Source organism: Beta vulgaris, chromosome 2 (genome assembly GCF_026745355.1).
Source record: "Beta vulgaris subsp. vulgaris cultivar EL10 chromosome 2, EL10.2, whole genome shotgun sequence".
In the NCBI taxonomy this organism is placed as follows: domain Eukaryota; kingdom Viridiplantae; phylum Streptophyta; class Magnoliopsida; order Caryophyllales; family Amaranthaceae; genus Beta; species Beta vulgaris.
Genome location: NC_079203.1, coordinates 6,953,627 through 7,006,398, shown reverse-complemented (window position 1 = coordinate 7,006,398; position 52,772 = coordinate 6,953,627). Strand labels below are relative to the sequence as shown.

The following is a 52,772-nucleotide window of genomic DNA, read 5'->3' as shown; positions in this document are numbered from 1 at the left end:
TCTCATCACCATCGCAATATCCTCCTTCCCCTCCTGATCTCCTTCCACTTTCTCTGAAACTGTTGAGTCTCACTCATCGAAATACCGCCGGGTGTGCGTTTCATCTCATCAAAACCGCCGGCATATCGTTTCGTTGACGAAATGGGTTAAAATGAAATTTGCCGAAGTTCGACATCCCTGATTCCGGTTCGTCGCTGAAGTTCGTCGAGCCTCTAAGAGTTCTTCGTCGCGTTTTTTGTCCTTCGAACCTCCGGATCTCCTTCCAGACGAAGAGTCTAAACTTTCCGGCGGCTTTCGAGTTTTTTTGTCCTTCGAACTTTCCGGATCTCCTTCGAATTCCTGTATTTTTTATTTTCTTTATTTTTAGTTTTCTTTATTTTTAGATCTAAATTCATGTATTATGAAGTAGAATGTTGTATTTTTATTTTCTTCATTTTTTAAATTTTGATCTAGATATGACGTTTTATGAAGTAGAATGTTGTTGTTGAATGTTGAAATATATCTATTGGTGACATTCCTTGAATGAGTGATTTAGGTTATGTTTATGTTGTATTTAGCTGATTGATCTGTTTTAGTCATCTTTAATTTTTATTACATTTTAAGTAGTCTTAATACTGAAGATTTTAATTGTAAATTTTTTTTTTTTTTGAAAAAGTGCAGATATTGCTGCGGGTTTGGCTCAAAACCGCAGCAATATGTGTATTTTTTTAACATTAAAAAAATAAATATCGCTGCAGTTTGGTTTAAAAACTGCAGCAATATTAGGAGATATTGCTGCGGTTTTAAACCGCAGCAATATAGTTAATACCTATTGCTGCGCGTCCAAAATCGCAGCAATATGCCACTTTTTGACCGTAGCAATAAGCATTTATTCTACTAGTGGTTGCACTTAATAGTGTTGTGCCTTTTGCCCTTCTTCGCTTCATTAGGACCTCTCTTCCTTTACTTTTGGGTTCTCCCAGCACCTCACTTAACATCAGGAGAGAAATGGCGGGCAAGTCATGTTCAGGCCATTGAGATGGATTAGCCATGGGGTGAATGTGCTCCCTATAGGTTGCCTTGTAAGCTGCTCCCTCATAATAAGGGGATACAAAATCAGCAGCTTCCAATCTCTCATCAAAACTTACTCTCAGGGAATGATTGCAAGGTATACCACAACCTTGCCATTTTCCACATCCACACCTCCCATCAGCTAACCTAATGGGAAAATTCACATTCCCATCTCTAACCTCAAATTCACCCCCCACATGATGTAGCATATAAGAACCTAGATTCATCACTCCTATTTTCTAGGACTTTCTTTGCATAATCAGTGAGCATGTTTGCATCCATGTCAATTGCCTTATCAAACCTTGACTCAATTATCTTTATGGACCAGTTTCTTAAGGATGCACAAACAAGGAAACATGTTAACATCTAAGCAAATGAACCAAGGCAAAGAAATTTTTTTTTGCCCAAATGCACTTATCCTCAAGCAAAGTGAAAACAGGAGGTCCATGTATGGTTTAGTGCAGAAGCTCTCCACAAAGTTTGTTGTGTTATGATCACAACAAACTAGTGGATCAAAGACATGCCTGGACCACTGCTCCGTGCATGACTCCAAATAAGTGACAACCTCAGGGTTGTATTCATGGATCTTCTACATTGACTTCTTGAACACATACTCATTGTTTGCATCAACATCTATCCATAAGAGCTTGTGGAAGGTTGTCCCACTGTACCCTGCATTTTTGCAGTTCATGTACAAGTGTTGACACAAACCCTCCTTGTTGCTTTTGTGAAGACATCATTCACTGCATTGTCAACACCTTAAACAACAGTGTAACAACTTAAATTAGTAGTGCAATAATAATAGAAAAAATAGAAATAACAATGTAAGAAATGTCCAAAACTTACCTTCATTCCATCACTAATGAATGTCCAATCATCTCTGTTGCATCCCAGTTTCTTAAAGCATATCCTTAGGTTCCTGAAGAAGTATGTCCAGTTGGGAGTACTCTAAGTGTCAACAATGGCATATGCAATGAGAAAAATCTCATTGTTGCCATCAATGCCTAGGGCTGACAGAAGTATGTCCTTGTAGTTGCCACTGAGGTGATCCCCATCAATGCCTATTAGAGGTTTGCACCCACTTAGAACCCCCCTAACATTTGAAGCAAAGGCAAAGAAACATGCCTTTAATTTCGGAACCACATACCATGTGTTCCCTGTCCACGTAACCAAGGCATATGATCCTGGGTTTGTTTCCTTGATCATTTCAGCATACCTTGGAAGAAGAGCATATGACTCATCATACCCTCCATGTATCTCCCTTTTAGCCATGCTCTTCACCTTATAAAGCAGACTCTTCTTCACCTTAATCCTAAACCTCTCCATGACACCTTCTGTAGGAATTCAACTAGCCCTTCTTAGTTTGTAACCAGTTAGAGGACACCATGGGATTATCTTCTAACCTCCGACATGTTTTGTGTTGCCCCTTCAAAGTCTTAATTGCCCAACTCACCTTATCTGCCAACCTACCAGCATGTATCCTCCAATCACAACCCTCCATTACATAGCAGTCTGTAAACCTCTTTCTGTCAGCCTTCTCAACAGTAATATAATGGCAAACCCCTCTTGTATACAAAAGTTCCTAAGTACATCCATAAACTCCTCTTTGCTTGTAAAAATCAACCAAGGCTCTAATCTTATGGATCCATATGAAACTTCAGTCCATATTTTCCCATTTTTGTAGATCTTATCCTTCTTTGAACTACCATCTAAAGAATCCTCAAACCCAGGCTCATAAAGCTCATCAGCACATAAATCAATTTCTTCCTCAACAACAAACTCAGAACTGAAAATAGCATCTTCAATATGAGTCACTCTCACTTTCCTCAACCTCAAAATCTTCATCTGATTCACTCTCTTCCTCATCCTCTCTTCTCTCATCAGCATTAGAAGAAGCTGTATCTTTACCCCTTGACCTATTACTGCTACTACCCCTAGAATAACTGCCCCTCCCTTTAGACATATATGTCCCTAGTTTTTTTGTTGCACTCTTAGGAATTTTCAACCCAATTGGTCTTATTCTTGGGGGTCTTTTAGGATTGGTTGTAGTGGAAGTTTGTGTTAGGGTTTGGGTTGGTTGCACAGTGGTTGGTGTGGGTTTCTTTGGTTGCTCACGGAGTGGTGTGGGTAGTCTTGGTGAGGCAGTGGATGTAAAGGGTGGTGAAGGCTCCTTTATAGGTAAGGCAGGGGATGTAGGGGGTGGTGAAGGATCTTTCACAGGTGAGGGAGGGGATGTAGGTGGTAGAGTTGGGTCCCTCACAAGTGAGGCAGGGGATGTAGGAGGTGGTGAAAGGTCCATTAATGGTGAGGTAGGTGGTGTTTGTTTTTGGGTAGGGGGATTAGGTTGGGAATCTCCGGGGCAAAAATCTTGTGATTGGTACACCCTCATATACTCACAAATGGTAACATCATCCATTGAGCTAGAGCACAAGTACCTCAACTGAAACTAGGTATCTACTAGCCTCCTCAACTTCCCTCTCCTCTTCTTCTTCTTTCCTCTGTCTCTCCTCTTCCTCTTTTTGTTTCCTTTCTTCCTCTTCCCCCTCTTTCCTGAGTATCTCTTGCACCCTCTTAATGTTTTCAACCTTCACTCTCTCAGCCTGATCCCTTACATGTACATATGCCCTAAACACTTTCCCTAGGTTGTCTGTTTCCTTAACCCACATCTCTATGGTGTCAGTTGCCCTCCCAAAACTACATACCTTCCCTAAATCAACATCAGTACTTATCTCCATCTTTCTATTAGTCCTAGGGTTATGGACCTATATCTTAAAGACTTTGGAGGGATATACATTTTGTTTAACATATTCCTTAAAAAAAAATCTTCATATAATCCCATTAAATAGCACAAGTCTGTGTCCTCCACCCTTACATCAAAACCATGCCCATTATAATGGACAAGCAACCAAATTGAGGCCATCCTAAACAAACAACAAACAACCACAACAAAACCTAAGTAATTGAACTACCACATTCCACAAAAATAAGAAATATCAAATTTTTTCCATGATGAAAAATAGGTTAAATCATAAAATCAAAATAAACCTTACAATGAACTAACCCCAATAGAACATAATTGCAATTGAGTCAAAAATTTTAAGACAAAGAAACACTAATTGAAGTTGCTTACCTCCAAAGGGAGTAGAGATGATTTGGCATTGCAATCCTCTTTTTGAAATTTCAAAATCGCGTTTTTTGGGTCCTTTGAAGAACACCCACTTTAAATATATTGTGCAATCCTCTTTGTCTTCAAATTTCACAGCTTTTTGTTAACAATTCTTCAAGGCTGCAATAGATTTTTAGAGATCCTTTGATGCTTCAAGACGCATGAACAACAGAGCAAGAAGGGCGTAGTTTTTCTAAGAAGTTTTATGTCGGGTTATCTCAACAACATAACCATAATGGCGCCACAAATTAAGGGCAAACTTGTAAATAAACGCTAACGGAGCACTAACTTCCGTTAACAATAAGGGTGCCGGGTGAATTTTTTTTAAAGGTCAGGGGTATTTGGTAAATTTTGAAAACGTAGGGGTATTTGGTAAATAATTTTTTGTCAGGGGGCGTTTGGTGAAATAATTGTTTCCATTATTCAGTAGTTGAGTGTAGCTCCTGCGTCAGATGAAGATTTGAGGAGAGGCCAAGAGGATTAGGGTTCCACAACCACGATTTATGAGAAAAGAGGGAGGTTAAGTTGGGGGGATCTCTAGATTTTAAGAGGAAACATAAGGTGTTATCTATTACTAAGGGTGAATATCCCTAGTCTTAGGGGGGGTCTTGAGAGAGTCTTGAGACAAGATTTTCATGGGTCTTAGGGATAAACTAATGCAAGACTAGGGAGAGTCTTGAGTTGAGTTTTGTTTTCCAAAACTCAACTCAAGACTCACCCTTGTCAAATGTCAAATATTGATTGGGTGAGTTTTTTTAAAAAAATATCAAACCATGATTAGCTAGTGTTGTAATCAAACAAAAACCGGGGATGAGAATTTGACTAAAACACCTCATTAAGTCGCAATTGCTAAATAAATAGAACTATATGGTCACTTTTTTAATAAACTTTTTAAAATGGCTACGAAATATAATTTTAGAATTTTCCAAAACTCAAAGCATCACAATTGCAACTAAAATAAAATGGATAGCAAAGGTTACTTTACCTTTACATTATTAGGGTCTGTTCTCTCCAGCTTATTTTCAGTTCAGTTCAGTTGCAATCAGTTCAGTTCAGTTGCAATCAGTTCAGTTCAGTCCAATCATTTAAATACTCTGATAATAAAACAATGATAATTATTATTATTATTACTATTATTACAATTATAAATATTAATATCATTATTACAATTATTATTATATTACTATTATTGTTATTATTACTCTTGTTATCTATTGCTTTTAATATTATTTTTATTATTAATAATAATAATAATATTCTTATTATATAAATATTGCTAATTATTATTTTGCTAATACTTTTTTTTCCTATATGATTCGGCTAATTATATTGAAATGATAATTCAAGCCTAAGAAGTATTCATTTCAATATTATTTATCATTGTTCAAAGTACAAACTTTTTAATAGATGACAACACTAATAATATTAATAATAACAATAATAATACTTGTCATTGTTGAAATGACAAAAAAAGACCCGTTTTGATAGTTGAATTATTAGGCAAAATAATAATAATATCAAACATTAACTAGTTTTCATAATCGGTTAATTCTTCGTCATCTTCTTGTCCAAATATTTGCTCCATCACCTCGGGATTATTCTGCATTGAGTCCCATATTGCTTCAGTTATTTGTTGTCGCACACTATCCATAGCTATTTTTCTGTTATCATCATACATATTATGATCAGCTCTTTGTTCCATGACTTCAATTTGGTGTGTGAAAGAAATCCCTAGATCATGTAAACGAATAAAATTGTTAAGGTAAAACAAGCTACAATAATTTTCAGCTGATTAGCCTCGTCCATTTGCGGCATCGATTTTAGCACCTTCCACCTATTTTTGAGAACCGCAAAGACCCTCTCGATTACATTTCGATAAGAAGAATATTGGTAATTGAATTGCTCATACATTCCATGTGGTGGAGTCCCTCTTCTGAAGTTAGGCAAATGGTACCTCAACCTCTGTACTAGATATGGACTCAAGTACCCGAGTGTATTAGGATACGCTGAATCGACTACATAGTATTTTCCTGTATAACAATCATAATATTAGTTTGTTGAAGTACTAGGAATTTTCTCATATTATTCATGGTAATATAAGTTAGCTAGTACCAGATGGTGGATGAGGGAATCCCATTCTGGCATCTCCTAAGCTTCGCCTCCATACAGTTGTATCATGTGCACTCCCTTCGTAGCCCACATTGATGTGAGTAACCAACATGTTGAGTGAACACACAGCCGTCACATTCCATGTTTTGTCCCCGTGACGATCTCTAAAAGCCCTGCCAACATCATCTGCAACAAATGATTGTATAAGGGTACCATACTACCATCTATGGCACCAACACAATCCTAAAAACAAAAGTATATATTGTCATTACATTGAGGCTATACATGTTGATATTAAATTATGTTAATTAATAATAAATGTCATCGAATGTAGGATGAGTCCCTTAAAGAAAGGCCAGTATTTGATGTTGCTGTGTATTTCAAGAGGTGTCTCATACATACTTTGATATGGTTGAATTATTTGACTCGACAATGCTTCCAATGCTTATAATACCTTTTTGAAATACTTCGAAATAGTTGATGTTGAGTGTTGAATCTTTCAGCAGCATCACGAACAGAAGCAAGTTTAGGTAGCATGTACAAATCTAACCCAAGCTGCTCTTCAAATGCTTATATATCTACCAGCTACTAAGAGTTGTTGTTCTCTAAGGATATTAGCAAGACTTATAAATACTTCTCTACTTAGCCGAAGTTGTTCTTTACACAAATTACGATGGCCTGTCAACATCCTATGTATGAAAGGATGCCCCAGTTCTCCCCCAAATGCAAAGGCAACCGTTCAACTTGGGTTGCCAATCTCCTCAGCTCATGCAATGCTATACGTGTCAAACTTTGTTGTACGAAATCTTCATCCATTCTACATAGGCATATATATATTTAATGCAATTTCATCTAGGCAAACATATAAAATAGATAAAATAACTATAAGTTAAAATCACATAACCATTAAATAACTAACTTTAGAGACGGATTTTAAAATTCCGTCTCTAACTTTAGAGACGGATTCAGCAACGGATAACCATCCGTCTCTAAATTAGAGACGGAATGATAAAATCCGTCCCTAATTCAAATTAGCGACAAGGCCTTTAACAACGGGTGTTATCCGTCCCTAATTCCGTCTCTAAGCACATATAGCGACGGAATATGTTGATTTAGAGACGGATCCTTTCCGTCGCTATAGAGCTGTTTTTTTGTAGTGTAGACGTTAAGTTAACTTAAACTTAAAATAACTAAAAGTTAGTAAAGTTCCATAATAATTAAGTTCAGCTCATAAAATAGACTTAAACATAAAATCACTAACTTAAAAGCACTCTAACATAAAATCACGCAATTTTAACTAGAACATCCTTCGCAACCATCTTAGTCATATAACATATTATCATTATCTATAGACATATCTGACCTATAGACATCATCTGAAAGTGCACAATGCTTCCTCAAGAAATGAAGTCTGCCTCTATCACTACGCAAGGAGATGAAAAGATCGATGGCACCCAGAGTACTGCGAAAGCTATCAAGAATATCCACAACAAATTCATCCCCATACTTTTCAGCAATCCTCATGGACTCCAAGATATCATAAACTTCATCAAATCTATTTATGGGTTTAGGAGGTTGACTCACAGACGATTTCCTCAGAATATCAAGACATGTATCAATATCATCAGCCCTTGTACTTTTCTTGGGCATGTTACTAGTCTCACTGCTTTTACGCTTTTTAATATCAATAGAGATAATGGGAGACTTGCTTTCATTATTGGGGGTTTGAATATCATTAGGTGGAGTGTCTTTAGAGTTACAAGAACCTTCAGCTTCAATAGCAATTACTTCCTTTCCTTTGACTGTAGATGCTGGTGTATAAGATCTATCACCCGTTGCATAACCACTACGCAAAATTTTATCCCATTCAGCCTCATTCTGTAATGGCTTCTTAAGAAACACAGTTGCTATAGATTTGTAGCGCTGCAATAAAATAATAGTACAAAGAAAATAAATAAGATAATAAAAACGCTAAAGGTAAATATTATACTGAACAAAAATAAATAAAAAATTAACAAGTACCTTAACAAAACCCTTCCATTTTTCACTTTCCGTATCAACAACAGGACAACCATCTTCGCTCCATCCGATACCAGTCCATTTCTTTAGTTCATTCCAAGCCTTGTGTTTTTCTTTCATATTGGTAAACCAATTCTTTATGGAAATTGCTGTAATGCACTTTCTTGTTCGGGTGTTTAATGTAGTTGCAACACGGTCCCAATTAGTTCTCCCACCAGGAGAGACATATTCGGGCAAGATTTCCAGAAGTACGGTAACAACATCCACGGTGAAATTTGCCCTTGAATTACTCATTGCAAACTAGATACTTCTAGAAGAGAATAAACAATCAAAAGTTCAACTCAATTCAGTTACAATCATTTCAATTTAATTCAGTTCCGTTGTTTTATTACGAAGAAAACATGCCTCAAATGACTATATTTAATTGCTCTTCTAGCTGGAATATGGTAGACTATATTTTTTTTGGGGGGGGGGGGTGGAGCAATGATATTCCCATATCCGATATCGGCCAATATTTCTCATATCGGATATGGGATATGATAAGATGTAGTCCATATATGATTTTATAGCTAACTGATATGATATAAGATTAAGAAATTACTCTCTCCGTCCCAAAATATAGTTCCCATTTCCATTTTGGGTATCCCAAAATATAGTTCCCGTATCCATATTTAGTTCCACATTTTCCCGTAATTTGTCTAGAAAAACCATGTCCCATCATTTAGTTGCTTCTTGAATTTTGTTTTTTCCTTTATTTATTCAACCAAAATGTTACAATTAATGCTCTTTCACCAATTATTTTCCATTCTCTCTCCTAAAATCATCTTTTCCCATACAACATTTATTTAAATAAACAAAAAAGCTTTACTATCACTCTTATATTCTATTTGCATAAATTACCTTGAAAAAAAGAGAAATGGGAACTATATTTTAGGACGGAGGGAGTACAATTTTTTTGATTTTCATATTTTGTTTTTTGGGAGTTTGTTAATTGAAATCTTATATCATATCAGTTAGCTATATATCATATCAGTTAACTATTAAATCATATATGGATTACATCTAATCATATCCCATATCCGATATGGGAAAGTTTGCCCATATCGAATATGGGCAAATACTTCCTGGGGGGCACAAAGTTGCAGCAGTGTAATGTAGAAGTATTAACTGCTACTACTTTACCAAATAATACAAGATATAATTCCTTTTTTTGTGCATGAATAATTCTAAGCATGAATAAAAACATACAAAAGTTATTGTTAGTTAGGTAGATGCTGATGAAAGATAGCACAATCTGCGTTCTGTCTTTTTCATCTACAAAAATGTATTCAACTTTTTGGAATATGAGAAGTTTAATTAGATAAGGAACTTATAACTTCTGTTTTTAAACCTTAGATAGTCGAAAATTTCACTCCACCACCTCTCTCTCCTTCATCAGATCACAATTCACAAACACCCTCTCTATCTTCATCAACTTCACTCCACCGCCTAAACCCTCTCTCTCCGGCGAGTAAATCGAAAACCACCAAAAATTTGTGTAAATCGATAACCACCCATTGACAACCTAAATCGAAAACCCCAGTAAATCGAAAAATAGCGAAAGAAAGGAAAACAATAGTTACTTGAATTTGGGTGTTTCGAAACTTCAATTTTTTTGTTCGAATTGGTCGAATCTCCGGCGAGTTTTCGTAATTTTGATGGTGGGTTTGGTGTTGCTTTCTAGTTACCTTTTTTTTTTTTTGGATTCTTGGTGGTTTTTTGGGTGGTTGAATCTCTGGCCATTTTAGAATTTTCGTTTGAACTCCATGAAATTTTCAAATCCTTCATATTCATCTCACTATATGGTAAAACAATTTTCTTTTCTTTTATAGAAAAATCGAATTTTTTTCGTTTTTTCTACTCAATTTACTCCTGAATTTCGTTGTTTGAGTCTGATATATGAATTTTTTTTGTGGGTTTTATTTTTTTTACTCAAATTGTCTGCTTCTTTCCATCAAAAGAATTCATGCCAAGAAGAAATCTGTTCAATCAAACAAAACATAAATTTCGTGGGTTCGTTGGATGACTTTTAAACAACAGAAAGTTTTAAACAACAGAACTTGAAAAAAAAAACAGCAATTTTAGAACTTACTTGGATGAGTTCGTTGTGAACAGAAGCAGATTTCGTGATTGATGATAGTGAAATAATACGAAGCAGATTCTGTGATTGATGATGGTGAAATAATACGAACCCGTTGATGCAGGGAGCCAAGTATATAGAGTCGATTTTACAAATTTGCCGGCAAAAAAAACCCTACACCAACTTTAGGAAACAAATCTTAACAAGTGATTATCACCTGATTTATTATTATTTACTAATTAATTAAAATAATTTATGATTATTTTAATAATTTTTTATCATTATTATGAATTTATTATTAATTATTAATATAATATTATATTTTTATTACTATTATGTGCAACCAAAGGAAAAGATGTGGTAATATTAGGTGTTGTGGTTTCATATGGCTTTCTGTTTATGCATATGTAATTTTCGGTGTCATGTAATTTTTATGGCTCTTTTGATGAGAAATAAAGGATGTCCATATTATTCTACTATATTTATGTTTGATCTCCAAGTTTACGAACACGAAGTGTAATAAATTTTTTTGCTAATCGTTGTTTGAACTTACGGCCTTTTCACTGTATTTATTAGTGTTAAAAGTGAAACTCAAATAGTGAGTTAAAAATGAGGGAGAATATGACTAACATATAAATTTAGTGGATATTCTACGTCTCAGCGTCTCACCTATTACTGGGGTATGATTAGAATCGAATTATATTGAGTTTATATGTAATCTAATTAGGTAAAAACTATAACTTCCTTATAAGAAGTGTCATTTTCAATGTTGTCTTATCAATTAAATAACTCGTATTCTTCCACTTATTAAAAACTTCAATTTTTTATTTTATTAATGTCAACCAAACCAATACTTAAACTAGCTAGAACAAGTACTAAAAAAGAGGTCTAACATTATGTCAACTTTCAAAACATATAAATTTATAAAAGAAAACGTTTGAGAAGGGTGGATCTTCTTATGAAGTTTTTCTCGTGTATTTTCATTTTCAATGAAGTGGTTTTTCTTATGTAGTTTTGTTTCTAATGTTGTCTTAAAAGTTTAGTTTGACTTAAAAACAGAGAAGTTTTAAATTACAAACTTAATGGTTACAATAAATAATATACTATTGTTTTCACATGGTATATATGATTTAGGCTACCGCATGTATTGCCCCATTTTCTCTAACAAACTTAATTAACAAATATTGAATTACATAATCTTATTACATATAATCAGTTCAGTTCAGTTGCAATAAGTTTAGTTCAGTTGTTTTGTGCCGAAGAGAACAGACTATAAGATTAGAGATGAAAAGATGTAATTGTATTAAAGTGAATACAGTATAATACAACTTAGGAAACTAACTCGGAATATTAAGCTAATAATATGGAAAGAGATCATAACAATATACAAGAGAATCTATAGTTGACTAATATAACAATATATCAATATTGACTGAGTCAATATCTAATATCCCCCCTCAAAATGGTGGGTCGAGAGACCAAACCAATTTTGGACAGAATGGTAGAAAAACGAGCCAACGGTAGGGGTTTAGTAAGCCCATCAGCTAGTTGATCGCCTCCTGGAATGTGCTGAACACGAAGAGTGGCTTGTTGCACCTGCTCGCGAACAAAGTGAAAGTCCAAGGCTAAGTGCTTCATCCTTGAGTGAAAAACTGGATTTTTAGAGTAATGTGTAGCACTAAGGTTGTCGCAGTAGATTGTGGGAATGCTAGCAACTGGAACACGAAGCTCTTTGAGAAGAGATTGAAGCCAAAGTAATTCAGCCGTCGTGGCAGCTACAGCACGAAATTCAGCTTCGGTAGAAGACCGAGCCACACCCTTTTGTTTCTTCGAGCTCCATGATAAGGCATTGCGACCAAGGTAAACAATATGCCCAGAGGTAGAGATGAATGAGTCCCGATCGCCAGCCCAATCCGCATCAGTAAAGGCATGTAAGTGCAATGGGGAATCACGATAGATAGTGAGACCATGAGAGAGGGTTCCATTGAGATAACGAAGCAATCGTTTCAGAGCAGCCCAATGAGTATCAAGGAGAGTTTGCATGAACTGAGACAGTTTGTTCACGGCAAAGGCTATGTCGAGACGAGTAAAGGCTAAGTATTGAAGACTGCCAACCAAGGTGCGATATTCAGGAACATTGCTGATAGGCGAACCATCTTGAAGGGAGAGAGAAGGATGAGCTATCATGGGTGTGGAAGCTGACTTTGCAGAGGCCATATTGGCACGAGCCAATAAATCAACAATGTATTTTTGTTGAGTAAGAAATAAGCCATGACCAGTGGGGTAGACTTCAACACCAAGAAAATAAGACAGGGGACCCAAGTCCTTTAATGAGAACCGGTTGGCCAAAAGAGTGATAAACTGTTGCACCGCATTAGAAGAAGGACCAGTGATAATAATATCGTCGACGTAGACAAGTAGGTAGAATGTAATCCCACGATTATTGTAGATGAATAAGGATTGATCTGCAATAGAGTTGATGAAGCCGAAGGAGACAAGGAATGTACGGAGTTCATTATACCAGGCCCGAGGGGCTTGTTTTAAGCCATAGAGTGCTTTCCGAAGTTTGCAGACATGAGTAGGTTTATCTTTATCAATGAAACCAGAAGGTTGTGCCATAAAAACATCGTCATGAAGTGTGCCTTGTAAGAAGGCATTATTAATGTCAAGTTGGCGAAGAGACCAACCCTTAGTCACAGCAAGTGAGAGAATGACGCGAACTGTGGTTGGCTTGATGACGGGACTAAAGGTCTCAGAGAAGTCAAGACCAGGACGTTGATGGAAACCCTTTGCCACAAGGCGAGCTTTGAAGCGCTCAACACTACCTTGAGGAGTATATTTGATGCGGAAGACCCATTTGTTGCCAACAAGATTTTGTGAGGGATGAGGAGGAACAAGATCCCAAGTATAATTACGTGTTAAAGCATCAAACTCGGCACTCATGGCAGCACGCCATTCAGGACTTTTAAGGGCTTGAGTAATATTGGTAGGTTCACAAGGAGTGGATGGGGAGACAGCAGAATAGGCATATTTGGGGTGGGGTTTGGTGATTTGATTTTTGAGCCGTGTGGTCATAGGATGTGATGATGGGGGCTGGTGGTTTGGAGTGGTGGGAGGAGATGTAGGGGGCGAATTTTGTGAGGGTGAAGAGGTGGATGAGGTGCTGCAGGCCGAGGGTGGTGTAGGAGGAGAGGGGGGGCTGTTGGGCGACACAGGAGCAGCCGAGGTAGAAGCGCCAGTAGATGACGCAAGAGGAATATGGATGTCAACCCAGTCATTAGGAGACGAAGGAGCAGCACTAGTATCATTCCTGCACAAGTTAGCATACGGAAAAACATTCTCCACAAATTTTACATGTCTTGATGTATAGATGCGATTAGTGGAGGGATCTAAGCAAAAATAAGCACTTTGAGTAGATGAGTAGCCGATGAAGACACACGAGATAGACTTAGGTTCAATTTTATTGTGAGTATAAGGTTTGAGCCATGGATAACATAAGCAACCAAAACTACGTAGCTTGTGATAGTTGGGAACAAGACCAAAGAGACGTTGATAAGGAGAGCTATTTTGTAAAGTAGAAGTCGGTAGTCGATTTATTAAGTAGGTGGCAGTATTAAAAGCATGGGACCAGAAGGAGACAGGGATATTTGCATGAGTAAGTAATGATAACCCAGTTTCAACGATATGCCGATGACGTCGTTCGGCATATCCATTGTGTTCAGGGGTATGAGGAGGTGACGTGAGATGAGAAATACCATGAGACTGAAGATAAGGAGTTAATTTGGTGAATTCACCACCATTGTCAGAAAAGACTTGTTTTTATCTTTTTATTAAAGTAATTTTCAACAAGGTTCTTAAATGTGAGAAAAGTAGCATATACATCAGATTTCTTTTGCAGCGGATAAAGCCATATATATTTGCTAAAATGATCAACAAATATAACATAATACTTGGAAGAATCAGTAGAGAGTATGGGAGAGGTCCAGACATCAGAGAATATTAAATCAAGAATAGCATGAGAATGTAAGGTAGATGTAGAAAAAGGTAATTTGTGACTTTTGTTAATATTGCAAGCATTACAGTTTGACATTTCAAATGGAGGAATAGACAAATTGTAATGAGAACTTAATGTCTTAAGCACAGGAGATGAAGGATGCCCTAATCTATGATGCCAATCACTATGGGGCAATTTGGAGGAATGAAAAACTTTTGGAGAGGAGGAAGGGTCCCATTCATAAACACCATCCTTAAGTTGGCCTTGAAGAAGAGCCTGATTCATGGAAGGATCCTTCACAAAGAAAGAATGAGGTAAGAATTCAATGCTCAGATTATTATCTTTACAGAATTGAGAGATGGATAGAATATTTCGGGAGATATGAGGAACATACAAGACATTGGTAAAATAAAATGTGTGAGAAGTTGTATGCAAAGTAAACGAACCTGTGTGAGAGATAGGTAATGCTGAACCATCGCCAATGACTAAGGCCTCCGTGCCGTCATAAGGGACGTGGAGGGATAAGTTACTCAGGTCATTTGTCACATGGTGTGAGGCGCCACTATCAAGCAGCCAGGAAGTGGGAGAGGGAGGGACCATGGTGACAACATTGGCTTGTGGGGCTTTCTTGAGATGACGGTGTGATGGCAAGGAAGGTACAGTAAGAGTCGGGTGCTGCTGTTTGAACAACATACAATTGGCGAGATAATGGCCCTGCTCATGACACCATTGACACTTGCCAAGGTATGGGCGTGAAGGACGCCCTTGAGAGAGAGGAGGAGCACCAAGAAGACCGTGACCAGGGGTGTGCGGGGAAGCCTTGGAGCGAGAGTGAGCCAAGTGGACGGTGGCAGGGAGGAGGGGAGCAGCACGCACCGAAGCCTCTTCAGCAGAGGAGGTTTGAGAGATAAGAGGTATTATGTCCTGAGAGAGAGTTCCAACAAGCGCACCGAACACAAGACGATCTTGGCGAAACCAAGGTAGAGCAGCAGGGTTAGGAAGAGAGGTGCCTGCGGAATCGGTAATGGAAGGAGGTGGAGAGGAGTGAGAACCATCCACAAATTTCCACAAGTCATAGCCAAGTAAGGTGGCTTGGATTTGAGTTTTCCAGGCAATATAGTTTGAGGAAGTGAGTTTGATGCAGTTGTTCACTTGGAGCATAGTGAACGGCTTAGAGGGATCAGAGGAGTTGGGAATGAGGGTGCCATCATTGAGAGCCATGGGAGTCGAAAAAAAATGAGGAAAGAGAGAGGAGATAAGGATCGATTAATCTGATACCATATAAGATTAGAGATGAAAAGATGTAATTGTATTAAAGTGAATACAGTGTATTTATAATACAACTTAGGAAACTAACTCAGAATATTAAGCTAATAATATGGAAAGAGATCATAACAATATACAAGAGAATCTATAGTTGACTAATATAACAATATATCAATATTGACTGAGTCAATATCTAATACAGACCCTTATTCTTAACCTTCTTATCTGACTTTATCAAAAGATTCTAGACAAAAACTTATTTTTCAAATGCAAAGAGTGCACTCTTAGTGAATTTGGGGAAAAAGCCAAACCGTTCGTCTTGTAAAAAATTGCCTATTTTTAATTTAAAGCTAGTATTTGGGCCCGGGTGTTGCCCCAGGTTGCACCTGTTTTCTGGACTTGATAAGCGCTTTTTTCCATTCCTATTAAAATATATTAAGAAAAACTCAACATTTAAAAAGTACATATAAAATAATGTGGACACTTATGATTAATTTGAGATGGTAATTGTGTCTTGTATAATAACAAAAGGTCATGAGTTCAAATCATGTTACAAGCTAATTATATTCTATAATCTATTTAGCGACTAAAATTTGTGTTATAGTTCGGGATTAAAAGGAAAACTAGTATTTTGGCTCAGGCGTTGCCTTGGATTGATATTGTTTTCCGAACTTTATATGCATTTTTTTTCTATTCCCATTAAAGTATATTAAAGAAAATTCAACATTTAAAAGGTACAAATATAATAATGTGGATATTTAAAGCATGATTAAAAGTTGATTCAGATGACAATTGTATTATATATAATAGCAAGAAGTCATAGATTTAAATCTTATTACAAGCTAATTTTAAAATCAAAAGAATATAGGCGTGGAGTCATAAATTTGATCGTACTACTTCCGTTTTCTAAAGATCTTCCTTGTTACTATTACTACAGATACCAATGTGAATTAACTTGTATGAGGTGTGGGATGGGTAAAATAGGAAAGAGAAAGGAATTAAGATAAATAAACAAATAAAAAGAGGTTAAAGTAGGAGAGAAAAAGAGAGTAAAATTGAATTAATAATATAATGGTGGACAAAAAAGGGAAGATTTTTTGGAAACGTAATTAAACTAAAAAATGAAAGATCTCTAGCAAACGGATGTAGTACTTTCTAATAATTTATGAAGGCCAAAAGCCCCTCTCCGCGTTTTCAATCTATCTCTGGGTTGAGCCATTTCGTTCTCGCGACCTTTCTGTTTCTGTTTGTGTTTGTGTTTGTGTTAATATTTCTATTTCTATCCATCTTCTTTCACTCTCTTCCGAGGCGATCTCTGCTTTTCCTAAGGTTAGTTGTTTTTGTCTTTGAAAACAAGTTTTTCATTTTACTAATAGCTTCTTCCCATTTTGCTTGATCCTGTATATTAATCTTTTGCCAATTATGGAGCTAATTGCTTGATTTCTCGTTCATTATTAGTACATCGAGTAACTTTTGCAATCCCCATTAACGAATTTGTATGATTTAGCTGGAGGTTATTGGATTGAATAGGTTCTATTCAGTTTAATGAAATTAGCTAGTAAATGATTAATTGATCAACCTAAGGATATGGTAATGATCTAGTAGCAATCACTACAGAAGCTTGTATATGATACTCATGTAGTTCGTACATGGTCCGCGTTTCTTGATTCCTGAAATATCATGTACTATTCTATAAGATTGTAGAAAGTTGTGTTTTCATCTCTTGTATGTAAAAAAGAGTAGCATCTACTACGCATGTAATGGTCTTTGTTAGAAGTTTTGCTTCCAATTGCAAGTTTCTGAATTGAGTACCCCCTTGTTGGGCATTGGTGGACAATGGTTAAATGTTTTGATGCTATTGCGATAGTGATCAAGTGCTGGTATTATGTGAGAAAGTAGCCTTTGTAGTTTAATTCCCTTTTTTCTCGTATTCATTAATCGTTAATACTCCACTTGGTTTTGATTTATGTTATGCGTTTGTGTTGGGGGAGGGAGGGGGGGGGGGGGTACAGTGTTCCCCTAGATCTTAATTGAACCTTCATTGCTTAAATACTTATAAATCTTCGACTTTCTGGATGTTTGTTTTAGGTTTTTACATTGATTTCAGGTCATCTGTGTTATGGGTTGTGACTGGTGTTAGGTATCAGGAGTAAACTCATGCATAATGCTAGTAAATGAATTCAGTTAAGTTTGTTATATTTCTAGAAATCCCCATGTTAGGACTTGAGGTTTTATAATTCGCCAGACTTCTTTCCCTTCTATTGAGTTGGTTTTTGAAAGAGAGATAAGAAAAAGTGGACCTCTTTTATCTTTACTAATTAGTCCTACTATGCACGAGCTGGAAGGTTTAGTCATAGAAGTATTTATTAAACATATACCATTACTAAGGTGAGGAACATTGTAACAAAATATTTGATTGCAAATTATGATCAATGTGGAGTTGTGGACACATATGCGTGTACACAGTTACATTTATGCACATCTCTTATCAGTTTGTGGGAAAGAAATTGTCTTATGTCCATGGAAAGTTGTATCTATAGTTGTATACCATTATAAGTTTTAACAGAATTTCTTTTTCAGTTCTGGATTAATACTACCTTCGTTTTTTTTGGTTCTACCATTTTGACTTTTGACACTGTTCACAATATCTAAATTGACTATCTTGTATTATTCATACATGAGGAGAAACATAGTCATGTATGATCTTGTTGGATTCGTCTTGATATATATTTTGAAAATATCAACTTTTTATAATTTTTACTTACTAATTAAATATATAATTGTTCAAAGTTGTGCGTTGACAAACGTGCAAAAAGAAAATGGTAGAACTAAAAAAACGGAGGTAGTAAATATAGACCTGGTCATTTTCTGTTAAATCTGATGGGTTGGGTCATGGGTGAGTGTGGTATATTCTCTGGTGCTTCTAGTGGTAAACATTTGATTTTCAGAAGCAAATTTTGTATCTCCTATTTTGGTGTCTAACCTGAAACCTATGATGTGTGTATGAATAGGTTCGGAACGATATGCATACATTGAATTGAAATGTTTAACTACGATTTCTGTCATTTTATCTGATTTTATTTTCAGTTCACAAATTTTTTTGAAATGGTTTTACATAAGAGGGAGATTTCAATATTGTTTACAGAAGTTGGGTCTGGGAAAATGCTACTGCTAGTTTGCTGAGGGGAGGGGTTCAAGTGATTGGAACTCGGAGGGGGGAGGAAAGTGGTCATATGTAGTGAAGTGTAAAGGAAAGACTAGGATACATTTGACATATTTAATCAAAGGATCTACTAAATGATAAGAAATTTATGTTACAATTTGTAGATGTGCATATTTGTGTTGACTTGCCTTGTTTAATTTCATCAGATCAATTTTCAAGTGTTGTGGCTGGAAATCAGGAATGAATGACCTGTCATCCCCGGGCCCAGGGCGGCCGCCCCTCCTTCCCTGGCTCAGGGACGGGCCTGCTTTTGCTTGTTAGGGATTTTGGTCAATGACTCCGTAGAATACACCCAGAATATCTATAATAGATGGATAAGGTCCAGGACTCTGTTATGATTCTTCTGAATTTTAATGATCTATATCTTGATTCTACTCTAGTCTTTTAGTTGATTTATCGAACAGTATCAATAGATCAACTTGTGAAGATCTTTTTAAGCAATCTATGTTACTTTGACTAGGCTACATGTGTTGTGTTAGACATGGGTATGTGACCAAGTGTCCAACTCGGCTTCTGATTTTTTCTTGCCCAAAATGAACGGTTGAAGTGTCTATATCTATGTCGGATTGTCGAGGATTTGACACGAGTACATGAGGCAAAATGAGAGGCCAAGTAACATAGTTGTAACAGTGAATTGGTTTTCTTGTTTTGCAAATGCATGTGATGCCCCAGATGCTTTTGTTTATGTCCATCCAATCTAACAAACTTGTGAATTTATGTACTAGGCAAGAATGGGTTTGTGGACATTTCTTGAGGGGTTATTGCTGCTTGCTAATGCACTAGCAATCTTGAATGAAGATCGTTTTCTTGCTCCAAAAGGTTGGAGCTTTACAGAGATCGGCAAGACAAAGACATTGAAGGGGAAGTTTATAGGTCTTATTTACACTATGCAGTATTTGAGAGTACCTCTAGTACTTCTCAATGGCATCGACATCATTTTTAAGCTTGTTTCGGGATGATATCAGGTAGCAAGTCGTCATTTCAGCAAAAGAAGACTTACAATGCTCTCTCCTTCCTCAGATTCGTGTAATTGTTCCATTTTTGGCAATACTGTAGAAGATGCAAGAAAGATGTGACTCTTAAAGTATTAAGAAGTTATTTGTGTTGTAACAGTTAAAGGTTTAGCTTTTAGCTCGAATTTGAATAGAAAAACTTACTGATTATATCAAGCTGATCTCCCAAGTTTGTACATCATTACTACCCACTCTCTAAGCTCTATTACTGTGTTGAATTTTCACCGGACTTGAGTTGATTTTGGTATTCTCAACTGGTTGAGCTTGTGTCAAGAAAAGAATTTTTTTCATCTTTTAATTATTCTGGGGTATTTTGTTCCTTTGATTTTTGTGAATTCTGCAATTGTATTTGCATTAGCAACTCCATTTTTTAAGGCATTCGTCAATTATGCTTGTTTTTCAAGGGTTCGAGTCCAAAGTACCTTTTTCCTCCATGGTATTGAGTCCAAAGTATCTTCACCCCTGAAGTTAAAAGTTCCTTTAGCTGAACAGCCTGAACAGAACAAACAGAAAGAGCAAAGCCAAAGACAGTTCAAATGATTTCTTATGAGTTGGTCGGAAATAATTGCGCTGCGACCTGCGACATCTAGCTGAACTTCACTGAGGTAGAATCCTCTAGGGCAGCAAACTTTGCTCAGTATGTTAGACTGGTCTAGTGGAATCATAATGTTGCTCAGTAACAATGCAGCAGCAGGACACATTACAGCAGGCTCAAACTTCACCAATTTAGAATGCCTAAAGGATGTGAAGATAGAGAAAAGTGTAATAACAATTGAGCTCAAGAACTTGATACAATCTTCAACATTTCAAGATGTACAATTCGAATATGCATTGGCTAATGACTATACAAGAATAGCATCCCATATTCGAAGCTGACAGCCTATTCTCTTGAGTATATACAGTTCCTATCTTCTACCAACTTTAAGGAGAGAACTCTCAACTCTCCCCTATAATTGAAGTAAGAGAGGAAAGCACACTTGTTATGAGCAAAACTGAAAAGGTAAAAAAGAAAAGATGAAGCACAGATAACCAATTGCTTCTGCTAACATAGGATTCCTAAATCTAAATCTGTTAAACACAAAACATTGGATATGTTCTGCCAGCTTCCAATAATGGGGGTCAAGGTTAAGCCTTCCTCTAGGTCAATGTGCTATGCCTTCCCTTCCCACACCAATTCCAGCCTTTTCAACCATGGGAACATCATATTGCTGATATATTCGAGCTCGGTTAGCGGCCCACCATTGCTCTGCTTCCTTTTCACTAAACCGCTTCCGACTGTATCATAACAAGAGAAAATGGATTGATAAACTATAATAAAGCGAACACACACGGTGGATAAGCAACAGGTTAAAACATTAAATGAGAGGCAAACTTTAATAAAATGGAGCTCTGTCACATCACAGAATACTATCTGAAAAATATGTTACTTCTGTATAGACACTAATTCACACAAGTTACTAATGTAAAGAATAAGATACAATAAAACCATTTTAGGTTGACAAAAAAATGCGTGGAAGAAGCTGTGCAACAAACGAAGCTCTACAAGAACAAAACTCGGCTTCGTTTAATACACATCAAGCTTTACTAAAGAGCTCCACAAGCAAGGCAATCATTTAAGAGCTCTTATCATCATATTAAGCCGCAAATACTTTTGGACTTTGGGCTGTTACAATTCTTTATGGCTCGTTCAATAAGCGGTAGAAATGGTTGTAATAGTAATGAAAATTAGTACTTCCTCCGATTTTTTTTAGATGTTACACTTTCTATTTTAGGAAATTTTAAATTAGATGTTACACTTTTATTTTGGGTAATAACTTCTCTCTATCTCTCTCCTATCACATGTTCACATGGGACCCTTTTGTTTTTCATTCTCTCTATCTCTCTCCTCTCCAAAAATTACCTAGGAGTCCGTGATTTGAAAAGTGTAACATCTAAAAAAAAAAACGGAGGAAGTATAATATTGTAAGGGCTATCCATTAATCCATGACAATTTTCATGGTAATGCTTGTGTACCCCGAACATCTCTTTTCTTCATAAAATTCCATTAACATCCACTATCACTTTGGAAGGTGGTATTCTGTGGTGACTGAAATTTATGAAAAAAAATCACATGTTTGAGGATGGAGATTAATCACCATAGACATTGGCACTGGGTTTTTCTTACAAACAAAAACACTAAAACTTATTACTATCACCCTAATTCATTACCGTACCACACGAGTTGTTAGTGTATCAAGCCATCAAACATCGCGCCACCAAGCCCACGAGTATATGATGCATGCACACACGCACACATGATACAACAAAAGGATTGATGTAATAGAGTTCAAATGTACATTAAGTGCATATATAATTAACGCTGTTCAGTAAATGAGGCAAACACTCCCTCCATTCTTCAATACTTCTACCATTTCTGAATGACATGGAATTTTTTAGAGTTATCAATAAAATAACATATAATTATCTTACCCATGTGATGCTAAAAGTAAGAGAAGAATGGTAGAAGTATTTATACAAGAGAGAAGCGGCAGAAGTATTGCTAAGAGAGATGGTAGAAGTATTTCTAAACATCGCCAATGGGATATGCTTAAAAGTATTATTGAACGGAAGCTATAATTAGCATAAGAGAAAGCTATAATGTAAACTATTTGCTCCTGAAATAGAAAATTTCAGTTAGCACAATACCTGAAGCGGACGCGTTTTAGATCTTTAATACCCCCAGGCAGTGACACAAGGGTGATGTACACACCAGGTTCGTCTTGCTCCACCCATTCAGATCCATAATTAGCTTCACCATCAGATGTTCTGTTCTTAGTCTTCGATGAAGTGTCAAACTGACCTGTGACAGGGTTATTTGAGGCATGGGTGCTGGGAGTAGTTGACCCATTTGAAGTATCATGACGGTTAGACCAATTCAAACCAATTTCATGCAAAGCCACTGGACTGTTAAGTCGCTCCATTACATTAGAAACATCATTGGAAGGTATGGGCCCAGGGGAACCTGGTATAGGTGTCTTGTTGTTTCTTACAGCTCCAAGAGGCAACCTTTCAGCCATCTCCTTCAACTAAAACCAGATAAAACAATAAAAATGATCAGAGGAGTATTTAAATGGTCCTACAACCTGGTTTCTCAGAAAACTCTTTGCGTTGCCTTTTTTTATAAGGGAGTTGTAATTACTTCATTCACATCACTCTTGTTTTAACTTTATACAAATAAAGGCAAAACTTTTTCTGCAATTTTGTCATGCTTGTGCATTTTCTAGTTTTGTCAACATTCTGATCACATAATAGCAAAGATCTAATCATCAAAGCGTCTCAAACCCAAAGCCTTGCAGTAGCAGGATAGATTGTACTTTAAACTCTCCTCTCATGTCTATTTTCAGCCAGCCAACTCAAAACAACCTTCTTAACCAACCACCTTGTATTAAACAGTTCCGCAACAAAAGATACATATTTCCCTTTTCTAATAGCATCATTTTACTTGATTTCTCACATCAACAGAAAATTCAATGGTCCAACATAATCCATAAGATCCCAGCATTCAAAAACAGTGTTGGTTCAGAATTCAGATGCAGTAGCTCTTACTTGAGATTCCACCACTAGAACTGTCTACTCCCATATCACACAAATTTACCAATAAAGGCCAGATTATATTGTGTATAATTCAACCCATTCGACATCTACTTGTATACATATAGGAGCTGACCGCAACAATAGTGTTAACCTTATATCATAGCAAAGCAAGATACAGGCAGAGAACAATATTATATGGAATCTCAAAAATTCACAAGGCCAAACCTTGATTTTATGTTACGCAACTAAATTGTAACATAACTATTAGATAATGTCCATATAAGTAACTTGCAGAAATTTGGCTTTGTACAAACAAACAGATTTTGCTGAACTCAGTAAAATCGAGCATACTTTCAGCAGAGATTAACATCAATAACCATAACAGCAAGAAGCATATGTATATGCAATATGACTCTAGCCATGTTCCTTAGAGTAGATTATCTACAGTACATATCCCATCAAGATAAGTATAGTACTTACTTGTCCAGTAAGCGATTTTATCACTTCCTTTGCAGCTTTGCACTTTGCAGTCTCTTCTCCTGCAATTGCTATAGCGTCCTTCAGCTGTTTCGAAGTTTTATCCAGCTCAACTTCTTGAAGCTGTGTTTTCCGCGTAAGTTCTTCAACCTACATTATGAATCAGAAAATGTCATTTAATCCTGCATCTCATGTTATTCTTTTTAAGTAAGAAACTGATTTCATTAACAAATAACTTTTCAACGGAGACCCATAGTCATCTTAACTAAAACCTTCAGATGAAAGAGCATATCATACCAGCCATTCACACACAAGCAAATAAGACAAAGAAAATCCCAAGAAATTCTGAGAAGTGAAACATAGAATACACTAAATATATTTTTTTCAAAAATTACTGCCATTCGTCTTGAAAACCCACATTATTACTCTAAAAATCCCCTCATCAGAGATGTAAACCTATCCATTCCCGAAATAACCTATACAATCCGAAAATACTCAGGATGGAAAATGGTTCTCCTACATCAGAATAAATCTCCGCAACTATAAGAGAAAAAAGGTGCGCGTCTTGCAATGCAAAGATACGCATCTCTTACCTCATCAACCCGACAACAAATATCCAACAAAGTTGTTCTATTTACCCTACCAATCTGGAATTATGATCAAGGAGTTTACCGGCTTTCATTCACCCATAAGTTTCCCCTTGTCACAGAGTTTGGAGTTTCGACCTCTCCATAAAATAGAAAAAAAGGAAAGTAGTTAAAGGGTCGTTTTACAGATGTTTACAGGAGGGGAGAAAAAAAAATTGCTACTCCTATCTATCCTCATTAGTCCAAAGTGAGAATCAAGAGAATCTAAGAAAGCACGAGATTAAGGGAGCTAGACAAACAAGAATTTTGTGAAATCCAGAATGCCGAATCAAACAGACTCCAAGAAAATATTTGTCCATCTCTTCCCAAGGAAAACAAGACTGAGGAAGTGTGAATATGAGTGTAGAGATGGAAAGAAGAAAGAGTCAAGAAAAGCTAGCTCCCTTGCCCAAGGTATCTTTCTAGAAGTTCCATTCAATATCAACTAAGTTATATTACAGCAAGGAAAGAAGAGAGAATACCAAAGAGAACATTATTCAGGACCCGTTTGCCTTTGTAGGATTTACCTTTAATCACCTAAGGCAAAAGGTTCTGACGAGGACCACCAAACTCACTTCCCCACCAAATTGCTCCAAAATATTAATAGTTTAGTAAATAACATTGAACAATTTAGAAGAATGATCTCTTGAGTCTGACAAAGTGTATTATACTATGTGCATCAAGTATCTGCAAGGGGATCTCCTAGGAGCTCTTGGAGGAGAGAGAAGATTTAGTGTCTGCCCAACAGTGGGGTACTGGGGATCTTAGGAAGCTCACCCTGATCTCTCTCTGGTGATGAACTTTACATTGTATAACCCGTAAGATCCCTTGAAAACTTTTGGAGATCCCTGTGACAAGTATCTTCATTATCACCCCAGTGGGACCACATAAAGTGATAAGGATTTCAGAGAGCTAATTCGAGAGAGAGATTACAATTGTTGGAAACTTTTTTGGTGTGATCTTGAGGGACAGGGACTAGGGAGCAGAAGAAAGAGACTGGAGAAACCCTCGGAGACCACTTTACCAGTGTAGCGTACATGCTCTTAGTGATGATCAATATTGAGGTAAGTATATTTTGCCACACTGTGTTTGGGACCCAAACGTACAGACAACTAGGGTGACCATGGTCCCAAGAAACAAGCTGCTTAAAAAGAGAGTAGAGGATTTGTTTTCCCAGTTATATGCGGGATCAGTCAGTTAGAGAGGGGCTATTGTAGGCAAAGTCTTCCCCTCTACTGACTGAACCAAACCTTCACAATTCCTTTCTCTCAAAGATCATTGCAACCATTTTCACAAGTAAAATACAGATACAAAGTATAGATTGAATGAGACAAACAAAAATTGCTCGACATGCTCAGATAACATATCAATAATTCAAGTGAATATTAGCATCAAGCACACCTGAGCTCTGAGTTTCAGAACTTCTTGACTGAGGTGATTATTTGTCCTCTTCGCATCATCCACAACGTTGTTCGGTGAAGAAAGTACTACCATAGCTGGACTTGGTGTTGCAGCTCGAGGTGGACTGGAACGCCTAGATGTAGGTGAAGTTGCCCGAGAAACTATGCGTGACCCAGGAAGAGAGGCAGAAAAGAATTTCTTTGATGACCCAGACTTAGAAGTGCTAAGTGCGCTCCAATGAGTAAATCCGTTTGGAAGAGGCGACACACGACTACTGTTGAATTCTAGTTTCTTGTTCCTCTTGGAAGACATACTTTCTGTATCTTTGAAAGAATCCTTTGCTGAATACTTACCCAGTGGTACAAGAGCCTGTGGGCCATTTTTGTCCTCATTTTCAATGTTTTGGTTAAGTCGTTGATTCATACTCCCTCTCCTACTCAGCGAAGAGACAGAAGATGAGTCATTTTCTATGGATTTCCTTAGTTTACCAAAGCAATTATCACAGACACGGTAAGGTTTATTGGGATTAGGAGCCATTGAAGCCTTAAGGGACTTTCTGCTGCTGCATGAATGACAAAACACAAGGCCACAATTGTAGCAATTGTGTCTTTTTCTCTTGAAATTAAAAGCGACACGGCATCCAGAACATAGAGACTGATCAACACCTGATACCCATTTATGAAGACAAACAGCAGCGGTGAAATTTGTACCACATGCAATACTTTTGACTTGTTTGTCTTTCAAAGCTTCAACTAATGTTGGGCTATTTCTGTCATCTGTATCTCCGTGACCTAATCTACCATTTGCTCCTTTGCCCCAAGTATAAACTTCAGTTCTTGAAGTTAAAGCAGCAACATGATAAGCCCCACAAGAGATCTCCTCAACAAAGCTTTTTACAAGCTTACCATCTACTCGGACAGGGAGCTTCCCATCTGCTTGAGGATTCCCTAATTGACCATATACAGGGCTACCCATTGTGTAAACCTGGCCAGTGGTTGTAAGAGCAACAGTTAAGCTATGGCCACAGGCAACCTGACAAAAATTGGGTTCGACAAGAGCTGCAACACAGGTAGGCACAAGTCTAGAATCTTTATCCCCATGTCCTAGGCGACCCTTATCCCCATCCCCCCAAGTAAATAGTTTCCCTGAGGAGCAATTGCTTGAGCTTGAAGATCCCACCATGACTTCAACAACAGCAGCAGTATGCCACACACCACAAGCAGCACGAACTGTTCGTAGGCCCTTAAGAGACTCAATTTCTCTTGGAGCGGAGAAACTTTTACGATCTCCGTGGCCAAGGACACCAAAGGTGCCATCACCAAAAGTGAACAACTGCCCAGCTGAGGTTACGATGGCAGTATGCCAAGGTCCACAAGATATTGAAGAGACATGTATCCCTTCCAGTGGTCCAACAAGTCTCTTCGGGATCCAATGACTCATTTCATCACCTTGCCCAGAAAGACCAAAACTGTATTTTCTGCCACCCCATATGTACAAATCACCAGAAAGTGATACAGCACAGGAATGATTTTCTCCACAAGCGACAAGTTCAATATTGGTGCACTTTAGAGCATCGACAAGCTTTGGATGTGAGACATCAGAATCCACACCATGACCAAGTCTGCCTCCTGATTCTTCCCCCCATGTGAATACCTCTCCTTGTTTTGTCACTAAGGCAGCATGCTTTCCACCACATCCTATATTCTGAACATCAAGAAGTACAGCCGAGTCCAATGTTTTGGGCCTAAATGAATCCAATTTTACACCCAAAGAACTCTCAAGCCTATGAGCTCCACCACCCAGATTACCATCTCCTGTGCCTTCTCCCCACATGTAAACATCTCCTAGAGCATCCCCGTCATCATGACCAGAGCCATGGCTTGATGAGCTAACAGCACTTGACAGACTAACACGAAAAGTATCAACACCATTGCCTCTGCTGCGTCCATTTAAGCCATCAAAACCTCCAGAGGAAAAGGAATGAACAGAGCTAGAAGCTGATTCTGGGGGAATGAAACTTTTGCTAGGTACTGAATACAAAATTACATCTGAGAGTGCCTTCTCCAAGCCATTTTTTTGAGGACTCTCATACGGATAAAGGGGATCTAATCCATCCTGATGCCACAAAAAATAGGATCTCATTAACATCACTGAACAATCAAAACACAATTAGGTGATCCACAGTCAGGAAACTATAAAAAAAAACTACCTTTTGTGAACCATCACCACTACCAAAGGGAGAGCTCAAGGGAGAGCTCCTCTGAGTTTGAGCTTTTGGACTATTTGCTTCAGATGATAGTCCACTTCTTGGATCTGTTCTTGCCCTTCGATGATAGCGTGATATAAGTGCTTTTAGACCAGTGAACCAGACTTCAGCTTCGTCTTTATCCTTGCAAATCTGCAAATGAACAGGCAACAACTTTGTTATTCTTCTTTTCTTCCCTCATATAAAGGTATTAAGAGGAGGCCGAACTCAGCCTCGACATTGGAGGTTATGACAAGAGATCTGCGGCGTGGTCCCTGGGGAATGAAACAGCCAAACAGAGCTGGTTTCACTATATCAACTCTCCGAGCAGGGAGCATAAATCATCATAAAATCTTATGTAGATAGAACATGCAGAGAATTCAGGATTCCAAAAAATTATCAAAGACAGATCAAAGACGCTTATAAAATTCTGAGGAGATACCATGGACACTTGGTTGCCACTAGTCAGAACTTAGCTGCCTCCACATCTAAGCAAAATGCCGCTTACAAAATTCTGATGAGATACTATAGGCACTTGGTTGCAACTAGTCAAAACTCAGCTGCCTCCTCATCTAAGAAAAACAACTCCTAAAACAGGCAACCTCTAAATGACAGTCAAACCATCTTCTTGTCCTAGGGTCAAGAAACACAGGATAACAAGACTCACATCAAGGAAATAAGCACCGCATGTCTTGAAGTTGTTAACAATGCAGCTAAAAGTTATTCAATCCATGACTTCACCCTGGAAGGATCTTAATGACCATTGATGTGAAGAATTGCTCTACAGATAACTGTGGATGCAAAATACCTAGGAAGCACTCTTCTTAATATATTGGAGTTTATATCTCTTAAAATCATGAGTCCTCTACATGCATGTCAAAATGTTCATTTGTCAAATACAGCGGTAGACTGATAAGTGAGGTCAAAACAAAAAGTTTTAGATACTCAGGACCACCCAAGAAGTCCAGCAAACACATTGCTTCTATCTCTAGCAAAAGTAACAAAGCACGGAATACATGGAGATAACTCACCAAATCTAAAGACCGATCACTGTATATAAGAGAAAATGACTGGTATTCCTTCTCAGGTCGAGGATGTCTTTGAAATATAGGCTGCAAAGTATAGCTTACATTAGTATAAGCTAAAACATGTTAAATCTTCAGGATATAATTATTAATTGTGTTATGTTTTCAAATGCACAAGACAACAAAGTGAATGGTGGTCGGGGAAATAGGCGACCACTTAGAAAGCAAGCATAACATGTTCGAAACTTGGTCCAGCACACAAATTGCTTGTAGGAAATACGCATGAATGGACAAATGTTCACCCTATACCAATTGGATTCAAGAAGCCTAAATCTCAATAAAGGTTCTCAAGAGCAAATGTGCTGCCAAAACAACAAGATCTCATTGCTCCGTCTGCTTTCTTCCTTTACCTAGTACCGATGTGTCAGTCAAAGTGAAGTTTAGGCTCCGTTTGGTTGGATGTAAAACATTTTCAATGTAAAATGATTTTTCATGTAAAACATTTTACAATGGAAAATTCAACTGCAAAGCTAATTTTCCTTTGTTTGGTTCAATGTAAAAAAAGTTATGGAAAAGAGAAAAATGGAAGGGGAAGGGAGAGGATGGATAAGAAGATAGTAAAAGGTTGCTAAGGAAGAGGGAGGAAAATGTGTTTTCCCTTCTTTCTAAAAGGAAAACAATTTTCACCTAAAGCTCCCTTGATGGAAATCTTGTTTTACACCCCTTATCAAACCAAACAACGGAAAATGAAAGGAAAAGGAAAACTCATTTTCATGGAATATAATTTACACCCTACCAAACGGAGCCTTAATGAACATTAATTTTCAGAAACAGATGCAACCAAGAATCAAAAGCAGCAAAATATCTCTATAAAGCAAGTAGGTGAGACATGGTGGGAAATGAAGCAGAATGCAGAAAAAAAACATAATAACATTGGTCATGTTTTCGGCAGTTAGGGAATGATTAGTAGACTACATGTCTTTGAAGTGTATGAGAAAATTACTTCAAATTTGCTTCTGTGTGCCCCTTTGTCCCAGTATAAATATATTTGTGCTTTCCTCTACTAATTACTGGGACTTTTGTTTTGGCATTAAAGTTTGTGGCATTATTAATGCAAATATATATTAGAATGAAAGTCTTCTTTACCACTATACAACCTCAAACTAAAACTACTAGAGAAACTGCATCAAAGCATAATATATGCAGCTAATTTCTTTATAGAAAAAAAGTTGTTCCCACCGTGCGCTGCCCAGGAATTATTCTGGAAACATGACTGAGCTTCAGATGTTTCTCCTCATTTCCGGAAAACCATACTAAAAGAGATTCATCCTGAAAAAACAATAAATAAATGATATATCATGCAATAGCAGTGTAGAACAAGTAAAGCATCCACCTTCCAACAGTCCAAAATCAAGAGTCCACTTATTCTAAAAGGTGTAATACATGGAAAACAGTATAGAAAATAAGTTGGTATAGATGGATATAAGATATACAACTGACTGGATCCTTGCACAAAAGTTATATAGCTCACCACTTAATAGTCATTATTGATTTTCCACTCCCCCCATCACAGGCTCATACAAGTCGAAGTAATGAGGGATGAGATGAAAAAACAGAACTAAGTCAGTTGAAGAGATCACCCATCTTTTTGAGCTAAACAATCTACAGAACAGCTCATTCAAAAGCATAAGAATGACAATGCCATCACCTTTTTCTGGTAAGTAGCAAAATTTGTATTAGAATGACACCAAGTGGGTGTCTCTCAGAGTCTCATGTGCAAAAGGAGGGCTAGAGAAGAACCATCAAGACTCTCAAATTATCATGTCAGATTGCATGACATTGCAATCATTTCAAAAGATTCATCTTGCGCACATGATGGAATTTTTTCAAGTATGATATGGAAACTCCTGTGGAAACTATAGCAACATTATTCACAGATGCTCAAACAAATATATATTCATGTGACAGATGGAAGCTTTGCTGGGACCATTGCAACATTTCAAATGTGACAGATTGAGCAGCACCAAATGATAACTAAAATGAAATAATTGGGAGGGGGAGGGGGGGTGATTGTAGAGCATAAACCTTAATCGTGTATTTTTCTTGGGTGCTATTTTCCTACTGCATATATATGGTCTCTAATAATGTCCATGTAAACAAGGAACAAGAAATTCCCCACAGCTAAAAGCAATCTTCCTCTTAAATGTCAGTTTATGAAACAATATGGTGGCTTTTCAAATATCAATATGCAGCAAGTTTGGGAATCGACATTTCATTATACCGCAAGAGTTAATGGGAGTATTTATCAAAAGGTTCAAGGCTATCAATGCTGATAATATATGTACAATCCCACAAGTAAATGTGAAGGGGCACTATAGAAGGTAAAAGCAGCATGTGTTTTCAAACTGTCGCCAAAGATGATAAAAAGAAAAAAAATTGTGTAATATCTTAAGATATTCAAGAAACGAAACTTGTTCAATGCTAACCAAAAAGAGGAACAAATAAATCCTTTGTTAATACACAATGATGCAATAAATTGAAAGTTGGAGACTTACATAGCATAACAAAGAACATAAAATTATCCAACTCATGCAATAGTAAGCTAATATTAGTAAGAAGCTACAGTGAAATAACTTACATTAGACAATCTAAACGGGCAAAACTTCGGCTTTCCTCTACGCCCATACTTCAGCAAATTTGTCCCTTTTTTCAGAGCAGTGATTGCCTACCATAGATGAAGAAAAACTCTCTTTCAGAAAACAAAAGCTAGTGGATGCATAAACATTAAAAGTAGCACACATTGGCCATTCTGTGCAAGATTAGGAGATGCTGGCTACCTAACCTAGCTAATGCAAAACATCCACAATAGTTTTTCTTCATATGATAGATGTAAGAATTCTGACTAAATACACCAATAGTTCCTTACTGAAGGTCATGAAAGCAAATCATCCAAAATACTAATGATGACATACAGAAATGAAATTAATATAAAATGAGTGATTGAAGCCAGGCCACCAAAGCAATCCCAGTAGCAAGAAATGACATTGCAAACTTTCAAGAGTTCTTGGCCAAACAAGAACCGCAAAAAGGAAGAGGTATGAGATCACACTAAATGAACAGATTATTACTAATGACATCGGGACCATATTGCTCCACAATCCTTTCCAGGGATGAACCCTAGCTTATACTAATTTGTTATGTACTATGCGACACCAAAATACTCTAACTTCTAATGCTTCACTTGTTAATAGCTGTCCATCAGTTACCCTATGATCGAGTAAATGTGGGCAAGCACATGCTCATGCATGGGCTGGGAGGTGCAGTCACTTCTGAGCAGAGTATCTATTCAAGACTAAATTGGTTTCCATAGACTCATCTTTATCCTCCAGGCTCTAGTTATTTGATTTCCATGACCTTTGATATTTCCAGAATATCTTATTTTTTCAGGTAGAAAGGATTATAGAGTCGACCCTATCTCAGTCACTAAACTCCCCAACCCCCCCCCCCAGCACCCCCATAGTATTCCTCACTCTAAGGATCGAACCCTGGACTTACGTAGGGAAGATAGAGCACGATGCCATTGAGCCAAAGATCACTTAGTGAACTTCTCCACAATTTCAGTTGAGGGAAGATAGGAAATCCAAGAAGTATGTTAAAAGGATCCGCTGGCTCACCAATCATTGATGGTTCTAAAACCACTAAACCTACGTTACACGCAATAGTATGATAAAGCTAGAAAAAAAAATATGTTTCAAAGTAAATGGTATACACTGCTGGAATGGTAAAGCTAACAATCTAGAATGGTTGAACCTTAATCATCTCATCTTACAAAAGTGTTCTTTACGGAAATCAGCAAGAGGTGCCAAATCGCCAATTAGTAATCCAGAAAGAATTTAGTTATTTCAGTTCTGAATTGGAAAATGTTCAATCCAAACTAATAAATATCCAGCTTCAACTCTCCCCAACAGATCATAAATACAAAATATTTCGTCCGAATACTCGCCAAACACTAACAAAAATCTCCAAAAAAAGGCATTGCTCCAAAGAATCTCAAACAAACATATGGCTCCAAATAACACCTTTTCAAACAGGCAATCATAAGATAGCATAAAACGTGCAAAGTATAGAAGATTGAAGGCAATAATTGAGGATAAATATATATAACTAATATACTTCTTTTATAAAAACAAATAAACGTGCCAGCATTTAGATGTCGTTTGGCACCCTCCAAAATAAGCAGAAATATAGAATCAACTAATCTCTTCTAATCTAACGAATTATTCTACATTATTTCTTCAAATAAAATAAAATAAGAAGAAAAATTGTCAGAAAAATTGCCATAATTGACAATCTAGTACGGAACTAAGAAAATTCGTACTAAAATGCATGCAACAGAAAAATAAGATTATCAAGATACAAAAATGGAAAATAAAATTAGTTTATGAAAAAATAGAAAAAGAAAATAGTGAAATTACCAACTCAATGTCTCTCTCCACAGGACCAGCCCTAGCTTGATCGGCATTCATGGTAGTATAAACCTTCAAACGAAAGCAATCACCGACCACTTTCTCTCTCGAAATACACAAATTCCACCATTTTTGGAAGCTCAAATCCTACTCCAAAATCAATCGTGACACACTCACATTTTGTGCTTGAAACAGTCCACTGAGCTTCAGATTCATGCAACTTACAGCTCAAAAAATAGTAAAAAAATGCAAAACTCACTAAAAAATCGAAGTGAAAACTTCAAAATGTATGAAATTAACACCAAAAATCAGCAAATTAGGGTTCAAATTCGATCAGATGCAAAGCTCGAAGTTAGGGTTTCTTGAGGAAGTAAAAGAAAAGAGGAAAAAATTCGAGGGAAGAATAGAGTATCAACGAATTTGGAGAAATGTTTAGGAGAGAGAAAAAGGGGATAAAAAGAGGAGAGAGAATTAAAATTGGAGTATGAACAGTGAAAAAAAAAAGGTTGTGATGAGCTACTGGACAGAGTCAAAAATAAAATTGGTGGAGAGAGAAAGAAGGGAGGTGATTTAGCTTAGCAGCAAGTAGTAGCAAATAGTAGTTGATTTTAGTTAAAAACTTTTTTACTCTATCTGTGTGAGTCTGATTATTTTTGCTTTCTTTATCTACAGGAGAAGGCACTAGCAGTGGAGCTCATTGATTTTTAATTTTTATTCTTATTTTGGTTTTTTGAAAAATTCTGACAAATGCCAACAATTGGTTACACTGTTTTTTTGTTTTCGCTTTTTTAGAGAGGAAAGAACGGTCAAGGAAAATTAGAGAAATTTATTAATTAAGCAGGATCATGACGCAATTATGTTGCATCTTTAATTTCACTAGGACAATCAATTTTCAGATGAGTCATATAGTGAGATGTTGAGCTTGCTTTCGTAAAAATATGAGAAAAAGAGAGAATATTAAATATACAACTACGAAATCAGATTTCAAATATCAAACGTACTACTAAGAAACCGGATTTCAAATATCAAATATACTACTAAGAACTCAAATTTCCGCCTTAATCATTAAACCCAGACGCGAGCTCTCAATTTGCTTGTGATTAATCAACTTTACGACGTGTAACGACATAAATCATTTTCTACTGTTATCTTCCTTGAATTTGTGTAACAATCTTCAATCCAAGAAACAACATACTTCAAAAATGAATCACCAAGGGTCTCTAGAGATTCCAGATGAAATATCTCTTGACAATTTATTTATTTGAAAAATTCTCACTTATAATGATGGATCACTGCATGCAAATATTTCAGCCACTAATGCATATTATTGATCAACGTTGCAACGCACGAGCCTTTTTTTAAATGTTCTTCACTAGTGTGTGGTGGTTGAGTGTAATATACTGCATCAAACAACTCTACTTCATGGATGCAAGTTGTCAAGATCAAGTCATGGTTGTCTAGGTAGTCAAGAAAGAGCAATAACTTTGTTCACAGTCTCCCATCAAAGGATAGAGAAAATATAAACCAATGTCAAGCTCATTAGAGGAATCGTCTTTAAAAATTCTCCGCCCAAGAATTCTATTGATGTATCACTGCATGCAAATATTCTAGCCACTAATGCATATTATTGATCAACGTTGCAACGCACGAACCTTTTTTTAAATGTTCTTCACTAGTGTGTAGTGGTTGAGTGTAATATACTGCATCAAACAACTCTACTTCATGGATGCAAGTTGTCAAGATCAAGTCATGGTTGCCTAGGTAGTCCAAAAAAGAGCAATAACTTTGTTCACAGTCTCCCATCAAAGGATGGAGAAAATATAAACAAGTGTCAAGCTCATTAAGATGAGTGTCACCACTGACAACTTTTACTTAACGTTTTCAGTCGTGAACAAAGACACATCTTAAGTTCCCCAACCAATATCGAATACTAACACATATGTTGTGCCAAAAATAGCTTTTCCACCAAGACGAATGTCACCACTAACCGCCTTTACTTAAAAAAACATCGTTTTCAGCTGTGAGCAAAAACACGCTTTAAAAAATTAACATTGATGACCAAAAAAATAGCATTTATGTATTGCTTCATGCAGGGTTTTAGAACAAATTCTAGCCATCCGCCTTTCTTCTTCTTCTTATATACTTAGCTCTAACTCACAACTTCATTTCACTAATACAACAACTACACCTACTCATCTTTACACAAGATTAACACCATAAACAACAACAAAGCATTGTGCTCCAAATTTAATATTCAATATTGGAGATGTTACTCCACAAACATTTAGGGACATACAAAAATGGAAAAATGTTGCAATTTTAGATGGACGAAGGGAGTAGTGGTTAAGTAGTAAATATGAGTAGACAACTCGACGTCTAGACGTAACTTTGAAGATCAAAAATATTTCAAAGGCTTTCCTTGGCAGCACTGTCAAGAATGTTGTTATCACTGTACCAGCATACTTCAATATTTCCCAACATCAAGCAATCAAAGATGATGGAACCATTATAGGGATCAATGTAGTTCGCATAATCCATGAGCCAATAGTTGCTGTTGGTAGCCTCGTTTTGCTATATGTAGTAGATTTTGGGGAGGAAGGCAGGGAGTAACAAATCGAAGCGACTACCTCATAGCGTATTTAAGTCGTGTGCAAAGGATTTACATATGTATATATGTGTTGCAAAATATTAATGCGTACGTACATATGCACGTACGTATGTATTTATGGATTTAAATGTTGCAAAATATTGATGTGTGTGTGTGTGTGTGTGTGTGTGTGTGTGTGTGTGTGTGGGTATGTATGCATGCATGTATGGATGTATGCATGCATGTATGGATGTATGCATGCATGTATAGATGTATGGATGTATGTATGTATGTATGTATGTATGTATGTATGTATGTATGTATGTATGTATGTATGTATGTATGTATGTATGCATGCATGTATGCATGCATGTATGCATGCATGTATGCATGTATGTATGTATGTATGTATGTATGTATGTATGTATGTATGTATGTATGTATGTATGTATGTATGTATGTATGTATGTATGTATGTATGTATGTATGTATGTATGTATGTATGTATGTATGCATGTATGCATGTATGCATGTATGCATGCATGTATGCATGTATGCATGCATGTATGCATGTATGCATGTATGCATGTATGTATGTATGTATGTATGTATGTATGTATGTATGTATGCATGTATGTATGCATGCATGCATGTGTATGTATGTATGTATGTATGCATGCATGCATGCATGTATGTATGTATGTATGCATGCATGCATGCATGTATGTATGTATGTATGCATGCATGCATGCATGTATGTATGTATGTATGTATGTATGTATGTATGTATGTATGTATGTATGTATGTATGTATGTATGTATGTATGTATGTATGTATGTATGTATGTATGTATGTATGTATGTATGTATGTATGTATGTATGTATGTATGTATGCATGTATGTATGTATGCATGTATGCATGTATGTATGTATGTATGTATGCATGTATGTATGTATGCATGTATGCATGCATGTATGTATGTATGCATGTATGCATGCATGTATGTATGTATGTATGTATGTATGTATGTATGTATGTATGTATGTATGTATGTATGTATGTATGTATGTATGTATGTATGTATGTATGTATGTATGTATGTATGTATGTATGTATGTATGTATCTATGTATGCATGCATGCATGCATGAATGAATGTATGTATTTATGTATGTATTTATGTGTTGCAAAGAAGAGTGTCACCACTGACCGTTTCTACTGAAAAACATCGTTTTCAGTCGTGAACAAAGACACATCTAAAGTTCCGCTACCCAGATCGAATACTAACACATTTATGTATTTATCCTTCCTTCAATCTCCCATCCCCCACATTCGCAGTCAGAGAGAGAAGAGAGAGAAACCACACCCAAATCCAGAAATATGAAGTACAACCCTAGGGTATCAAGCTCACGCCGCATATGCCGCATATAAATGCCGCAAAGCCCACTACACAGCACCATCAAGCGTGCGTCGAGTTATCATGAGCGCACCACTTTCCGGTGACCTTCGAAGCAAGTACAACGTGAGGTCGATGCCGGTGAGGAAGGATGACGAGGTGCAGGTCGTGAGGGGGACCTACAAGGGGAGCGAGGGCAAGGTGGTGTAGGTGTACCATAAGAAATGGGTGATCCACATTGAGCGGATTACCCGTGAGAAGGTTAATGGGTCGACCGTCAATGTTGGGATCCACCCCTCTAAGGTGGTCATCACGAAGCTGAGACTTGATAAGGACATGAAGAGTTTGCTTGATTGTAAGGTCATGTAGTATGTTCTCCTAGGTCCAACCTAGACTTGTTTATGGCGGTCAAAATAGTTCATGTATTAAAGGATGTATGTTTTGCAAAAATATATTAACATAACAATATCACTTACTTTGAAGTAATGGAGAATATCACTTATGTTTGAAATACTAAAAATTCCCGTATAGGAAAAAGGTACCAAAATGCAACCTATACAGTTGCAAACAAGGTGCAATCACACACAACTCTCGAAATTTCTAACCTGTTACGTTGAACTAGTGAAAAGAGAAGAGTTTTGGAAAATTACATATTCAAGTCATTTTTGTCTATCCCTCAACTCAGCGTCTGCATTTCTTTCTTGCATGTTTCACTGAAAGATATAATGTGGAGTCAAATACATTCACGATATAGGCATGCGATCCATGAGGTTTTGTTGTAAAGAAGTTAAAGTCGGTTTAAGCATACAAAAGATCAGAAAGGAATCAGTGGAAATCCGAGGGCCATGGGGACGTTAGGAGCTGCTTGTAAAAGCGCTAAGAGAAGGTGCAATCACACACAGTTGCAAACAAGGTGCAATCACACATAACTCTCAAAATTTCTAACCAGTTTAACTAGTGAAAAGAGAAGAGTTTTAGAAAGTTCTACATTCAATTCATTTTTTTATCCCTCAACTCAGAGTTTGCCTTTCTTTCTTGCATGTCTTCATTGAAGATATAATGTGGAGTCAAATACATTCACGGTAGGCATGCGAGCCATGAGGTTTTGTTGTAAAGAAGTTAAAGTCGGTTTAAGCATACAAAAGATCATAAAGGAATAAGTGGAAATCCGAAGGCCATGGGGAAGTTGAACATAGATTTGCTCAAGAAGTGCATTTACCCCATTGAGGACTATATGAAAGATGCTAAATTGGAAAAGAAAGACATTCATGGCCTACACAAAAAAGCTATTGCTGGCACAACAAATGTGTTAGTATTCGATCTTGGTGGGAGAACTTTAGATGTGTTTTTGTTCACAACTGTAAACAATGTTTTTTAAGTAAAAGCGGTTAGTGGTGACACTCATCTTACTGGAAAAGCTATTGCTGGCACAACAAATGTGTTAGTATTCGATCTTGGTTGGGGAACTTATACTTCAACGGAAATAAACGAAGTAAAGGCACACATTACTCATACCTTAGAGGAAGCAATCCCTGGAAGCCAACTCATTATTCAAAATTTCCCAAAATATGATAAACTTTGCATTTGTAGCATTAGCCTAATGCAAGATTTTGTAAGTTAATATTTATCTTAGCACATAATTCTTATTAAAAAGAAAAAAACGAAACATAACGTCTTAAAATGTAGCTTTTCACCTTTTGCCCAATATTGTATATTCTTAAGCATGAAAACTCCACAATGATACCCATTGTCTTGCCTGGCATTCCTTGTTACAGTAAAAAGTTTCCAAAAATTCATGTCCATACTATGGTGGTGATACAGATGCTTTACCTAAGAAGTGAAGAATACATTAGTGCTTTGTTAGAAACTTGTAAATATCAAACAATCCAAAATAGAAATGGACATAGACTAGTACCAACATAGAGACATGCGATATATAAGTATATGGAGAAATGCCATTACCCAGAGAATCGAGTATGTAGATCTGTTGGTCATTTACATGAACAATGATACTGAAGAAGTGCTCACCATCCAACACACTAATAAAAATCTGAAAGGTAAAAGAAAATATAACCACAATATAAGTCAAGCACCATTTTCACGTAGCAAAAAAAGCACCATATACTAGTTTCATTTCGGGTTCACCTTATCAATAATAGACAATCGTGTTAAAACGAGTCATCTCGTGTCTGATCGAGTCGGTTTTGGGCTTCTCTTGAAAAATTTGTGTCAGGTTCAGATCGAGTCAGGGATTGCCAATTCTAAAAAAATAAGACGTACAAATTTAATTAAGAGAAATAGAAAAGGAAAGAAAAAGACATTAAACCCATAAACTAAAAAAAACGGTTTAGGAGAAATACAAAATTCAAATCCTGCTTTTCTTCCCCTTCCTTATTTTCCTAAAATTCTAAAACGATTAAGCCAGTGCTAACTACGGTTTTCCTCTTCAACATCTCTGCTAACTACGTTCTTCCTCTTCAACGATTACTGTATCTCTGCCCCCAATTTCAAGAAGGTAAAATCTTATTTTTCACACTTCAATTCAACATTTATTTGTGTATGTGATTACTGTATTGGCGTAGAGTATTATAGTTGGCGTAGTGTCTGATAATTGGCGTAGAGTTTGATAATTCTGAATTTTTCCCAAGATACAAGGCACTTCAATTCAATTCAGTATTTGATTATTTCAATGTATTATTAAAACTTTAATTGAATGAATGTATATATGTATGAATAAAAGGATGAATGAAATTCTTGCTTGGTTTGGCATTGTTATTTTCTTGGTTGTTGGTTGAATTGTATGTATTTGTGATGCATTGTGGAATAGTGATTAGTTATTTAGTTGCAAGTTTTTGTGTTATATTATAGAGTTGCCAATTGCAAGTCTACTGTTGTTATTTTGTTCCAAGCCTACTGTTGTTTTCCTGCTATTACTTTAATTAAGGTTTATAACAAGACCAACATAACAACAAAGCTCAGCATAGCTGTTGTTTTCCATCAGGATAATGAAGAAATTTAATTGTTGCTGCACATTAAAAGGCCTTGCAGATTTACAATTAGACGATGACAAGAGAGAGCTGATGAAAACAGTCAGTTCTATCAGTTTCTCAATGTAAAAGAAAAGGCTACCTATAGTTATTTGGTGTACAGGTTTTTGAGTGTTAAAATGTTGCTAACAAGCGTTTTGAAGTTAACCAAAAAGTTATATCAATTGATGTGAGTGATATAGCAAGGATGACCGGATTAAATGCAAGTGGGAACCCATATGAGAAGAGTGAATCCCGTGATATTCCGGCATGGCACCGTGCATTGTGTGATAAATATCCCCGTCCTGCGAAAGTGAAAGAGGGGAATGAAACGTGAGCTATGGCAGAGAAAGAGGAAGAGAACTTCATGAAGAAAAGGAAGAAAGATAATCCCATGCTCCACCAGTTATGCCATGAACACTGTGTCTCATGTTCTTCTTACTATGCCTGTAGATACTAAATAGGCTCCAGAGAACTTCAGGAAATTATTGTTTTATTTCCTGATTTGCTTTTATGTTGATGCTCCATCGGATGATGTAGGGGTTGTGCATCACTTTGCCGATGTAGCTGATCTTGAAAAATTTGAGAAGATATGTTGGGCACAAGTGATGCTATGCAACATAGTTGATTGCGCGAAAAAAGTATCTTCTCAAAGTGATAGACCCTACATAACGTGCAATTCTCTTGTTGTTGAGATCGTTTTAGTTTATCTACTCTTTTTCCCCCTTTTTCCCCCAATTTCAAGAAGGTAAAATCTTATTTTTCACACTTCAATTCAACATTTATTTGTGTATGTGATTATGTATTGGCGTAGATATTATAGTTGGCATAGTGTATGATAATTGGCGTAGAGTTTGATAATTCTGAAATTGTCCCAAGAAACAAGGCACTTCAATTCAATTCAGTATTTGATTATTTCAATGTATTTTTAACACTTTAATTGAATGAATGTATATATGTATGAATAAAAGGATGAATGAAATTCTTGCTTGGTTTGACATTGTTTTTTTCTTGGTTGTTGGTTGAATTGTATATATTTGTGATGCATTGTGGAATAGTGATTAGTTATTTAGTTGCAAGTTTTTAAGTTATATTATAGAGTTGCCAATTGCAAGCCTACTGTTGTTATTTTGTTCCAAACCTACTGTTGTTTTCCTGCTATTACTTTAATTAAGGTTTATAACAAGTCCAGCATACCAACAAAGCTCAGCATAACTGTTGTTTTCCATCAGGATAATGAAGAAATTTAATTGTTGCTGCACATTAAAAGGCCTTACAGATTTACAATTAGACGATGACAAGAAAGAGCTGATGAAAACAGTCAGTTCTATCAGTTTCTCAATGTAAAAGAAAAGGTTACCTATAGTTGTTTGGTGTACATGTTTTTGAGTGTTAAAATGTTGCTAACAAGCGTTTTGAAATTAACCAAAAAGCTATATCAATTGATGTGAGTGATATAGCAAGGATGACCGGGTTAAATGCAAGTAGGAACCCATATGAGAAGAGTGGATCCCGAGATATTCCGGCACGACACCGTGCATTGTGTGATAAATATCCCCGTCCTGCGAAAGTGAAAGAGGGGAGTGAAACGTGAGCTATGGAAGAGCAAGAGGAAGAGAACTTCAGGAAGAAAATAAGAAAGATAATCCCATGCTCCACCAGATATGCCATAAGAACACCGTGTCTCATGTTCTTCTTGCTATGCCTATAGATACTAAAGAGGCACAAGAAAACTTCAGGAAATTATTGTGTTATTTCTAGATTTGCTTTTATGTTGATGCTCCATCGGATGATGTAGGGGTTGTGCATCACTTTGCCGATGTAGCTGATCTTAAAAATTTGAGAAGATATGTTGGGCACAAGTGATGCTATGCAACATAGTTGATTTCGCGAAAAAAATATCTTCTCAAACTGAAAGATCCTACATAACGTGCAATTCTCCTGTTGTTGAGGTACGTTTTAGTTTATCTACTCTTTTTTCCCCCTTTTTCCCCCAATTTCAAGAAGGTAAAATCTTATTTTTCACACTTCAATTCAACATTTATTTGTGTATGTGATTATTGTATTGGCGTAGAGTATTATAGTTGGCGTTGTGTCTGATAATTGGCGTAGAGTTTGATAATTCTGAATTTTTCCCAAGATACAAGGCACTTCAATTCAATTCAGTATTTGATTATTCCAATGTATTTTTAACACTTTAATTGAATGAATGTGTATATGTATGAATAAAAGGATGAATGAAACTGTTGCTTGGTTTGACATTGGTATTTTCTTGGTTGTTGGTTTAATTGTAAGTATTTGTGATGCATTGTGGAATAGTGATTAGTTATTTAGGTTCAAGTTTTTGTGTTATATTATAGAGTTGCCAATTGCAAGCCTACTGTTAATAGTTTGTTCCAAGCCTACTGTTGTTTTCCTGCTATCACTTTAATTAAGGTTTTATAACAAGTCCAGCATAACAACAAAGCTCAACATAACTGTTGTTTTCCATCAGGATAATGAAAAAATTTAATTGTTGCTGCACATTAAAAGGCCTTGTAGATTTACAATTAGACGATGACAATAAAGAGCTGATGAAAAACAGTCACTTCTATCAGTTTCTCAATGTAAAAGAAAAGGCTACCTTTAGTTTTTTGGTGCACAGGTTTTTGGAGTGTTACAATGTTGCTAACAAGCGTTTTGAAGTTAACCAAAAAGCTATACCAATAGATGTGAGTGATATAGCAAGGATGACCGGATTAAATGCAAGTGGGAACCCATATGAGAAGAGTGAATCCCGTGATATTCCGGCATGGCACCGTGCATTGTGTGATAAATATCCCCGTCCTGCGAAAGTGAAAGAGGGGAATGAAACGTGAGCTATCGCAGAGAGAGAGGAAGAGAACTTCAGGAAGAAAAGGAAGAAAGATAATCCCATGCTCCACCAGTTATGCCATAAGAACACCGTGTCTCATGTTCTTCTTGCTATGTCTGTAGATACTAAAGAGGCACAAGAGAAATTCAGGAAATTATTGTGTTATTTTCTGATTTGCTTTTATGTTGATGCTCCATCGGATGATGTAGGGGTTGTGCATCACTTTGCCGATGTAGCTGATCTTGAAAAATTTGAGAAGATATGTTGGGCACAAGTGATGCTATGCAACATAGTTGATTGCGCGAAAAAAGTATCTTCTCAAATGTAGATCCTACAGAACGTGCAATTCTCCTGTTGTTGAGTTCGTTTTAGTTTATCTACCCTTTTTCCCCCTTTCTCTCCCAATTTCAAGAAGGTAAAATCTTATTTTCACACTTCAATTCAACATTTATTTGTGTATGTGATTATTGTATTGGCGCAGATTATTATAGTTGGCGTAGTGTATGATAATTGTCGTAGAGTTTGATAATTCTGAATTTTTCTCAAGATACAAGGCACTTCAATTCAATTCAGTATTTGACTATTTCAATGTATTTTTAACACTTTAATTGAATGAATGTCTATATGTATGAATAAAAAGGATGAATGAAATTCTTGCTTGGCTTGGCATTGTTATTTTCTTGGTTGTTGGTTGAATTGTATGTATTTGTGATGCATTGTGGAATTTTAGTTATTTAGTTGCAAGTTTTTGTGTTATATTATAGAGTTGCCAATTGCAAGCCTATTGTTGTTATTTTGTTGCAAGCCTACTGTTGTTTTCATGCTATTACTTTAATTAAGGTTTATAACAAGTCCAACATAACAACAAAGCTCAGCATAACTGTGTTTTTCCATCAGGATAATGAAGAAATTTCATTGTTTCTGCACATTAAAAGGCCTTGCAGATTTACAATTAGATGATGACAAGAAAGAGCTGATGAAAACAGTCAGTTCTATCAGTTTCTCAATGTAAAAGAAAAGGCTACCTGTAGTTATTTGGTGTACAGGTTTTTGAGTGTTAAAATGTTGCTAACAAGCGTTTTGAAGTTAACCAAAAAGTTATATCAATTGATGTGAGTGATATAGCAAGGATGACCGGATTAAATGCAAGTGGGAAGCCATATGAGAAGAGTGAATCCCGTGACATTCCGGCATGGCACCGTGCATGTTGTTGATAAATATCCCCGTCCTGCGAAAGTGAAAGAGGGAGTGAAACGTGAGCTATGGCAGAGAAAGAGGAAGAGAACTTCAGGAAGAAAAGGAAGAAAGATAATCCCATGCTGCACCAGTTATGCCATAAGAACACCGTGTCTCATGTTCTTCTTGCTATGCCTGTAGATACTAAACAGGCTCGAGAGAACTTCAGGAAATTATTGTGTTATTTCCTGATTTGCTTTTATGTTGATGCTCCATCGGATAATGTAGGGGTTGTGCATCACTTTGCCGATGTAGCTGATCTTGAAAAATTTGAGAAGATATGTTGGGCACAAGTGATGCTATGCAACATAGTTGATTGCGCGAAAAAAGTATCTTCTCAAAGTGATAGATCCTACAGAACGTGCAATTCTCCTGTTGTTGAGTTCGTTTTAGTTTATCTACCCTTTTTTCCCCCTTTTCTCTCCCAATTTCAAGAAGGTAAAATCTTATTTTCACACTTCAATTCAACATTTATTTGTGTATTGATATTGTATTGGCGTAAGTATTATAGTTGGCGTAGTGTATGATAATTGGCGTAGAGTTTGATAATTCTGAATTTTTCCCAAATACAAGGCACTTCAATTCAATTCAGTATTTGATATTTAATGTATTTTTAACACTTATTGAATGAATGTATATATGTATGAATAAAAAGATGAATGAAATTCTTGCTTGGTTTGACATTGTTATTTTCTTGGTTGTTGGTTGAATTGTATGTATTTGTGATGCATTGTGGAATAGTTGTTAGTTATTTAGTTGCAAGTTTTTGTGTTATATTGTAGAGTTGCCAATCGCAAGCCTACTGTTATTATTTTGTTGCAAGCCTACTGTTGTTTTCCTGCTATTACTTTAACTAAGGTTTATAACAAGTCCAGCATTACAACAAAGCTCAGTATAACTGTTGTTTTCCATCTGGATAATTAAGAAATTTAATTGTTGATGCACATTAAAAGGCCTGGCATATTTACAATTAGACGATGACAAGAAAGAGCAGATGAAAAAAGTGAGTTCTATCAGTTTCTGAATGTAAAAGAAAAGGCTGCCTATAGTTGTTTGGTGTACATGTTTTTGAGTGTTAAAATGTTGCTAACAAGCGTTTTGAAATTAACCAAAAAGCTATATCAATTGATGTGAGTGATATAGCAAGGATGACCGGGTTAAATGCAAGTAGGAACCCATATAAGAAGAGTGGATCCCGAGATATTCCGGCACGGCACCGTGCATTGTGTGATAAATATCCCCGTCCTGCGAAAGTGAAAGAGGGGAGTGAAACGTGAGCTATGGAAGAGCAAGAGGAAGAGAACTTCAGGAAGAAAAATAAGAAAGATAATCCCATGCTCCACCAGATATGCCATAAGAACACCGTGTCTCATGTTCTTCTTGCTATGCCTATAGATACTAAAGAGGCACAAGAAAACTTCAGGAAATTATTGTGTTATTTCTAGATTTGCTTTTATGTTGATGCTCCATCGGATGATGTAGGGGTTGTGCATCACTTTGCCGATGTAGCTGATCTTGAAAAATTTGAGAAGATATGTTGGGCACAAGTGATGCTATGCAACATAGTTGATTTCGCGAAAAAAATATCTTCTCAAACTGAAAGATCCTACATAACATGCAATTCTCCTGTTGTTGAGGTACGTTTTAGTTTATCTACTCTTTTTCCTCCCTTTTTCCCCCAATTTCAAGAAGGTAAAATCTTATTTTTCACACTTCAATTCAACATTTATTTGTGTATGTGATTATTGTATTGGCGTAGAGTATTATAGTTGGCGTTGTGTCTGATAATTGGCGTAGAGTTTGATAATTCTGAATTTTTCCCAAGATACAAGGCACTTCAATTCAATTCAGTATTTGATTATTCCAATGTATTTTTAACACTTTAATTGAATGAATGTGTATATGTATGAATAAAAGGATGAATGAAATTTTTGCTTGGTTTGACATTGGTATTTTCTTGGTTGTTGGTTTAATTGTAAGTATTTGTGATGCATTGTGGAATAGTGATTAGTTATTTAGGTTCAAGTTTTTGTGTTATATTATAGAGTTGCCAATTGCAAGCCTACTGTTAATAGTTTGTTCCAAGCCTACTGTTGTTTTCCTGCTATTACTTTAACTAAAGTTTATAACAAGTGCAGTATAACAACAAAGCTCAGCATAACTATTGTTTTCCATCAGGATAATGAAGAAATTTAATTGTTGCTGCACATTAAAAGGCCTTGCAGATTTACAGTTAGACAATGATAAGAAACAGCTGATGAAAAACAGTCAGTTCTATCAGTTTCTCAATGTAAAAGAAAAGGCTACCTTTAGTTTTTTGGTGCACAGGTTTTTTGAGTGGTATAATGTTGCTAACAAGCGTTTTGAAGTTAACCAAAAAGCTATACCAATAGATGTGAGTGATATAGCAAGGATGACCGAATTAAATGCAAGTGGGAACTCATATGAGAAGAGTGTCTCCCGAGATATTTCGGCATGGTACCGTGCATTGTGTGATAAATATCCCCGTCCTGCGAAAGTGAAAGAGGGGAGTGAAACGGGATTTGGAAGAGAAAAAGGAAGAGAACTTCAGGAAGAAAAGGAAGAAAGATAATCCCATGCTGCACCAGTTATGCCATAAGAACACCGTGTCTCATGTTCTTCTTGCAATGCCTATAGATACTAAAGAGGCACAAGAAAACTTTAGGAAATTATTGTGTTATTTCTAGATTTGCTTTTATGTTGATGCTCCATCGGATGATGTAGGGGTTGTGCATCACTTTGCCGATGTAGCTGATCTTGAAAAATTTGAGAAGATATGTTGGGCACAAGTGATGCTATGCAACATAGTTGATTTCGCGAAAAAATATCTTCTCAAACTGAAGATCCTACATAACGTGCAATTCTCCTATTGAGGTACGTTTTAGTTTATCTACTCTTTTCCCCCCCTTTTTCCCCCAATTTCAAGAAGGTAAAATCTTATTTTTCACACTTCAATTCAACATTTATTTGTGTATGTGATTATTGTATTGGCGTAGTGTATGATAATTGTCGTAGAGTTTGATAATTCTGAATTTTTCTCAAGATACAAGGCACTTCAATTCAATTCAGTATTTGACTATTTCAATGTATTTTTAACACTTTAATTGAATGAATGTCTATATGTATGAATAAAAGGATGAATGAAATTCTTGCTTGGCTTGGCATTGTTATTTTCTTGGTTGTTGGTTGAATTGTATGTATTTGTGATGCATTGTGGAATAGTGATTAGTTATTTAGTTGCAAGTTTTTGTGTTATATTATAGAGTTGCCAATTGCAAGCCTATTGTTGTTATTTTGTTGCAAGCCTACTGTTGTTTTCATGCTATTACTTTAATTAAGGTTTATAACAAGTCCAACATAACAACAAAGCTCAGCATAACTGTGTTTTTCCATCAGGATAATGTAGAAATTTCATTGTTGCTGCACATTAAAAGGCCTTGCAGATTTACAATTAGACGATGACAAGAAAGAGCTGATGAAAACAGTCAGTTCTATCAGTTTCTCAATGTAAAAGAAAAGGCTACCTATAGTTATTTGGTGTACAGGTTTTTGAGTGTTAAAATGTTGCTAACAAGCGTTTTGAAATTAACCAAAAAGTTATATCAATTGATGTGAGTGATATAGCAAGGATGACCGGATTAAATGCAAGTGGGAAGCCATATGAGAAGAGTGAATCCCGTGATATTCCGGCATGGCACCGTGCATTGTGTGATAAATATCCCCGTCCTGCGAAAGTGAAAGAGGGGAGTGAAACGTGAGCTATGGCAGAGAAAGAGGAAGAGAACTTCAGGAAGAAAAGGAAGAAAGATAATCCCATGCTGCACCAGTTATGCCATAAGAACATCGTGTCTCATGTTCTTCTTGCTATGCCTGTAGATACTAAATAGGCTCGAGAGAACTTCAGGAAATTATTGTGTTATTTCCTGATTTGCTTTTATGTTGATGCTCCATCGGATAATGTAGGGGTTGTGCATCACTTTGCCGATGTAGCTGATCTTGAAAAATTTGAGAAGATATGTTGGGCACAAGTGATGCTATGCAACATAGTTGATTGCGCGAAAAAAGTATTTTCTCAAAGTGATAGATCCTACAGAACGTGCAATTCTCCTGTTGTTGAGTTCGTTTTAGTTTATCTACCCTTTTTTCCCCCTTTTCTCCCCCAATTTCAAGAAGGTAAAATCTTATTTTCACACTTCAATTCAACATTTATTTGTGTATGTGATTATTGTATTGGCGTAGAGTATTATAGTTGGCGTAGTGTATGATAATTGGCGTAGAGTTTGATAATTCTGAATTTTTCCCAAAATACAAGGCACTTCAATTCAATTCAGTATTTGATTATTTCAATGTATTTTTAACACTTTGATTGAATGAATGTATATATGTATGAATAAAAGGATGAATGAAATTCTTGCTTGGTTTGACATTGTTATTTTCTTGGTTGTTGGTTGAATTGTATGTATTTGTGATGCATTGTGGAATAGTTGTTAGTTATTTAGTTGCAAGTTTTTGTGTTATATTATAGAGTTGCCAATCGCAAGCCTACTGTTATTATTTTGTTGCAAGCCTACTGTTGTTTTCCTGCTATTACTTTAACTAAGGTTTATAACAAGTCCAGCATTACAACAAAGCTCAGTATAACGGTTGTTTTCCATCTGGATAATGAAGAAATTTAATTGTTGATGCACATTAAAAGGCCTGGCATATTTACAATTAGACGATGACAAGAAAGAGCTGATGAAAAAAGTGAGTTCTATCAGTTTCTGAATGTAAAAGAAAAGGCTGCCTATAGTTTTTTGGTGCACAGGTTTTTTGAGTGTTACATTGCTAACAAACGATTTGAAGTTAACCAAAAAGTTATATCAATTAATGTGAGTGATATAGCAAGGAATATTCCGGCATGGTACCGTGCATTGTGTGATAAATATCCCCGTCTTGCGAAAGTGAAAGAGGGGAGTGAAACGTGAGCTATGGAAGAGAAAGAGGAAGAGATCTTCAGGAAGAAAAGGAAGAAAGATAATCCCATGCTCCACCAGTTATGCCATAAGAACACGGTGTCTCATGTTTTTCTTGCTATGCCTGTAGATACTAAAGAGGTACAAGAGAACTTCAGGAAATTATTGTGTTATTTCCAGATTTGCTTTTATTTTGATGCTCCATCAGATGATGTAGGGGTTGTGCATCATTTTGCCGATGTAGCTGATCTTGAAAAATTTGAGAAGATATGTTGGGCACAAGTGATGCTATGCAATATAGTTGATTGCGCGAAAAAAGTATCTTCTCAAAGTGATAGGCCCTACATAACGTGCAATTCTCCTGTTGTTGAGGTACGTTTTAGTTTATCTACTCTTTTTTGCCCCTTTTTCCCCCAATTTCAAGAAGGTAAAATCTTATTTTTCACACTTCAATTCAACATTTATTTGTGTATGTGATTACTGTATTGGCGTAGAGTATTATAGTTGGCGTAGTGTCTGTTAATTGGGGTAGAGTTTGATAATTCTGAATTTTTCCCAAGATACAAGGCACTTCAATTCAATTCAGTATTTGATTATTTCAATGTATTTTTAACACTTTAGTTGAATGAATGTATATATGTATGAATAAAAGGATGAATGAAATTCTTGCTTGGTTTGACATTGTTATTTTCTTGGTTGTTGGTTAAATTGTATGTATCTGTGATGCATTGTGGAATAGTGATTAGTTATTTAGTTGCAAGTTTTTGTGTTATATTATAGAGTTGCCAATTGCAAGCCTACTGTTGTTTTCCTGCTATTACTTTAACTAAAGTTTATAACAAGTGCAGTATAACAACAAAGCTCAGCATAACTATTGTTTTCCATCAGGATAATGAAGAAATTTAATTGTTGCTGCACATTAAAAGGCCTTGCAGATTTACAGTTAGACAATGATAAGAAACAGCTGATGAAAAACAGTCAGTTCTATCAGTTTCTCAATGTAAAAGAAAAGGCTACCTTTAGTTTTTTGGTGCACAGGTTTTTTGAGTGGTATAATGTTGCTAACAAGCGTTTTGAAGTTAACCAAAAAGCTATACCAATAGATGTGAGTGATATAGCAAGGATGACCGATTAAATGCAAGTGGGAACTCATATGAGAAGAGTGTCTCCCGAGATATTTCGGCATGGTACCGTGCATTGTGTGATAAATATCCCCGTCCTGCGAAAGTGAAAGAGGGGAGTGAAACGGGAGTTTTGGAAGAGAAAAAGGAAGAGAACTTCAGGAAGAAAAGGAAGAAAGATAATCCCATGCTCCACCAGTTATGCCATAAGAACACCGTGTCTCATGTTCTTCTTGCTATGACGTAGACATAAAGAGGCACAGAAACTTCAGGAAATTATTGTGTTATAACTGATTTGTTATGTTGATGCTCCATCGGATGATGTAGGGGTTGTGCATCACTTTGCCGATGTAGCTGATCTTGAAAAATTTGAGAAGATATGTTGGGCACAAGTGATGCTATGCAACATAGTTGATTGCGCGAAAAAAGTATCTTCTCAAATTGATAGATACTACATAACGTGCAATTCTCCTGTTGTTGAGGTACGTTTTAGTTTATCTACTCCTTTTTCCCCCTTTTCCCTTTGTCAACAACATCTAGAATCTGTTGAGCATATCTATATTTTGTGCAACTATTCTCAAATGTGTTTGAACTTTCTTTGTATTGGTCTTAATATCCACAAGCACATAAGAACTTTACATGACCTGAATGATTAGCTCTCTCATCCAGTGAGTGGAAGATTTAAAGCTAAGATCCTCCAAGCATCCTATGTGTTTTTTATCATGTGGAATGATGTGTTAATCCATCCTACAGAAATGGTGAAACATATAAGGTCACAGGTTTATTAGAGGTTGATGAGCATTATGCCTAGCAAAACTAGAAACGCTGACAAAGATTGGATGTTCAATTTGTTGCAATCCTGAATTGCTGCTTTTGCAATTTTTTTTGGCTTTGTTGGATAATGTATTTTGTGAAATTGTTTTGAAGGCTTGTTCTAGGCCCCTGTTTGTTTTTTTTTTGTTTTGTTTTATTTTGTAAATGAAACTGTATAACCACAAAAGCACATCAATTTACAACCTAAGCTTGGTAAGCAAAGATATCATCACCTACCAAGAGATCCATTCTATACAAACATTATGCCTGTTATATAACCTTTCAATCCAATCTATATCCTGCTCACACTTACAAAGCTGTAGTTTTTTACATCTAATATTAACATACATGATTATCTCCTTACAAGCAGTCTGCACATCAGATTTTTATTGCTCCATAGCAGTTGAATTCTGCATCTCCATATATTGTAAATTATTGCAGCAGAAACAGCAATGGCCACTTTGGTTTGAAATTTCTTCCCGTTCTGTTTTCTTAGTCCCCCGATGAGGGACTGCATATTAGTGATCCTCAGTTGAATGCCACATATTCTCTTGATCTTTGCCCAAAGTTGTTTTGCAAACTCACACTCAAATAGCAGAAGGTGTTGAGCTTCATCATGCTGCCCACAAAATAGACATCTACTATCTGAGCAAATACCATGATTCACCAGTCTAGCTCTGACTCTAAGCCTTTCAAGCATTGTTAGCCACCACACAAAACAATGTTTAGGAAATGATGTCCTTTGCCAAATAAATGAATCCTATTTCACAGCTTCATTATACTTTTTAATGATCTTGTAAGCCTTGCTGATAGAATATGCACCTCCTGTAGGCCACCAGCTGTTGATATTCCATTGCTTCAAGGCTTCTTTGACTTTACAGATATGCCTCCATACCTAGCTTACATGCACAAAAATAGTATCCTTTTTGGAAGCTATTTGCCATATGATTTTACCCATAGATACATAATTCCACACAAATAAGTCTCTAA

At 36.4% G+C, this 52,772-nt stretch overlaps 3 protein-coding genes across 3 annotated transcripts; 1 reads left to right on the top strand and 2 right to left on the bottom strand.

Moving 5' to 3' along the window:
- Positions 1–7,536: 7,536 nt before the first annotated feature.
- On the bottom strand, positions 7,537–10,591 carry LOC104887519 (hypothetical protein). Its single transcript, XM_010672171.4, has 3 exons — positions 10,476–10,591; positions 8,348–8,654; positions 7,537–8,248 (listed from the first exon to the last, which is right to left on the bottom strand). The coding sequence occupies exons 2-3, from the start codon at positions 8,636–8,638 to the stop codon at positions 7,646–7,648; spliced, it is 894 nt and encodes a 297-aa protein (XP_010670473.2). The 5' UTR covers positions 8,639–8,654; positions 10,476–10,591; the 3' UTR covers positions 7,537–7,645.
- A 6,329-nt stretch (positions 10,592–16,920) lies between these two features.
- LOC104887521 (uncharacterized) lies at positions 16,921–20,260 on the top strand. The gene is made up of 2 exons (XM_010672172.3): positions 16,921–17,052; positions 19,672–20,260. The coding sequence occupies exon 2, from the start codon at positions 19,678–19,680 to the stop codon at positions 19,903–19,905; it is 228 nt and encodes a 75-aa protein (XP_010670474.2). The 5' UTR covers positions 16,921–17,052; positions 19,672–19,677; the 3' UTR covers positions 19,906–20,260.
- Positions 20,261–20,704: 444 nt separating this feature from the next.
- LOC104887522 (hypothetical protein) lies at positions 20,705–34,354 on the bottom strand. Its single transcript, XM_010672173.4, has 9 exons — positions 33,782–34,354; positions 31,945–32,031; positions 30,546–30,635; positions 29,313–29,393; positions 28,246–28,434; positions 26,037–28,151; positions 24,013–24,159; positions 22,645–23,024; positions 20,705–21,234 (listed from the first exon to the last, which is right to left on the bottom strand). Exons 1-9 carry the CDS (start codon positions 33,830–33,832, stop codon positions 21,102–21,104), a joined length of 3,273 nt encoding a protein of 1,090 aa, XP_010670475.2. The 5' UTR covers positions 33,833–34,354; the 3' UTR covers positions 20,705–21,101.
- Positions 34,355–52,772: the final 18,418 nt, after the last annotated feature.

Excerpts from the sequence above, each read along its gene's own strand:
- LOC104887519 (XM_010672171.4), bottom strand. The coding sequence starts at position 8,638 with ATGAGTAATTCAAGGGCAAATTTCACCGTGGATGTTGTTACCGTACTT. Across the intron at positions 8,249-8,347 it reads AATGGAAGGGTTTTGTTAAG|CGCTACAAATCTATAGCAAC; the intron begins GTACTTGTTAAT and ends ATTTTATTGCAG.
- LOC104887521 (XM_010672172.3), top strand. The coding sequence starts at position 19,678 with ATGGGTTTGTGGACATTTCTTGAGGGGTTATTGCTGCTTGCTAATGCA.
- LOC104887522 (XM_010672173.4), bottom strand. The coding sequence starts at position 33,832 with ATGAATGCCGATCAAGCTAGGGCTGGTCCTGTGGAGAGAGACATTGAG. Across the intron at positions 28,435-29,312 it reads GTGATCGGTCTTTAGATTTG|ATTTGCAAGGATAAAGACGA; the intron begins GTGAGTTATCTC and ends GTTCATTTGCAG. Across the intron at positions 24,160-26,036 it reads TTCTGAAACTCAGAGCTCAG|GTTGAAGAACTTACGCGGAA; the intron begins GTGTGCTTGATG and ends TTCATAATGTAG.